General features: G+C 42.2%; 4 protein-coding genes across 4 annotated transcripts in view; 2 read left to right on the plus strand and 2 right to left on the minus strand.

The window, feature by feature from the left end:
* Positions 1 to 8,948: 8,948 nt before the first annotated feature.
* Positions 8,949 to 9,848, minus strand: LOC133924834 (putative RING-H2 finger protein ATL21A). The gene has a single exon (XM_062370561.1). It carries the CDS (start codon positions 9,640 to 9,642, stop codon positions 9,109 to 9,111), a length of 534 nt encoding a protein of 177 aa, XP_062226545.1. The 5' UTR covers positions 9,643 to 9,848; the 3' UTR covers positions 8,949 to 9,108.
* Positions 9,849 to 20,945: 11,097 nt separating this feature from the next.
* On the plus strand, positions 20,946 to 35,972 carry LOC133923631 (flavanone 3-dioxygenase 2-like). Its single transcript, XM_062368911.1, has 4 exons — positions 20,946 to 21,332; positions 21,589 to 21,836; positions 35,022 to 35,349; positions 35,497 to 35,972. Exons 1-4 carry the CDS (start codon positions 21,135 to 21,137, stop codon positions 35,749 to 35,751), a joined length of 1,029 nt encoding a protein of 342 aa, XP_062224895.1. The 5' UTR covers positions 20,946 to 21,134; the 3' UTR covers positions 35,752 to 35,972.
* An 8,380-nt stretch (positions 35,973 to 44,352) lies between these two features.
* LOC133924835 (protein DMR6-LIKE OXYGENASE 1-like) lies at positions 44,353 to 46,348 on the minus strand. Its single transcript, XM_062370562.1, has 4 exons — positions 46,033 to 46,348; positions 45,474 to 45,721; positions 44,839 to 45,160; positions 44,353 to 44,760 (listed from the first exon to the last, which is right to left on the minus strand). The coding sequence occupies exons 1-4, from the start codon at positions 46,258 to 46,260 to the stop codon at positions 44,515 to 44,517; spliced, it is 1,044 nt and encodes a 347-aa protein (XP_062226546.1). The 5' UTR covers positions 46,261 to 46,348; the 3' UTR covers positions 44,353 to 44,514.
* A 25,065-nt stretch (positions 46,349 to 71,413) lies between these two features.
* The window catches only part of LOC133925591 (probably inactive receptor-like protein kinase At2g46850), a 2,417-nt gene continuing 1,741 nt past the window's right edge, over positions 71,414 to 72,089 (plus strand). Inside the window, exon 1 of the mRNA XM_062371465.1 lies at positions 71,414 to 72,089. This exon is cut by the window's right edge and continues 423 nt beyond it. Within this exon, the coding sequence (XP_062227449.1) occupies positions 71,414 to 72,089 (676 nt within the window).

Consider the following 72,089-nt stretch of genomic DNA (forward strand, 5'->3'; position numbering starts at 1 on the left):
ATGTAGGTGGAGAATGCAACTTGACAGTCAATGGTGAGATGATCGAGACTAAGCGGGGTGCTTGGTGTTGGACGATCAAGGAGAGTCGAACGGAGTCAAAGATGATCCTAGCTGTACACATGGAGAGCAATCAAAGCTTGAGAAGATGGATGAAGACGGTATGTTGACAAAGTCAACATAAGATATGCTGGTGTAAGTGATAAGACGATCCGAAGGATTGAAAGTGGGAGAGACTTGCCGCAGTCGAGATCATAAGACGGAGTACACGTGTCATCATCAGGAATGTTATTTAGGAAGCAAGAAATCTAGATTACTTGGAGGGCAAGGAATCTAGAAAACTTGGCATCCAAAGAAGCTCCTAAAGCCTATAAATATAGGTGGAGGGCCATGCGAGCATCCTTGAGCCAGGCATATAAGAGTGGTGTGCTAGGGTTTTAGAAGAGAGAAAGAGAAGAGTTTAGCCTATGGTTTAGGTGAGAGCTGTGTATCCAAAAATATTTTGTAATCCGCTGAAAATAGGGTATTCCTCTGCAAGTAATGAATTGTGTTTTCTCTTATGCTTGTGTTCATCTCCTTCTAGTTTCTGTCTCTTAGCTCCTTCGCATGATTGCAAGTTTTTTAGTTTTGTTGCGATTTTTATTTTGGTTGGACAACTGAATTTTTGCATCGTGTTGAAGTTATTCTTCATGTTGCTAAAGGGATAAGAATCATCTATAAGTTTGTCTTAAACCATCTCTTACCTCTGGATTCGTTATCTTGGAGAATTTCTTCACCTGGCGCCTAGTTTATTGGATCTAAGTGTTTCTTCTTTCATTTGTAAGTTTGTTTGAGCTATGACACTTGGAGTAGTTTTTTATGGAGCATATGGTTCAGATCCATCATTTAGAGCTATGTTCTTTATTAAGATTTTTGGTGTGCTTTATTCTTGTTTTCTTCGTTTCTATCTTTCATGTTTTGATTTGAGGCGCATTAGGTGAAAGATTAGGGTAGGTCATCCAAAATTTTGGTGAGGCTCCTATTACCCCCTCTAGTCGCCTTCCACAATTCTACAATTGGTTTTAGAGCCAAGTTTGATCATCAGTTGACCTTAATCGACTTTGTGATCCATAGGCGACAATTGAGAGAAATGGAAAAATACCATTCTTTGAGGGTCATGACTATTCATATTGGAAGGTGCACATAGAGGTTTATCTCTTAAGCCAAGTAAGTGCTATATAGGATACTGTTGACTACAACTACGAAATTCCTATTGCTCGTACTTCTTAGGCCTAAACTGCTCAATATGAGGCCAATAACATGGCTAGAAATATCTTGTTCGGCACTCTGAGTTGTAACGAGTTTGATAGGGTTCAACACATTCGCACCGCTAGAGAGATTTGATCCACTCTTAGTGTTTTTCATAAGGGCACAAACTTGATTAAGGCTAGACGCCAGAGAACTTACAATCATGAGTATCAGATGTTTGTGCAAGGTTTTGGAGAGTCTTTAGATGCCATGTTTATGAGATTCGATGGGATTGTGAGCAATCTTAGATCCACTAGGGTTTTTCCTTATTCTGATCCTGAGAGGGCGATCAATTTTCTCTATACTCTTGACCCTAGCATTTGGGAGGTGAAGACCTCTAGCATTAAAGAGTCATCTAGCTACGATACCCTGACTTGTGATGAGCTGTTTAGCAAGCTTAAGTCCACATAGATATCTAAGGCAGCTAGAATAGGTTAGGAAATCACCTACCTCAGAATATGCCGTTGGTTTCAGAATCTATCAATGACAGTTAGGCGGGAGGTGGTTTTTCTTGTGCTAACCCTTCACTTGGTGCCTTTTTTTTTGTCTTTCCTGGTCTCTATTATAGAAGAGTAGGTGGATGGACTTGATGATGAAGATCTTGCATTGATCATGAAGAAATTTACCCGCTTCTACAACAACCGTCAAGACTAGAGGAGAGATAATCCTCATGCTTGCTATGAGTGTGGTGACACCACTCATTTTAAGGCAGACTACCCCTAGCTCAAGAAGAAAGAAGACCACAACCACGTTCATAACAAGCACCTGAAGAATAAGAAGCCCTTCTACAAGAACCGCTATAAGATGGTCAAGAAGGCGGCCAATGCAGCTTCACAAGCCTTTGTGGCAACACTCAGCGACATCACACTTTCTCAAGTGAGGATGAGAGCTCGAAAGAGGAGAAGCAGCTCATGAAGAACAAGGACTTCACCGACCTAGGCTTCATAGTAGGTGAGAATGACAACCTTGAGCTTGATGAGGTACAATCATCTTATGATCAGCTTTTTGTTAATGTAGATCCTTTAATTGATGCACTGGTTAGTCAAGATAGGTTGGTTCGAAGTACAGCTAGCGAGGTTAAGGAATTCAAGTCTAAGCTAGAATGTTCATTGTTTGAGCTTGAGTTGCATAGTTCTAGGGCTAAAAATGAGGAAGAGTAGTGTGAAAGTTGTGTTGTAGTCATGATAGTGCTTACTGAGCTTCAGACTTTGTATTCTCAAGTTGTCAATCAGCTTGAGATTGCTGAGAAGAAGCTTCTTGAGGAGTAGTCTAGACCTACTCTTTTAGGTGCTTGTAAAAATTGCCCTTTTCTTGCAAAATATGTTGAATTGAAGGCAAGTGTATTAAGGAGTTAGAGTCTAGATTGGAGAGTACTGGGTGTTCTAAGGATGTGCAACTGAATTGTTCCACCTGCATCATCTTTAAGGACAAACTTAGCTGGGTAAGAAAGCAAGCTTAGAAGCTCATGGTTGAAAATGAGTACCTTCTTTCTCTTGTGGAGAAGTGCTCAGAAGGTAAGGGTAAGATGGATTTGATTTTGGCCAAAACCAAAATGTGTGCGGATAAGGCAGGATTAGCTCTAGATTTAGGTTTCGAGAGAGTGGCTTATAACAAGCTTGACAAGACTGTTTTCACCACATCTAGTACCCTTGAGACCGAAAAAGCCAAGATCAATACCACACATCTTGTGCTAGAAAAGAAAAATCTCATGCCATAACCTATGAAGAAAGAGTTTCCACAAACACAACCTAGGAAAGCTCCTCAGCTTGAGAAAACCCCCATGAGAGATTCTAGAGTGATTAGCAGGTTAATTCCTGAGAGATACTATGTTTGCACTTACTGCCAGAGGAAGGGCCACCTAGTTGAATTTTGTTTTTGCCGTAGGAGAGATGAGCGACGTAAGTGGGAGTGGAGCACTCAGGACATGTATCATCCTTCTTTTGATGTACATGAGCCTTTTCCTCGCCTCACTCATGAGTTTCCTACGCTTTTTACTTTCCTTCTAGAGGTGGTGTCTGGCATAGACCATATCATAGTTCATATGATTTTGGTCCGCATGTCAGAGGTTTCGAGTCACAGCATTTTGGCAGCCCACATTTTCCTCATCATGCCCACCCCCAGCGTGCTAGATCTGATTTACATACACCTATTTTTACTCTTTCTCCTCGAGTGACTCGGTGCTAGATTTTCAAGATTTTTTTACTTACCTCAGCACTGACTACTCGAGCTCTTCTTACTTTATGTAGGTGGTAGGTGGAGGCCTAAAGAACAAATGGTTCATTGACTCCGATTGTTCGCACCATATGCCCGGGGATGCATCATGGTTTTCCAGTCTCACCCCGATGAAGCGGCATGAGTAAATCACATTTAGTGATGATTGAAAAGGAAGATTAAAGGCCAAATGTACAGTAAAGATACGTGCGAGTTTTACTTTTAAAGATGTGGCTTTGGTGGAGCATCTGGGGTATAATTTGCTTTATGTATCTCAGTTGTTGGATGAGAACTTGGAAGCGCGTTTCAAGCATAATGCTTCTCGAGTTCTTGATTCCTCGGCGTTTTAGTTTGTCAGATTTCTCAAGTTAGGAGAGTTTTTAGGGTAATTTTTTCTAAGTTTTTTTATTCTTCTCAATGTTTGATTGCATAACCTTCTTCTAAGCTTTGGATGTGGCATATGAGGCTAAGGCACATGAGTTTTGATTTGCTCACATGGTTCAGTGCCCTTGGCTTGATCTGAGGATTGCTCAAGCTCAAGTTTGAGAAGAACCTTGTTTGCACTCCTTATCGATATGGCAAGATGGTTACCGCCTCTCACATACCAGTTAATCTGGTGATGACTGAACGACCGGGAGAACTTCTTCATATAGACATTGTTGGTCCGTCAAGAGTCTGTTCGGCTGGTGGGAAGTTGTATATACTTGTCATTGTTGATAACTACCCTCGCTATTCTTGGGTGTTATTTCTTGCAAGCAAGGATGAGGTGTATTCACACTTTCAAAGCTTATCTTTGAGACTGTTCAAGGAACTCCCTGCTGTATTAAGAGCAATCTGTAGTGATAATAGCACCGAGTCAAGAACTCTCTTTTTGATACTTTCTGTCTTGAACATGGTATTGACCATCAATTTTCTGCCCTACGTGTTTCTCAGCAGAATGACATGATTGAAAAGAAAAACCGAACCTTGGTTGAGATGGCTAGGATGATGCTTGATAAGCATTGGACTCCTAGGATGTTCTAGGCAGAGGCAATTACACAGCTGGTTATATCTCAAATCGGATTTTCTTGTGCTTGATTTTGAATGTGACCTCTTATGAGTTGTGTTTTAGGAGGAAGCCGAAGGTTTTACACTTGAGAGTATTTGGCTATCGTTGCTTCATCCTAAAATGTGGCAATATTGATAAGTTCGAGTCATGTTCTTCCAATGAGATTTTCTTGGGTTATTCGGTTCATGGTCATGCCTACATGGTTTATAATCTTAACACCAATATTATCATAGAGTCCTGTGATGTGACCTTTGATGAATCGACCCCTTGTGCTAGATCTGTTCTTGAGTGTGCATGTGATCAAAACATGAGTGAAAGTATTTTTGTAGATGACAACCTTCCAGCTCTCGGTGATGACGAGAATAATCCAGTACTTCCTAGTATCACACATGCTTCTGAGCTGGTTACTGCCTCTTCGACAACGGCAAAGGGTACTGCAGCCTCTATTTTTACTTCAGCGGCTTTCGAGTCTTCAACAGCAGTATTTGAGAGGGAGATATTCTCAGAGCACGAGGCCCCTAAACACATTTAGCAGAGACATCCACCACAGATAATGATTAGTGATCTCAATGAAAGGGTAACAAGTTCTAAATCCATTCAACATATTTATTTCACAGATTCTGCATTTGTTGCTTTCTTTGAGCCCCATGATGTTGGCATGCCATGCATGAATAACTTGAGAACTTTGAGAGAAACCAAGTTTGGATCCTTGTATAACCACCTCCAAATATCATACCATAGGCATCAAATGGGTTTCCAAGAACAAACAGTGGGGGATGGGTCTGTAGTAAAAAACAAATCTCGACTTGCACCCATCCGAACTTAGACTTCTTTCTTTTTTAATGTAATAGGCAACTCTCGTACCAGTTTGTTTAAAAGAACATAGATTTTTCATTAGTATCATCTCATGAGGCTGGAACCCACTGAATGGATTAGTTACAAAGACTATAATGCACATGAAAATTAGTTTAAATTTGAAGAGTGGTTGTTTATTATAAAGAAAACGAGGAATCTAAATACAAGCCAGTGCCATTTCATACACTTAGGGCGACCACAATGTTTATTACCTAACCGGGTAGTTAGGTGGGGTCGTATACCACTAAATAATAGTTTTTGCAATTGACACAATGTATAGTAGTAGTGTAGGTATAGTAGTAAATAATAGTTTTTACAAAATAATATCTCTGATGTTCTGCAATAGCAAAAGGACGGGGATGAATGGATAAAGGGGAAACAATATTTTTTTAAGTGCATGTTGCCTAGTAGTAGCGCTACTACTAGTAGCAAGCTACTACCCGCTTTAATAGCACCTCCCAATGTTTGTTGTCGACAACAAGACCTTACTACTCCTCTTATTCTCTCATTGTGGCTGATCTTAGATATGCCAAGGTGGACCCACCGTAGGGGTAGCCGCCCTGGGTCCCTAGGAGCTACCAAGGGTACCCTACCTAGTCTACAAGCCCACAAGCCTAGGCCTAGTCTACCCCTTGCCCCTAACCTCTTGTTTCCACAGTTCCATGCTCGGTGCTCGTGCTTCGTCCCTTGCCCCTTGGAGTTGGTAGCACCCATCTGCCCGATGAATCAGCGATGGAGAGAGGAGGGCTTATGGGTGGCGGAGGCATCACGCCACCCGATGCCGCCACAAGCACCTCCCCTATGCCCAACGTCGCGTCCTCCCCCACTAAAATTAATAAGTTTCCCCAATCATTCCTCCTTTTCCTTCTCAATTCTCAATTCTCACCCGACGCCATCCCTTCCTCCTCCTCCTGCAAGGTTGGACAGAGACCCGCGTTTGCCGTGAAGGTGGACTCCTGCACGCTCGCTCGTCTCTAGCCCTCTACCACTCCATTATGTCCTTGTCCCTTGTCGATTCACTCAATTTCTTGGATGATCTTTGCTAGTTCGTCACTTATTGCATTTGCTAGCCATCCGGATTGCTGCTTAAACATTTGTAAAGTAGTTTACGGAGTTAGCTTTCTTTTTTCCCACCTTCTTTCTATTTGTTATCAAAGCTTGTTACTGCATCCTATTGCAAGCTTCCAAAACCAGTCTTAAATTTCTGTTCTTTTTCACCAGCACTGTTGTTTTCTTATATGTGTATGCTTGATTTGGCGAAGAGGTTGAGATAGGCAACAGCATCGGTGTTAGATCTGCACCAAACCCCAAGAAGGCAGCTGAAAAAGGTGGCAATAGCAAGCAACAAGTTCTTCTCCCAGGTCTTTTTTAAACATTTTGGGGTGTCCTACTTATTTTCATTGTCTTCGGATATAGTAAAATAATTTAATTTAGAATAGCGGCTAAGATCTTGGGAAAACCTAAGTTAATATTCTAGATATTGTGAATTTGAATAGAGAACCTTTACAGTACACCATGATACTAGATGATGGAGAGTATTATTATTGTGATCCAACCGTCTATTTTAGTAGGTATTATTGTAATTATCTTGATACCCTTAGGGTAATTACGTTATTGACTGACCGAACTTCGGACCTTCGTCACCCATCATCGACCGATCGACGGAGGGTGGAAACCCTAATAAATGAAATGAACAGAATAAGTGAAAGCTTATCCGAAGAATAAACTAACATTTTGATCTTCCCTAATTAAACATATAATTTACAAGTTTATCATAGTTTTTTTTTCTAATCCTACCCTTATGATACCCATAATACTCTTTAATGATACCCATGATACTGATGGACGATAGAGTATTATTGGGTCAATCTAAGCCACCGGATGAAAAAATAGATGATATACACTTATTTAGGTGTACTGTAAAAGTCCGCTTTGAATATGATTTGAATCATTACTTATGTTGATTGTCGAGTGTATCGTGCTCTCAACTTTTGAAGTTAAAAGTTCACCTCAGGTAACTTAAAATCCTAGAGCCGCCACTGCATCCACCCACCCCCTTGACAAAAAAATGATGATGGATCGTTACGTCGAGCCAGCCTAATAAATTCAGCGCAAAGACAGAAAACAAAACCACACCCAGTATTCCATATATAGGCACGCGTGCCATGCAGTTTACATGTTAGTTTGAAGTTTGAACATGCATATCCGGACGTTTCTATTGGCTGGATTCTTTGTGTTCGGCGTAGTGAAGACGCCAAACACGTCTTCTGGTGGCAGGCACAACGCAAAGATTTTGTTAGATTACCGGTCTCTTTCGCAGTTTGGTCGCATCGAGCAGCTCAATTGCAGGTAAAGGGCGTAGCTGACGATCGATAACCGTGTACGTTTATATGATATGGCCCAGACTGCATCTTCTAGTCGCTTGGCCAAGTTCAATAGGATCGTGTGGTTGCGCTAACCAGTTGCATCAGTACGTGTGGTAGTGCTGCTTTTTGCCACTTGTCTCTGTACACTACTGCAAACTGGGCGCATGACTAATTGCACATCTCCTCGAGTGTGATATCCACCTTATTATTTTAAGTGGGCTGGGTGATCATGAAACTCAATATAGTATCAATGCCGAAATACAACGAGTCCAAGACCTAATTAATGGTCTAGAAGAAAAGAGGTTCCTGCCACTTTCTAGTGAACAATGTATAGAAATGGTGCCATGTGCTTCTATCACCTCTTGGGCCCTTGAAACCTCTCTGGGATTCTGGGAACAACATTGTTGAGGAAGCTATGCCTTCTCAAATGAGCCTTAATCTTAATTAAAAGCATGTTTGGTAGGTTCCAGCTCCTAGCTTCACACTAGACCTAGAGCTAGTTTATAGTCTAAAATTAAAACAATATGACTCATCAAACACTTTTAATATATCCTAATTCTAACTCCACAAATTTTTAGAGCTAGGTATACATAACTAAAAAAAAAATAGAGCCAGAACTCTGCAAAATATGTCCTAATTTTTTAAGGAATTAGCTTAGCCCATTAGTAACCCTGTGAATGGCTTAATTTTTTTAAGGAACTAGCTAAGTGTTTATGTGTTGCAACAAAAATACAAATATTTGATAGTAATAATATCAAGCACAATTTCAAGGTATAAAGATGTGAATGCGTCGTGAGAGTGTTGCCGAACAAATACGTCGGGAGCAATATCGAAGTTTGATTTCATATGGGATCAAAAAAGAGGAGGATATTATCCTCTAATTTCCTTTTTAATTTCTTAATTTATTTTTATTAGAAAAATAACTTTATATCCGTAGCAAAATAGTGAGGCTGGAGGATGAGGGTGGATAGCAACAGTAAGTAAATTATTCGAACTTTAGGGGTTTTATTAGATAAGAGGAAAGTAAAAAAAGAGATGATGCGGAAACTAAAGAGATTAGCCTAATCAGATTCCAGCACAACCGAAAGAGCACCTTTCCCATACTATGAGGCAGCAGATACTTCTCGCGTCTTCATAGCTAACAACTCTACCCTGAGAAACTTCACAAAATCGATGTCCCGTGGTCGCGCGAAACTCATCAGAACAGCATAAAACCGTGGAGGTAGTAGTAATGAAACGATCAGAACACGTACGTGCATACTTCCTCTTTTCCTGGTAAACATAATTTACAGATATCTACCGACGTGTCCCGCCGTTTCGGCGAAAGAAACAGCGCCGGAGGCCTCAGTCACCGGTGCGAGCGTTGCACCAACTCTGTCCGTCCCACGCCGTGGGCGACATCGGCGCGCGGCACAGCGGGCAGGTGGCCGCCCCGCCGCTGCCGACCCACTCATCGATGCACGCGGCGTGGAACGCGTGCGAGCAGCTGCACAGCTCCGCGACCTGGCACCCTCCCGCTTCCAGCCCCGCCAAGCAAATCGCACAAACGGCCGCGCCCTCGTCGTCTTCTTCGCCTTTCTCGTCCGCCGGCTGGGCAACCCGCCGTCTCCTGTACCGCAGAGCCGTGAGCGACCGCGTCCCGATCGCTGTCGAGCTGGGTGCCCACAACGCCGCCTCCAGGATGCGCTCCACGGCAGCAGCGTCCACTTGCTCCCCACACCAAAGCAGTCCGGGCAGCTGCATGTCGCCTTGGCACGGCACGAGGCCGAGGCGGTCCAGGAGGACCCCGGCGATGAAGCGGAGGAGATCAAGCAGGAGGTTTCGTCGCAGCGGAAGCTCGTAGCTGTGATCGGAGCAGGGACAGGCAACGGGCGTCATGGTGTAGCGGATCGACGGTGCTTGAGCAGGGCTGCTTGGTGCTTCGGCGGTGCGTGCGTATCTTGCAATAGGCGTTTCTTTATAAATTGCGATTTTGCAAAGCCTGTTTGGTGCCACGGCTCTATTGCGGGGGTTGCAAGTCAGCTATCTATCAGTTGGACTATCGGAGAGAACAATCAATACAATCACGCGTTGTAGCCATGCAGTTGGCGTGATGGTATTTTCTAATCGTAGCGTGTAGTCGTAGCATCTTCTGGACCACAAATGTCGTTGCGTTGTAGGTGCGAACATCAGCGATTTATGGACGTGACTCGTTGGGCCCGAATTTAACGGTGAAACTGGCCTGCATCGCAAGTCAGAGACAATACGGGTTTTGGGCTCCAATCAAGCCTAATCCATCACAACTTTGCAATACAGCCTTGTGCTGCATCCGTCTGTTTCAGCTCCATTAGTCAAGATTGATGCTTCGCCTGATGGGCCCTGCACGCAGAGTGCATTGATGCTTTGCCGTCCCTGGCGTCTACAACACAATTTTATTTATTTATTTTAACTGAGTATATTTTCTTAAACTAACCCATTTGATCGCATCAGTCATTGTAGCATAACAAATAACTACCGTCACCTTTTCAAGAAGTTCCTAAGTGGCGTGTCAGAGTTGTCTTGTCACGCTAGCCAAAGTTGCATGACAGGAAATATGTCGCGTTTTTCCTCAAGCAAATCAACTTTACCTTGTCGCGTCACTCACGGTGGGTAACCAAAAGGGTTAGTCCCTACAAATATAGCCTGGAAGAGGTTAGAATTAAAGATTAGAATAAAAAAGGTGAAAAAAAACTTCCACGGTACACGCCAATGAACCAGTGGGACTCCCACAACCTTCGGTGACCCAGCACACCGGCGGGATGCGTTGGACTAGTGGGCCGGACGGCCTTGCTGCGGCCTTTCACGCTGCCCTGAACCGCGCCAGTGGTGCTGCAGGCGCGACACCCATGCAAGTGCGTCCACCCGCAGATCTTTCCACGGTCCCCGGCAACGCGATGGCTCCGATCCGAAAACCTCGCCGTCCGCGCACCGCCAAGAAGCCCTGCTTTCCCCTCTCGTTTGGCCTGCGCATCGAACATAGGAGACCGCGGGCGGTGTACCCCCTCGATTTGGCCCGTCAACGCATCGGCATGCAGTCAGGAGCCATTTGCGGAGCCATCAGCTTGGAGGCTGAAAATTAGGTAGCACGGTGACTTTGATCTGGTCTCGCCTAGTACGGACAGAGCTAGAAGCCCAGGAAGTCGTCTCCCGATTTTGAGTGCACAAGTGACGAAGCAGCAGGCGATCGACTACTTATAAAAGTGAAGATGAATCTTTCTATTTCACATGGAGGAGTGTGCATCTTTTGTCTCTACCGATAAATTCAAAGCTTGACACATGCGTGCAGTATATACATGGTTTGCTGCATCTTATCTTTTGTACCTTGCCTTCCAACTATTTAGCCCCGGTTTCTACAGTAGAAATCATGGATGTGTATATAAGCTGCAGGTGTTAAAAACTGCAGCTGATGATCGTCCACGTTCAGAAGCACACTGTATAGAGTCTCTTTTCTAAAAAAACACATTATACAGAGTAAACATCTACATTGTCTGTCGTGTAGCAGGATCTGAGGAACAAAAATACCTCCAAGACAGAAAAACTAATATGCCAATTTGCTTGGTTAAAAAATGCAGATGATGTATCGAAGTGCAAAAGCCGATCAGAGCGTACGATCTAGACGCACCAGACCAACAAAATAAAAATGTATCTTCGCGTTCGGAAAAAAAAAAGTAGTAATATATTGACGTATCGTAATAGTTTATCATTCCTGGTGTACAACTTGGACACATGGCACGTAGCGTGACTAAGAATTCACGTGTTGACCCAGGCATAACAAGCTTTCTAGTCAACAGGTCAAGAGTCATCCTCAGCAAATTGTTGCTTTCTACGGTGTGTTTGTTTCGGATGATAGAGTGAGATGGGAGAGGATGATTTCTATTTTTGTTTGGTTTAGGGGTAGTAGAGATGAGATCATCTCTTTTAAGAAATATTTTTTTAATATGTTGGATGAAGCTATCCCTCTAAATTGGTGAAACGAAACTATCCATCTTTGTTAATCATACTCATTAGTAAAATGATTAGTGATATTAATATGTTTGTATTACTTATTAGTACATACTATTATGATATTAGAATTTGTAATAGTTATATACTAATTAATGGTAATTAACGAGCTAATTAGAGTATGATTATGGTTAATTAGTATATTTTATTGTTAATTAGTAATGACTATGGCAAGAGTAATATTAATACGTGTTAATGTATGTTGATTAGTGTATTATTAATGATTATTATTTAAAATTAAAAGATATAATTAGTTGATGATTCTCATCACCATCCATCCTCATCCCTCCAACCGAAAAAAAGAGACTCATCCCATACATCCAAATAAACAAAAAAGATGACCATCCTATCTCTAAAAATATAAACGACTATATCCCGTCACACTTTACTTCCTAACCAAACACACCTTAAATAGCCGGGTGTCGACGCCCACAATCGACGGGCATGTGGTCACTTAAAAAGTATCATTTAGCCCCTATTTGGTTAGAATTTATCTTACTTAGTACTCTCTAATCTGTAATAGATGTTTCTAGGGGTGGAGTTAAAAAATACTTAGAGGACAAAACGTGAAGCAAATGACTGTATGCCCCTAACTAATACAATGTAGACTCAATGACAAGTATTGACCGATTAGTGCATGCAGGGTAGGTACCAATGAGCACCATTAATACTAGTGCTATTTCTTCGCATAGTCTGACAGCATGCTCAGTGGAGTGGACCCGCCCTCGAACGACGAGCTCGTGCCATCCATAGAACCGCTCCTTTTATGCCCGCCACTCTGCTGCTCCCCACTCCTCCCTATAGCGAGAGGCCGTCAAAGAAGGCGGCATCGAGAGGCTCCTCATGTAGGACCCACTAGGTAGCCTTGGTGCTGGAGAAGCCGCTTGCGGTAGCGGTTGGGGTGGCAGAGACATAGGGTCAGATGTGGCAGGGAGTCATCGGAGAGGGAGGGGGAGTCAAGGATGGAGAAGGCAAAGTCCTTCTTGGGGTCAAGCAAGAGGTCGACGTCAGGGAGCTGGATAAATATCTCTGAGTTGGGTCGCCGATGGTACCCATGGGAAGGGGCACGGGTGGTCAATTTCAATCAACACTAGCGTGAGAGGCGGTGGTGCGGCATTGGTGAGCTCGTGCAGAGATTGCTCGGGGCCAGATCAGACGAGATGGTTAGGTGTGCATCAAGCCATCGAGGTGGGGAGTGTAGGACAAGGCTGAGGAGCGGCAGGGGCAGTGAGACGGGAGGATAGAAGAGCCATAAGACGTTACTTTAATCTAATCAAGTTGTCCAAAATGTCATGTACAATTTTAGTTTAACCTAACTCTCATGTACATATCTTTTTCTAGGTAAATCTAGCGCATATTTTTATAGCATATTTACTCATGCTACCCATATCTAGGCCCAGCCTACCTATTGCCTCGGCATTTATATGCCCCTCATCACTAGAATTTTGTATTCACCAGATCCAGATTCAATGGTTCAAGTATTTCTTGTCCACCACTCTTTCCTCCTCCAGACATCTCCTCTCCTGATCATCCATTGCCGGCAAGATCTCCATCACACCTCGCCCCTACTCTCCTACCGCATCTCTAGTGGCTCCTCGCTGCCAGATCCGCCTCTGCCACCCGCTCCCTCGCATACATAATCATATAATGCTAACAATGTTGTATTACTTGAACAACAATCTGAATCAGATTACTCACGCATCCTGCATGATTCAAATTAAATACTCCTAGTAGATTTGCATCTTTCAGACACCAAATTATAACAATTAGTAGTAACAATTCACTCTGAAGAAAGGTTGAGATGCAACGCAAGTTGTATTACTCATCTCATCCGGTATATGTACAAGTTTACGATAGATCATTGAGCAACCGAAACCCTACATGCTAGCTAACATGCACTAGAGATCAGGGCGATTGCATAAGAATCGGTCTTAGCTAACAAAACGAGTGACGGCCAAGTCAACTATTTTTACACACTCCCGTAGTTGAAGCATCGGCTTTGGTGATGCAGAGACTAGACCAAAATTCTTCAAACACAGAAGGGCCTTCATCATGAGTGCAAACTGAAGCTGAGTTGGAACATGAAGCACCCGAAGTTGTCTAAGTGCAACTTTTTCACGCACGAAGTGAATGTCCAGCTCTACATGCTTTGTTCGCTGATGATGAGCATGATTCCTCGCCAAATACACTGTTGAAATGTTATTGCAGTAGATGATTATAGCTTTGCTGATGTCAACTTAGCTCACCAAGAAGGTTTCAAAGCCAGTAACACTCAACAGTCATGTTGGCCATGGCTCAATATTCAACTTTGGCACTTGATCGTGACACGGTAGGTTGTCATTTGGATGACCATGAAATGAGTGAGTCTCCGAAGAACACACAATATCCTAACGTAGATCATTAGGTGCCAGGGCAGCCCACCCAGTCTACATCAGACAAGGCGATGAGATCAATCGATGTTGAGGCATGAACATGGAGACTATGCAAAGTTGTGTCATGAACATAGCGAAGAATCCACTTGATGATTGCCAAGTGAACATCACGTGGTGCTTGCATGTACAAACCCACCTGATGTACTGCATATGCAAGATCAGGTCATGTGAGCGTGAGGTATTATAGTGCACCTACAATGCTTTGATAGAATGTTGCATCGTTTGCCTCCATTTTAGTCAATGAAGACACCTTTAGTTTTGTATCCACCAGAGTGGAGGTAGGTTTGTAGTTGGTCATTTCGGCATGGTCGAGGATATGTTCGACGTATTGTTATTGTGAGAGGAAGAAGCCATCATTGGTGTGCCAAAATTGTATGCTGAGGAAATGCAAGGGGCCAAGGTCCATCATGGCGAATGCCAAACATAGTTGATCTTGTGCAGCAGGACCATCAAGTACATCGTGAGTACAATATCATCAACGCACAAGAGTAGGTGCATGAGCTGATGATGCCACTGATAAGGTGATCGATGAGGCTACCGGGTCGGGTGCAGGATCAAGCACATCATGATCACTAAGGTCACAATTGTGTAGTGGCATGCGTTGGATGGGCCCACAGAAGGGTTGGTCATCATGGGCACGTGTTCAGTGTATCACACACATCTAGTGTGTGAAGCTACGGGCATGGCTATTGGCACCAAATCCGTTGGTTGTTCCACAAGACAAGGTGTGGATTGCGGCATCTTGACCTGTTGGAAGGGAAAAATGTCTTCATCGAAATATATGTCGCGAGATGTTAGTACATGACGTGACAAAGGCTTGTAGCACCGATAGCCTTTGAAGTCCAATAGATAGCCTAAGAAAATGCAAGCCACGGAGCATGGTGCAAGATTGTGAGGGGTCGTTGCCATGATGTTTGGATAGCATAAGCAACCAAACACACAGAGGTTGGTGCAGTCGAGAGATAATCGGAAGAGCAACTCAAAGCAAAGGAAGCATTTGATAAAAAAAAAACCCATCAGTTTGTCTCCCTCTAAAAAATATAAGCAAATTAGAATATATTTGTGAGTAATTTAAAAATAGGTTAAGGCAATTTAGATCGATGTTCAACAAATTTTTTGAACAAATTAGAACCATTCAAAGGCAATATCAGATCTAGCTCCTAATTGTAATAAAAAATGAGAAAAAATTGTGAACAAACTGTGAAAACCAAATCTCAGAGAAAAATATTAATGGTTTAAAATTTTGAGTGGCAATTCTACTCCTATGTGCAAGCAAACTTATACTATTTGGAACAGAAAATTGTTGGAGCAATTTTGCTACAAGCAAATTTATACAATTCAGAAAAGCAAATTGTTTCAAACTCACAAGAAATTTTGTATAACGCCGTCAGTTCATCAACAACTGGCGAAGACGCTCGGGGGCTTCTAAAGAAGCTTCTTCTACCCCCCCCCCATCGATCTAATCTGGAAACGTCCCAACATCGATAAAATCTAGTCCAATCTCCGATTGACATGGAAAAGACTCACAGGGGCGCTGGAACCAAGCAAGGCACCATCAACGGATGCCCGACCTTCTTCTAGATCTACAGAATGTATGTTGGCCAACAAGGTTTTGCCCTGGGATGATAAAGAAATACAATGGAAGCACAAGTCCCGTTGAATTTCTCCAGATCTATACCACAACCATCCAAGTAACTGGTGGGAACGAGAAGGTAATTGTGAATTACTTCCCAACAACCCTTGAAGGGGTAGCCACGAACTGGTTGACTAATCTATCGCCAGGAACAATCTACTCAAGAGAGCAGCTTTGCGATATATTCTGAGTGAACTTCCAGGGAACGTACGTTCGGTCCGGCACAAAAAAATGATCTCTACCATTGTGAACAAATGACGAATGAGACCTTGCACGAGTTCGTGCGATGCTTCAGCAACACCTAGAACAATATCCCCAAGATTAGTGACCACGATGTTATCGTGGTGTTCACTCAAGGGGTTAAGAGCTGGCGTTGTGTCGAAGACATCGTCCAAAAGGAGCCCGAAATGGTTAAGGTCCTCATGCAGATCGTCGATAAGTCTGTCAGGGCCAAAGATGCACTCATTTACGTCAAGGAAAAAACTCAGGGCACCAAGTGCCCTTAACCCGGGCTTCACGGTGACAAGCTCCAGAGCAAGCGCAAGAAGAGCACCAAGAGAACAATCTACTCATGGGAGCATATCTGCCCAACATTCATCACAACCAGCATTCAGATCCTTCCTGAGGCAGAAACTTTACAACAGGCTCCAGCGAACGTGATAGGAAGCATTGGTGTAACTTTCTCCAAACTAACAACCAGAGAATCTACGAGTGCCACCTCTGGAAAAAATTGGTCAAGGTGGAAGTCAAAAAAGCAGCCAATGGAAAGAAGGTCTAGGTCGCAACCCATTGTAGAGACTTCGACTCGGATGATATCGGGGATGACAAGAACACTATGCCTTTCTAGCTGGGCGAGAGGATAATCGATCACATGTTCGGTGGTTCCGCATCCTATGAGTCCAAACAACAGTACAAGATAGTGTCCCAAGAAGTTCTAGCCTCTATTACTAAGGGTCGTCAAGTCATGAAGTGCTTCGACACAGAAATCTCCTTTGGCCAAGAAGATTGCCCTGATAACTTCATATGGTCGAGCCACTTTTTGATAGTGGTCGAGCCTATGATAAACAATTACAGGGTTACCTAAGTCCTTATCGATGGTGGAAGTTCCCTAAACATTCTCTTCGGTAATGCACTCGGAGGTATCTCACGGTCTGCAATCAAACCAATTACTCAAGCCTTCTATGGTATAGTACCCGAATCTTCGATCACTCCCATTGGCCAGATATCGCTACCCGTCACGTTCAGGAAGCAAGACAATTATGTAGCAGAAAAAATTCTATTTGACGTGGTCGATTTCAAGACAGCAAATAATTCCATCTGAGGAAGACCTACTCTTACTAAATTTATGGCAGTCACACACTATTCTTACCAGAGTGTGAACATCCCGGGACCTGAAGAAGTCATCACCATTCGGGATTGTCCTAAAGAAGGTCTCCATTGCGACAAACGAAGTCTCGACATGGAAGTTTAACACCAACCAAGCGACGAACCCAAAAGCGCAAGGATCAGGGTGGATAAGAAGCCTTAGTCCTAACCACGATCACAACACCTCGAGACGCACACCCAGAAGACTCGGGGGCTCGACTTCACGATTCATTTGAAGCTCGTGACATAGCGTCTATGCTACCCCCAAAATAATAAGGGTCACTGCTTGTCAGTTTAATTTAGTCTGTGTCATTTAGGTTTAAGATAATAGGTCTACATAGCTCGATGGTTGTCAAGAGTTCCTTGTAAGTTCTAAGTGTAAGTCCTTAGAGTACCTTCTCATAATAATAAAGATCATATTGCTTATGAAGTTGATCAATTTTTTTTGCACCTTACTTGTCTTTCTATGCATCTTCATGCCGGACAAACGGGGTAAGTCACTTCTCGGATCCTACATCCTAAACACGTGCCTGGGGTGGAGAAAATTTTATCTCAACTCAAGGGAAATATGAGCTCCTTTTAATTTACAAGATGTGTTTTCATATCTGGACTGCACACCCAGAATTTTTGGTTCCGAGTTGTCAGTCGGGGGCTTAATAAGTACTAGATGCTGGGAATTGAAAACAACATATTGTGTACCTTCTGAAAACATATTCGAATGAAAAAAATAAGGGCTATTGCGTTACGAACTTGTGGTTGCGAAAAGGCTCCTTATCGCGTTCCACGAGTTATTGGGGGCTACTCCTCCTCCCATTGAAGCGGATCTAAGGCTGGTCATTAATAAGCGCCTGACTAGAGATCAATGCATCCCAAACTAATAGAAGGAAAAAAGGCATTAAGGAGATCACGATATGATGTCAAAAGAGTCCACGAAGTACTCCTATTAAAAGTAAAAAGTGTTTAAAGCTCCTAACTAAACTAACAAAAATTACCAAGTGTTTTACAGATACAGGAAAAAAAAAGACTAAGGATATTGCTAAGGAAAAAGAAAAAAAGAAAGACTAAATAAACAACCAAATTTTTCCTGAGGTATTGAGGAGTTGGCACTCCATCCTAATTCTTGTTAGAGCATCCACTAAGGATATTGCTGCCCCTTGAATCACCAAGACTCAAGTGCTCCCTATTGATAGCTACTTCTCCATATCCGGATTGACGGGTTTCAAAGCAAACATAAAGCTTCCTCTTGGGGATCCCACAAGAACTCCAAGTGCTCACCAAGACACCTCCAATCATCAAGATCGGCTAGGTGTTTCCAACCACCAAGAGTAATAATCCAATAGCTTCACTTAACCAAAATCAAGCCTAAACTACAACTAGATGCACACTTGCTACTCTCCTTGCACTAATGATGTCTTTAATCTTCTATTAAGAACTTTACAAATCACTCTAGAGCACTCCCTTGCCTCTTGATCACACACTAAGCGTTTTAGCTCTTCTAAATTGCAAGGTTACCCAGTGAGATGAAATGAGGGGGTATATATAGGCTAGAGGTTCAAAACTAGCTGTTGCCCAACCACCTACATTTTTCGTGAACGCCGGATGATCCAGCGCGCACAAGCTTCATAATCGGACCATCTGGTGTGAGTCGTCCACCCAAAACTAGCCATTTCAAGCACTATCCTCCGCTAAAGCCTCTGATACATACGCCAAACCATCCTGCGTGTATGAGCCCAACTTCCATTGAATCAAAAGAAATTCCTCTGGACTTACTCCGACGACGCCTCCGATATATGCATCGGACCATCCAGCATGTATAAGTCCGTCTTCTGAACACAAAGAAATCATCTGGACTTTACTCTGGTGACCCCTTCGATATATATGTTAGACCATCCTACGTGTTCAACTCAAAATCCCTCTTTTGAAAAATACTCCAGCTATACCAACTTATCTTCGTTGGATCATACGACGTGTACAAGAGCACTGAGATAAAATCTCTAACATATACAACGCCTTACTATCGGACCATCCGACGAGTATATAATTTTCCAAACTTATCCAATTCAAATTTCTTTAAGTCCTATCTTCAATTCAACTCATTTATAGGCTTCTCTGAGGTACCTAGTGCTAGAATTTCATGAGTGTGCATCCAACCAAATCTATACTTAACTAGATTAAGCTACTACTCTTAATCCCTCTTTATATTACGGTCAAAGAACAAAAGAGAGCATATGCTACTCTAAGTATTCTTTATCTCCTTATGACATTTAGAACTAGAAAGTCCTTAATTTTGACGTTCACATCCTTTGATCGTTCAACCATTCAATTAAGAGATCAAGATCACCGAACAACATTATGAACTAATCTTTTAATTACCCTTCAAAACAAACTTGTTAGTCATAATGAAATAGTTATTATTAATCACTGAAATATTTACCACCTACAATCGGAAAATTGATTTATAGGGCTGGTCAGAGCGTTGCAATCCAAAAGGCTCCAATGGAGGCTCGACTCAAACTCAGCAAGGTGAGCTTAGGATCTCCAGTAGATGCTTCAATGTATAGAAGCATAATGGGCAGCCTCTGCTATCTAGTGCATTCATGCTCGGGCATTGCATTTGCAGTAGGTTACCTCAGCCGATTCATGGAGGCACCATGACAGAGCATCTTGGGGCCGTCAAATATTTACTGAGGTATATCGCTGGTACACTGAGGTATGGTTGTTGCTATGTTACAAGTGAAAACGGCCTGGAGCTAATCGGTTACAACGATCTAACATGGTAGGAGACGTCGATGGTCGGAAGAGTACAGTTGGGGCAGTGTTCTTGCTTGGAACCAATCCAATGACTTGGTAATCACAGAAGCAGAAGATGGTTGCTCTACCATCATGTGAAGATGGCTGCAGCTACAACGGCCTGTCAGGGTGTTTGGCTGGGACGCCAGCTTGGTGACCTTCTCGGGAAGAAGCCAGATGTAGCGATCATCCATGTCGACAATAGATCAGCCGTCCGATTGTTCAAGAATCCCATTTATCATGATCTGAGCAAGCACATTTAAACGTGTTACCACAACATCAGGGAATGCGTTGACGATGGGAAGGTGTTCATAGAAAACATTAACACAAACAGTCAACTTGCAGATTTACTGACCAAGCGGCTTGGAAGGGTAAGGTTCCAGGAGATGTGAAAAAAGATTGGTGTGGTGGACACTGGCATCTAGATTAGGGGGGAGTATTGTTGATTTAATCTAGCTGTTGTTAGTCAATTTCGTTTAGGAGTTAGTTTGTTTCCATTCAGATAGGCAGGTTCAGTTAGTTGAGCACAAGCCCGCAAGTTGTGCGCCCCGTGCGCGTCCTTTGCGTCACTACCGTCGCATGATCGCAGATTCGTTGGATGGCATGAATTCGTTGGATCGTGGGATAGCACATTTACCCATTTTGCTAATAAAAGGAGAAGAAAACCCGAAAAGCTGCGGCAATTTTGGCAGCGCAAAACCAGCCCCTGAAACACTAAACTCGTTCTTCACTTTCGTCAGTTTACTGTAGCTCACCCGAAAATCTTCAGTTCCGTCAGGCGAGCGCAGGCGTGAGGGAATCCGACTCCTACCAATCCTGAAGGCTGCTTCGGCTGGGGCCTCGTCGGCTCCAACAAAGAACACACTGTTTTGTTAGACTCCATAGATAAACCTGTCGAACCTATCCTAACTTGTGCCGCGAAAGTGTCGCGCATATATAACTCGGTCTCGGTGGTCTTGGAGCAACCAGCAGTACTAGCACTAAACACAGTTCTACCGCTGCCGGTCACTGATCCCGTCAACGCGAGGTCTCCGCCTCCAAGCGAAGTCCCTCGCGCGATCCCCTCGTTCCCATCTTCCTCTAGCTAGCTTTCCGAGATTCAACGTCGTGATCTCCGGCCGATCCATTCCATGGCGAACCAGCTTCTGTCCACCGTCGAGCGTCGCGAGACCCTGCCGGAGAGCTATGTCCGGCCCGAGTTCGACAGACCGCAGCTCGCCGAAGTGACGACGGACAGCAACATCCCGCTCATCGACCTCGCCTCGCCGGACAAGCAGCTCGTCATCGCCGAGATTGGTCTGGCTTGCCGCACCTACGGCTTCTTCCAGGTCCCCTTCTTGATCGCCTTATCTTAGCTAGCTAGGTTTTGTCCTGGCTCTATGCTTCAACGTTCAAACACGGCGGCTTAATTTCTTCGATGGCTTTAGAATTGGCTTCGCCGCTTGTCAGGACGTGACATCGTTTCCTCCTTCAGCCAAGCCTGACGCCTCGCTGGAACATTAGAGCTCATGCTCGCTCCCTGATGTAGAACACATGTTTTACTTTACAGTGAGTATACATGTTCTTCTTGATCATTTCTTCTAGGTTATAAACCATGGAATAGAAGAGGAGATACTGGAGAAGGTGATGGCCGTCGGGCTGCAGTTCTTCCGACTGCCGGCGGAGGAAAAGGCGAAGTTGTACTCTGATGAACCATCCAAGAAGATAAGGCTCTCCACGAGCTTTAACGTCCGCAAGGAGACGGTGCGCAACTGGCGGGACTATCTGCGCCTTCACTGCCACCCATTGGAGGAGCTCTTGCCTGAATGGCCGTCCAATCCTGAATCCTTCAAGTAAGCATGCATCACTAGCTAGCAACTTATATATTTTACGGAGCCAACTGACAAATGACTGGAGGTACAAGTTGAGCTGGTCATAGGCTCATTTTTCCATTAGTTCTCATCGGTTAAAAAAAAAGTTTTGCTACAGCACGCACTACTAGAAAACATAGTTTTGGTAACACATTTCTGTAACACATTAAAAAATGTGTTACAAAATAATATTGCAGCAACACATCAAACGTGTTACAAAGGTAGGCTGTAACACATGCATCATGAGATTCAAAAAAGTGTTACAATGAAAGGGGTACAGAAACACATAGAAAATCTGTTAAAAAAGAAGTGCTATAGGAACACATAACATGCAGTAAAGCTATAGAAAATGTGTTACAAAAAGAAGTGCTATAGGAACATATAATATGCAGGAAAGCTATATAAAAAGATGTTACAAAAGAAGAGCTATAGGAACACATAATATGCAGGAAAGCTGTAGAAAAGGTGTTAAAAAAACGCTATAGGAACACATAATACGCAGGAAAGCTGTAGAAAAGGTGTTAAAAAAACGCTATAGGAACACATAATACGCAGGAAAGCTGTATAAAAGGTGTTACCAAAAAAATCGCTATAGAAACACATAATATGCAGGAAAGCTATGTGAAAAAAATAGAAAAAACTATTAATGATAAGATATAATAGTGTAGCGGTAGTACACTTTACTTGCTAGGGAGGCATCCTGGATCGATTCTCATAAGTTACTTTTTTCTCTCAAAAATGCATACTACATAAAAAATATGTTACTACTGACTATAGCAATATATATTATACGTGTTACTATAGTTTAGTTGTAACACTTTTTATTACATATAGAAACAACTATTATGTGCGATAATAGATTTTACCGTAGTAACATAGACACCAAGAATATATATCAAATATGTTATTACAAACCTCTGTAACATATTTATTGATGTGTTACTTACATCACTATCCTAACGTAGTGACTTAGTATAAGCGATGGGAGGTAACCACATGGGAAATGCTACTATACATACAACCCGTTTTGTACAACTCGTTTACAATAAAGAAGACAAATCAATTTGAGTGGTTGACTCATTTATCAACCAAAGATTTAAAAACGAAACTGTAAGGGTTGTACAAATAAATTATTTTCTTAGATAATGAAAAGTCAATTCTGATGTCTACATCATTACGATGTACGCAGCCCGAATACAAATGGACTGTACATGTAATATTTCCCCAACATATGGAATGCTAATATAGGATCGCCAAATTACATCATTCATAAAGACACGTGTGGGAATAAAGCAAATGCATACCTATGCCCATACACACCCTCTAGCTATCTCATGCAACATTGATAGTGCACTGGGATGTATGCTACACTATTTGAAATTTACATTTTAAACCGAAGACATGATGTAGTACATGTCGCAAAGTTTTGTTTGATTATATAAAAAAAGTAGTGTTCGGCAAATGCTCAAATATACCATTTGACTATAGTATAGGCGACCTAATGTAGTACTAAGTTCCTCTGTTCTTAAATAAATGTCGTTTGAGGATGCACCCATTCATGATTTTGAAAATTTGACCACTAATATACATAAAAGTATTAAGATTATCATTTAAAAATGATATTAATAGTTTTGTTCATAAAAAATACTTTAAATTGATTATATTTTTAATATTTTTTTAGTAACAAATGCTTTAAATAGGTAATAGTCAAAGACATGTATTGAGACCGTGTTGATATCCAAAATGGCAACTAACAAATAACAAAGAAAGTATAATATATAGTATATCAATAATTGGTAAAGTCGATTATGTAAATACTTATTTAAAGTAGAGATACATGTTCACTAACTGTGTATCGAAGAAGAGGACGTGAGATTTTATACAAGTTTAGATCTCATTTAGAATAATAGCCCTGTCCTATTCTTTTTTTTATTAATATCAGAAGAAGACAAATCCAATGGGGGTGATATCTAGATCTAATCTTAAGGGTCTTGGCGAGTTCTCTCGTATTCCAAATCATGAAACTATTGTCAGATGAATCTAATTGTGACTCGAATCTACTGTGGATCCTAATGGGTTATTTCTGCTTCTATCTAACTAGGCTTGCTTCATATCGTTTGTTCGGCTTCTGGCTTCCAACCTCGCTCCCTCTGATCCCCTCTTGGATGTAACCCATCCCCTCCTTATATAGTCAGGTAGGGAAGACATATCATACTCAGACTTTCTGAGTGTAATCTTCCTGGATTATATTACTTCCGAATATCTGGATAACTCTTTCATAATCTGAGAATGATTTTCGTGTGGAACGCGATAAATTATCTAGAATATCAGCACGAGCCTTATTTACCTCATAGTGGTTATGAAATATAACGTATCGAATGAAGGACACATGTATGATGGTGATTTATCTTCAGGATATATTGTATTTGTAGTAAGTCCTTAATTATTAATTATTAAATCATCATCATAGTACTTAACAATACAAACCTAAAAATTAAGGAAGTTGTGCTAGTGACGGCGTTAAGATTGAGAAATACTACCTCCAGCCACGAATGCATGACATTTTGGACAAGACACAATCTACAATGCATAGCTTTGGTCATCGTGTTTTTTTTTATTAGGGTATGTTTATAAAATCTAATAAATTTGTGATATTATAAAAATAGTTTTCTAGAAAAAGCTAAACATATGATTTTAATATTTTTAAACTAAATATTTTAAAAACTCAAAGTTTTAAAAGTTTGACCAAACCTTGTCCAAATCATCATGTTTTATGACCGGAGGGAGTAGTAGCAGATAGTGGAAAGATGGTTGGTGAACACAGTTCTTTATGACAAACTGATCGGTACATAGATAATTGGCTATTTCCTTGGATCTACAGAATTCCCTTTTTTTTCCGAAAGGATGGTAAGAGAATTGCTAATTTTTTTATAAGAAGAGAGAATTGATCCAGTTTATAAGGGAAACAGTGTCTGAAATATTACAATTACACAATTAATTTGATGGGAAACCTAGCGAAAAAACCAGCTCAATAGACATTCTCTTCAGAACAACTGCCCAAGAAGGGCACACCACCAACTACTTGGACTCCATAAATTAGCTAGGTCCGGTGTAGGTTATCATTGCCAAGCATGAGAGCAGCTCTGACTTCCTACGAAGAAACACCACAACTACCTCAAACTCGCCACGCTCATGACCCAAAGGCTACCACTGATACCGCCGCCGGGATAACCATGCCCGTGTCATCATTGCTGAGCTTCGTCAAACTGACGTAGCAGCTCCGACTTCTTCACTGCACAGCTAGCCCAATGCGCATCAGTTGAGCAACGAGAGAGGTGGAGAGCATCTCAATTTTGAAGCAATAGATCATCAAAGAAAAAACTCCAAGCCTCCAAGGTGTTGAAGTCCGCCGCCGAGAATGTCCTGGCCCACGCCAAAGCTGATTGCAGCTCCAAACCAAGGAAAGGACCTCCAAAGCGACTCCTCCAAAGAGGACACAACATCCAAGGGCATCTCCATCGCCTATCCAGATACCCAGAGCTGGGTTTTAACCTGAAGAGTCCAAACCCTCATGTGTGTGTGTGAGGGCAAGGGGTTCTTGACAACGCTCTAGGGAGGGGAGTGGCGCCCAAAGGTGTCACCGTCATCGGCGCTGGCAGAAGGCCAAGTAGGGCTTTCGCCCGAAGCCCCCTAACCCATCCATCGAGAAAACGACAGCCATCCCCACTCTCAAGCACCGTCCCTGAGCCATCACCACGCCGTCAAGCTCCCCGCATGTCAGATCTGGGGAAAGGAGACAAATTCAACAAGAGGAGGAGCACAAGCAGCGGTGGGAGGCCTAGAGGTAGCCATCGCGAAAAGGGGAGAACCGACAGTCGCAACACCCAACGCCCAGCAGGCCGCCCCTGTTGTTCGGGCTGACCCGCTGTGGGTAGCGGCCAACCAGCATGGCCCCAAGGCCGCCGACTGGCGCGGTGACACTAGTCGACCAACCAACGCTGCTTCCAGCGGCCTGCGCCACAAGCGGTCAGATCCGGGCTAGTCCACCAAACGGTGATGGAAGGGACAAGAAGGATCGGTGGGAGCAGACACTTATTTTAAGAGGAGAATGGAGGGAAAGAGAGGAGAGAGGAAGACACACACCGTCGCTTGACACCGTCTCTGACAGTCAAAGGTGGCGGCGACAGCCACGTAGGGCCACAGGGAGGAGGCTTTGGCGGCGGAGTTGACTCGTGTGGGGAACCGTCTAAATAATATTCTAATTAATCATCAGGAGTATCATTATTCATAATCACAACCTTGATGATTAACCAGAATGTCATTCCGATAGTCCCGGCACGTGTTTTGTGCCTAAGGATCGGAACACATGACTTCCAACATAGACATCACAACATAGCTTAATAAAGAGCGAGTAATAAACATTTATATTACAAGTATTAAACATGCAACAGATTTCAATAATTTACAACAAAAACGAGCTAGGAGGAGACAAAACCCCCCAACTCCTAACTACAAAAGAACTACGCAGCGAAAAGTTAAACTTAGAAACAACAAAAGAGAACGACGCCACATACCCTTAGGCATCGTCTCAACACGCCACCTTCAGAGTAGGATGCACTACTCTTGCCCGCCACCCTGATCGGCAGGCACGAAGTAGCCAAAAATAGCCTCTTCCCCAGCAGCAAGAGTACCTGAAAGCGCAGGCATGAGTACGAAGTTAGTCACAAGACTTAAACCATATAGAGCACATATACATAGCTCGACTCCAAGGATTATGCATTGATCATTAGCATGGATGAACCACAGGCTAGGTAAAACATAACTACTAAGCATCCTAGACATATATGTGAGCAATTGAAACTTTACCAGAACATAAGAAAACTGCCATGCAACTAACAACTGAATAAAAGTAACTGTAAACAACATGTATATCAATAAGCAACAAGAACCAACATCACCATCTCCCACATACCGAACCACAAACCATACTCGAAACTCTATGACCGATGCAGATGGACAGAAACATGCTCATGACCGAGAGCGCGACAGTTCGAACTGTTTATACACCCTGCAGGGGATACTCCTGTACCCACACGACACGAGGACCATACGGCTTGTACCACAAGTCAAAGTGCACACAAGGGGTACTCGTGACAACCTTTCTCAACCAGCCCCAACCGTTTGGATCATGCATCGCTCGGCGCGACGGTACTAGAACTACTCTCGGATCAAACTAGTACTGCTACAAGCCTGCCCCGCTCACACCGTCGATGACCAAGCCCAAAAAGCCACAGCTGCGACGGTATTCGGCTCGCCTTACCATTAGATCGGCATGTGGTGAGTAAGGTAACTGCTAAAGCCAACAACACCGACGATCAGTGCTTAACGGCGTAAAACGATCTACGGTGTCCGGTTTCCTCTACCGACCTACCTAGGGGAACTCCACATTCGGGCAGGACAAAACACCTCCTAGTACCGCTCACACCTCGTCTCATACTCACCACTCGTTCAACCATCTCGACCTCAACAAGTGTATGTAATTATAAGAAGGTCCTATGCTCGCGAACAACGGGATGCACCGTCGTTCGACTTCTACCAAATGACCTAAGCATGGCTAAGCGTATAAGTCAAACTCATACCTAGACATTGACAACATCTCAGGGCTACAAGGAATGTAAATACACAAGTATTCAAAGTAGAAGAATGCAATCGGCATAGGTTCTACCCATTGGTACCTGACACTGACTCACTAGAAGTATGTAACAAAGCTTAACACATGCTAGAAGTATAAGATATGCGAATCAACGTAATACTAAACGATCTAAACGAAAACCAGAAAATAACAGCCATCCAGAGTATTCGGAATGGTTCGGAGTATCCGGGCTCGGACCCTCCGAGTGACCCTGCGGAAGAGGCGCTCGGTTGCTGCCTTTTTATTTAACTGGCCCGGAGTATCCGGGTGAATCCGGAATGTCCGAGTTCCGGAGTATCCGAGCCATCCTCCGGGGAAGGCTCTCGGTTAGCACTATTCTAACTTGACTCGGAACCTTCGGGTTGGTTCGGACTATCCGGGATATGCCGAACACTCCGAGTGAGGTTCCAAATGAAGCTCTCGACTACACGACCACATAACTACCCGGAGTCTCTGGGTTTGATCGGATTATCCGAGTGATACAGACTTGGATTCTTCACGATTTTTCCACTCGAGTGATTTGACTCACTTTACAAATCTGTGCTATACAAATGTGTATATGCCCCATCTAAAAGATTCTAAACCAATCTCGCACCCTAAAACCTAACCAATTTTGAACACAATTCAACGGACAAATTCTGCTGAACCCGGAGTATCCGGGTGAGTCCAGAGTATCCGAGTCAGCCCAGAAAAGCTGTTCTCGAGTAGATTTTTGATCGATTGGAGTTGCGATCTTTTCTAAGCCCAAAGGGGACATATTAGAGATAGTCTAAGGATACTAGAACTTACTCATCAACTACCACATTTGTGTAGCACAGATTTGTGATGGTACCACATGCATACCTTGAATCCTCCACTTGAGCTCGGATTTTGAAAGAAAAGAGAGAGTGAGCTTGAGTAGGAGAGTGAGAGGGAGGGGGGTGCTGCTGCAGCTTGGGGAGACGTGTGGAGTGAGGAGAGGAGAGAGGGAGGGCAGGTGGGATGCTGCCCACTTGAGAGAGGGAGTGGGTGAAGGGTGAGACCCACATGTTAGAGAAAATAGGTATTTCTAAAATAATTTTTATTCTTTTCTCCCTTATTTTTTTTCTCTTATCCAAATAATTTTTAACGAAGTGCATTAGCTCTCCGAATTATCATTACGTAAAATTAAGTATAATACTTAAAAATATGATTTTACTTAAATACGTGATTAAGAATTTGAGATGTGACAACTCACCACCCGGGTCGTCTCTCTGAGATGATGCGGGGCCGGAGAGGGGGTGTTCAAATCATAGGTTTCCGGCCTTCACACAATTCTGAATGGACGATCGGTAAATTGGGATGTGCTACTCCTATTTCTATCCAATGGCAAGCTAGTTTCGGGAATTGATGTGGGTGATGCAGCCAAAAGTGTGCCATGGCTTGCACTATAGCTCGGGAACGGAGAAATTTTAGAAAGTAGAGGATTACATTTCTGGACTTATTCGATCTGTCTGCACTGAAACATAGACAAGATCGGACGATATCAATTATCCGAATCCGATCGACAGTCAATCAAGAACCGATACTCACCACCAGGCACCATGTGGGCATCCTATCCTGTAGCACCATCGCAGTTCTATTGTGTAACACGACGCGCTTGCAGTTGCATGCAGCACAGAAAGCGACCTAGCTAGAAGCCTAGAACTAATTTAACATTGACGCGACCTGCTCGATCTCTTTTTCTCGATCATCTTCTGGAGGCGCGCACATGCATGCACGTCAGATAACCACTCTTAGAGCGTGGCTTTAGCTCGGATCGTGGTATTAAAAATGGAATATTAATATAAGTTGGAGCATATGCCCTTTTGAAATCACAAGACGACAGTCTACTTTAGACTCCGTGTTTCATGACTGACGAGAGGATATATATACTTGATTATTACACAGATATATACTCTCCTGTATGACGGCTGACGAGCACTTGGGATGTCATCTAGCACACTCCGTTTCTGTAAGTGTGGCCTCTTTAGTGGTTCTAGATACCATTACAAAGTACACTCCTGAACCCGAAGTGCGCGCGCACTATACAGCGAATGGAACGTGCATAGACAGCGCAATCGCGTCACTTCATAAAAGGGTGTGGCAAAGAGAAACTCCACACTCCCAGGGGAGAGGATGCTCTTATACTTTCTGTCCATTGTAGATGGATGCTCTAATACCTTCTCTTTCATTATCATGCAGATTCTAGAACATCTTCAAAATTATCATATCACTATCTCAGAAGGGATTATAACAAACAGATTTTAAACTCTATCACAGATAATTATATGTTTCGTCTCTACAAAAGTATATGTGATATTGAGCTTGTTACAGAAGATTATAACTTCGTCTATAATAGAGCTATACAAACATGTTTAAATAAGATATGCGTCTGTAATATAGCTACACACATATTAGTTTCACAATACAGACAGACGGATTTTTTTTGAAAAACTGTATGTATGTATTAAGGGTCAAATAAGGGTATCAAGGAAATCAGTATGTATAAAGTGTCACAGACAGAATTTTCTAAAAAATCATCTATGTGACCCTTTCTTCCTTGGGAAACTATTTTGCTTCCTGGCTGTCCTTATGATATGGCATACATCACATACAAATTCACATAAGAACATCACGTGCATATATATCACATAGGTATATACACCATATGCATCACATTTAACATAAGAACACATTGTCGAGAACATGGTTCACAACCTAATTAAACATAGAAATAGCATCAGAAGAACATTGTTCGGAACATAAACCTATACACAACATTAATCCCTAATAGGTCTTCGAGGATTGAGCTTCGCCAATACGCATGCGTTTCACCACAATCTCGGCAAAAGTATTATCTTCATACATCTTCTCGCTGTCATCAGTATCAGGAAACATCCTGACAAACTCAGTCATGCGCTAGAACCAAATAACGTCCATTCAAATCTCTTGCCCTTGTTAAGTAAGAGATAACAGTTCAAATCAGTCTTGCAGTTCATGAAAATATCTCCATTGTGACGAATACCAATAGAGAAATTTCCATCAGAAATAAAAGACAATAGAACGTGATTCACAACATAAATTAGGTCCATAGTGGTGCCCTTCACAGCAACGAAGAACACATGTTCCATATAACTGAAATCGACGCCAAGCATTCTGACCATGGAAGCAGGCATTGGAATAACCCCATCCTTCCAATGCTTGATAGCAATGAACAAAGACATATTCTATGCAGATATGGAACACACGACAATAACACTTAGTACACAAAATCAAACCCTAACAAAACGGCGATGCAATTCGAACTCACCTCAGTGCAGGGAAAGGGATTCATCGCCCAGATCTCGAACCTCCCTCGCAAAATCAAACCCTAACAAACATTGAACTCACCATTACGGAAAGGGATCAGATGACAACGAGGAGAGTGAGGGAGATGAACTTCGTCGCTTTAGTGAGGAAGACGAGCAATTTTTAAAAGGGGTAGTAGGAAGAGTAGAGTGAGGGGTTAAATTTAAAACAATATCTTGGTCTTTAATTACAGACGATTTATTATAGTAATCTATCTATATTTATCATACAGACACAGACGGATCTTACAAGAAATTGTCTGTGATAATATCACAGACGAGTTTTTCTAAAATTTGTCTATGTCTGTATGATAGAAATAGATGTATTTGTAAAAATTGCCTATGAATTCTAGCACACACAGACAGATTGTCATGTTGCAGGCACAACTGTTTAGCAACTGTCTCTATATATCTTATCAGTGGCGGGTCCAAAAAACCGTATGTGTTACTCTGTCTGCTTTTACTATTTCTATGGTGGTGTACTATGTAGAGAGGAATTTTTTTGGGTGTAAATATTCCAAACCTTTTTTTGGTTTGGGAGTGGGGTGAGGTGGGGGATGGGGTAAAGAGGATAGAGCGTTGGATACTAAGTACCCCAATACTTCATATTTCATCGATGAATCCTATTAATGATTAGAGAAATTCTATCAAGCACTAAGGATCCAATGGTTGTGGTACGAATGGGTTAACAACTCCAAGCCATGGGTAGGAATCGACATCCCCTGCGATGCCACATACCACCAATTATTCAATGATTCCACAATGAACACAATTGAAGATGGAAAGAAGACAAGGTTCTAGCACCACACGTAGCCGGAAGGCGAAGCCCCCAAGAACTTCTCCACCCCCAAGAACTTCGCACTGCATCTCTTCAGCCTTTTTAGAAGAAAAAACAAAACGATGGAGCAAGAATTCAACAACAACAACTGGATTTGCACCCTCGTTGGGAGGATAACAACTTCCACACAACACAAGGAATTTGTCTCCCTCTAGATCAGATTGCAGCCAACCCACATCCAGCCGGACATCGCCGCCATCATCCGGTGGCGCTGGACCAGCTGGATGACCAATACACAGCTAAATCCGCCTACCACGTGCAGTTCAACGGCTGTTTCGACCACTTCAAGAACAAATTGATACGGAAAGTGAACATGGAGAACAAATGCAAGTAATTCGCTTGGACCTTGATTTAGAATAAAATCCTCACGGCTGACAATCTTTCCTTAAGAGGCTGGCCGCGCCAACCTTCATGCATGTTATGCAATGGTCCAATGGAAACCGGAATCCACTTGTGTCTGTAATGCCGTTTTGCCCAAGATGTCTGGACCCATGTTTTAGCACGGAAACAAATGCACATCATCCACACGGGGCAGCTCACGAGCTTCCAATCCATAGTGGAATGGTGGAAAATCATAGTGAAAGGCGTAACAAAAGAATAACACCACTCCTTCAACAGGACGATCATCTATATCGATCATATGGAACGTGTAGAACGAGAGGAACCATCATATCTTAAAAAATAAGAGCTTGTCAGCCCAGGAGGTCACGCACCCTGCCAATGAGGATATTGATCAGTGACGATGCATTCCTAATGATCTAGCGTTACATTATACATGGGCTACAGGAGGTTCTAGTGTTCCTTTGTGCTTCCAGCCATTTTCGATGTGCGTAACTCATGTTAAGTAGCCCCTCTTAGGTTGATGGTGTGGCTTGCCCACATTATGTATCATAAACTCCTCTTCTTCTTAATTGAATGACAAAGCTCCTACCTTTTTCGTTCAAGAAAAAAAATATTGTGCATGCCCTTAGAGTGGTCATCGATTATTTTTCATAAAACTGCATTTGGTAGACCTCGAGCTTAGATATTTGGTAGTCCATTTAAAAACTGTTTTTTTTTTCGAGATCGTGCATGGCACGTTTTTCATTATGGGAAAGAAGAGTGCGACCTTACCTAGATGCCTGCAAGCTGGCTACAGAGAAACTACTGTGACCTAGTTTATTAGTACATACTAAAACTGAACTACCTTGACCTGGACAATAACAAAGGAGAAGATACTATTATATAAAAGATCATCTTTTTTTTATTATCAGTTCAATAATAATCGGTAGTGATATATTGTCGGTTTGTAAGTAAAAAAAACTGAGCTAGCAAGAACCAGCAATGATACATAACTGCCGGTTAGTAATATGAATCGATAGTGATATTTAAATTAGTATTGCTAGTTTATAACACGAACCGACAGTGATATTCTAATTAGCACTGTTGGTTCGTAACACGAACCAGTAGTGGTACCAGTTCATAAAAAGGCATGCCTTTAATAACCAGTAGTGATACAAACCAGTAGTGATATCCCAAAAATCAACAGTGATACAAACTGGCAGTGATATCCCAAAAACCGTACGAATTTCTGCACCCGCCTGCTGAGCTTCTCCCGAGCACCTTTAAATATTTCACTCGATTGCTCTCGCTCTCACACTCAGTCTCTTCGATCCACCCTCTCCATTCCATCGCCACTGCCACCACCACAATGGATCCGCCGCCTTCTTCTCCCACTCCGTCCACTCCATCGCCGCCTCCACCACCACCTCCACTGCCACCTTCTCCGGTCACGCCCCCACACCCGTGCCATCGTTCAACGATGAAGCGGAGGCCCCGCGCGGAGATCTCGGATGAGGCGCACTCCTCAGACTCCGACGAATCAGCGAAGTCCCCCCTTCGAGGACGATGGCATGTGGGACTACTTCCTCGATGAACCAAAGGCGAAGAGACCCTGGAGCTTGGATGAGGAGGAGGAAAAAGAGGAGGAGGTGGAGGAAGAGGCCGGAGAGGAGGACGATTGTGACGGTAATGATGACGAGGACGATGACGACAGCAACGATTATGGCTTCTTCGTCGTCGTGGCCGACGCACGTGTTTAGGATTTTTTGTGGACGGGGTCATGCATATCTTTTGTTTTTAGTGTACAATGATGGAGTTAATGACTTAATTACATATTAGTGTGATATAAATCAGTAATTCTGGAGATTATTAATATAAAGCTCAGTTAAATTATTATCTGCCTATTTAAATTTTAATTTTCCCCTTAGATTGAGTATCACTACCGGTTTATAGTTAGAACCGACAATGATAAGTATATTAATCGGTAGAATCAGCTCAAAAACCGGAAATGATAGTTTGTATCACCGCCGATTCGTTACATGAACCGGTAGTGATATGTATAATCACTGTCAGTTTTGTAGCCGGCAGTGATAATCCATAATTAATCACTTCCGGTTCAAAAACTAACAGTAATATAGTTTTTTTTGCTGGTAGTGATGATCTTTTCTGTAGTAGTGAGAAATGACAACATCTAGATAACTATAGAAAAACGACATTGGGGCGTTGCCCGCCGATCATCATAGCGCGCCTTCTGCCTTGAGGTGCTGAATCAAGCCAATTGCCATCATGGAGCTGTTCTTGAAGACGCGCTGGTTTCGCTCGCACCATAGCTTCCAAGTTGTGAGAATGACGAAGGAGTCGAACCCCTTTCGGATCTCCTCTGAGGAGAGTGTTTTGCGGCTCTGCAGCCACCAATCCGCCAAGGAGCTGTTAGGAGTTGGCATGAGACGCCCGAGATCAACCTGGTGAAGGAGCCTGAGCCAGATTCCCTATTGAAGGCCCAACCAAGCAACAAGTGGGAGGTCGTCTCCGGAAGCTGAGCGCAGAGAGCGCATCCACTCAAAAGCTTCTGTTTATGAGTAGAGGTTGGCTGCTTCAACGTTCAGAAAAGAGCCTTTTTTCAAATGGTGAAAAATGGTTTTCATTCCACTAGCGTCCAATTGCTATCCTTGTTTATTTTCAAGCAATGTTCAGACTTCCATTACCATGTGCCATTTTTAGTCGTCACACCATAAACGACTGAGTAATTAAAGGTTCCCAATGTCTGGAGGCATGACATTGTTCAATTTCTTCAAAACAGATTCAAGTCAAAACATTTAACTGTAAAAGAACATCACGCGAAACTAAAAAACTAGCCTTCTTGGCTCGTTTGAAACTAAAAAGTCCGCGACAGCTACTGTCAGTGTTGTGTGACTTAACCATCCGTCATGATGCTGATGCACTGCTTTTTCCGTGGCATTTCTTGACAGGGAGATAGTCAGCACGTACTGCCGCGAGGTCCGGCTGCTCGGGCTCCGGCTTCTCGGCGCCATCTCCCTCAGCCTCGGACTCGAAGAGGACTACATCGAGAACGTGCTGGGCGAGCAGGAGCAGCACATGGCCGTGAACTACTACCCGCAGTGCCCGGAGCCGGACCTCACCTACGGCCTGCCGAAGCACACGGACCCGAACGCCCTCACTATCCTCCTCCAGGACCCCAAAGTTGCCGGCCTCCAGGTCCTCAAGGACGGCGACCAGTGGATCGCCGTCAATCCCCGGCCAAACGCTCTAGTCATCAACCTTGGCGACCAGCTGCAGGTACCTGATGATGCAGTTTTCTAATTGAGGCAATGTGTTCTGATGTGCTCTTTTATATAATGGAAAAATCGTTTCCGGCATCTGCACCATTTGGTGCACACAGCCTAGTCATGATGTGCTTATACGTGTAAGTGTGTACGCATCCAGGCCCTGAGCAACGGCGTGTACAAGAGCGTGTGGCACCGCGCGGTGGTGAACGCGGCGCAAGAGCGCATGTCGGTGGCATCTTTCCTGTGTCCGTGCAACAGCGCGGTGATCAGCCCGGCGGGTAAGCTCGTCGCCGATGGGGACGCGCCCATGTACCAGAGCTACACCTACGACGAGTACTACAAGAAGTTCTGGAGCAGGAACCTGGACCAGGAGCACTGCCTGGAGCTCTTCAGAGCCTCCCAGCTGCAGTAACTATTTTGCACCCTCGAGACTTGCTCGAACCAGTTTGCTTGGCTTGTTATATCTACGCCGTCCGGCAGCATTTCGGGCGGAATGCCCCGATTTTATCGTTTCCTTGTGGTTTGTATGCTTGTCCTAGTCATCTTTTCTTGTACCTCCAGGAAAACCATGCTTGTCCTAGTCATCGTTTCCTTGTGTTGTGTTATATTAACAATTCTATCACTTAAATTCTAAAACTTATATATTTCTGAACAAACACTTTGTAAAAAAGGGACAAAGAAGACACATAAGTGACGGGTCATTACATGACTCATCACTTATGTTGTCTCAAATCGAGATAAGGTATTTACTTGTTACAGATAACAGATAATAAGTGATGTGTCGTAATATCACCCGTCACCTATAACATAAGTGATGCAGATCTTTCTGCATTAGTTATAAGTGATGGGTCGTAACATAAAGAAGAAAAAGAGAGCTGAGAAGAAAGGCTCTAAGAAGAACCTATCGAAGATGTCAAAGGCTATTATAACGCGAAGAAGTTCACGGACATTGAAGCAACGTGGACTAGTACCAACACAAAATTTCAATATGGGAAGCCCATGATGAAGATAGATGGCCTAGCATGAGCGGGACAAGTATTTGTTGACTTGTATAATTACTACATGCATGCTTCTAGAGACAGCAATGCCATATCCATAGTCGTACAATACAAACCACGACACCTCTTAAGTGATGATGACGGCTACTTCATTGTGGGTTTCAATGACTTATACGACCTCTTCAACCTTGATGGCTGAACGTTTCATTATTATGAATCTTCACATTGTAAGTGCATTGAAATTGAATATTCATTAATTAATACTACTAAGTCTTGAATCTACAACATATCTGTAGACACTTGATAAAAAAACAAAGAAGAATAAAGATTCCATCGCATGTCTTGACCCTGAGGCTATTACAATATCGGCCATACAACTTCACCCGGTTTACGTTATGGACCATGTGGTCAGTGCAATGTAACAATATTCCAAAATACAGTACCTGATGAACGCCTATAACACCGGTGGCTATTGAATCTTACTGGTCATTTGCCTCAAGTGGGACTTGGTGTTCTACCTCGACTCATCAAGATCAGTAGGACGAAAAGGCAAACCTGGAGAGCGTGATAACAATGCTGTAAAAGGAATGCTTGATGCGTAAGTTTTGTCTTAGTTTACATATTTAACTTTTCTAACATTCAATTGCTCCCTAATCGATCCATCCTTATACAGGGTTTTTGACAAATATATTCAAGCTCAACCTGACTATGATGTGAAAGCCGGTTGCAGACTGACACATAAGGCCGAGTTCGCTGTAAATGCTACCTAACAGAATATCAAATGCTCTTTGTTGTTGCTTTTTTCCTTTTTATCTAACACTAAATTTTCTTTCCATCAGTGCTACCAACAACCACCGAACAACATCGGTGGATTCTATGTTGCGTGAAACATGCTCCGCATGAAGAATTTCAAATCCTCCGATGTAAGTTCAATACGAGATTATTCATAACTAATTTCAGTAATTAGTTTAATTCCATTATAACATGATATTGGTTACGCGTCAAATTATTCAGGAATTTGACGCTCTATTTTTCAACGACGGTGCACTTCCGGAGATTCGACGACAAATCACAGAGTTCTTGGTGGCTAAAGTTATAAGCCCACACGACGAGTTCCACTATAGAATCCCTAGGTTATGAGGTCTTATATATGTAATATGAGTTGATCATAACTTTATAATATTTGTGATTCTATAATGAATTAATTGAAACTTTGTAACTTTTGTGATTATATGATGAAACGAGTTCTTATATGTGTGTTTGTCAATATAGATTTGGATGTGTTGCTGTTGTTTATAGGGAGAAGATGACTGCTAAATCCTGGCTATCCCCCAGGATGCAGCCTGGAAACAGGATATTCCCATACGGTAAGATACATATAAGTGACGGGTAATCTAATTACCCGTCATTTATATTAAATATAAGTGACAGGTAATTATGTATTCCTCCCAGCACATGGGTGACAGATATAAATGATGGATAACCTAGTTACCCGTCACTTATGTTAGGATATAAGTGACGGGTTAAGATGTTACCTGTCACTTATGTTAGGACATAAGTGACGGATGAAGAAGTTACCTGTCACTTATGTCTATCACCCCAGCACATAGGAGATGCTCATAAGTGACAGGTAACGGTATGACCCGTCATCGATGACATCATTTGGGGTGACACGTCACCAATGACTAGTCATCAGTGACGCGTTCGGGGTGACAGGTGTGGTACCCGTCACCCATTAGCATTATTACCCCTCACCCATGAGCTTTTTTCACGTAGTGAAAGGAAGTGATGTAATTTCATGTATTATATAAATTCAACTCTATTTGTACCTATTGTTGCCATGCCTACCATTAACTAATCATAGGTTTATTAGTCCATGTCTAGTTGCTACCAAAACTTCATCAGACGAGAAACTCATACATGGGCTCTCGCATTGCTCCCCTGAGGGGAGACTTGAGGGCGACACAGACCCCACCCACTAAGTCCGCTCCCTATTGGCTTAGTCGCAGCTACCGCAGCCAGCGTCGGCTGGCAATAGTGGTGGTGGATCTCGCAGTGAGCATATGTGGTTTCTTCTCTCCCCCGAGCTCCCTCCTTTCCTCTCCTTCCCCCCGGTGGTTGTACTCCATCATGGCAAAATATGAGCTTCCATGTCTTTGGTTGGATGGATCTAGGCATCCTAGGGCCTGATCTACTCACGACGGTGGTGGATCCGCCCTTTAGGGTCCGGATCTAGGCTCCACCTGTCCTGGCTGGCCACCCTTAGGTCAGCTGGCTCGATCGATAGCCTCGGCAGGGTGGATGGCATCCTCTGTGGCCGACAGGGCTCTGGGAGTCTCTGCCGGTTGGCAGCTCTATTGCCCCCTGGTCCGTTGCGCTTGTTGCCCCCTCACCCCTTGAGAAGCATCACCCCGGCGGCTCAGGGCCATTGGTGGGGAGGCTGCTCAACCTCTTGTCGCTGACCGCTGGCCACTGCTCCTCCCCCGGGATTTGTCCTTCTGGCCCGCAGGTCTCCTCGGTGCAGTGTTTGGCGGTTAGGTGGTGGGAGTTCATGATGCTGCTACGCTCTGGCATGGCTTTGGCATCGTCAACGTCCTGGCGACTGCACTACTCTACCCTACCCATACCCCCCCTTAGCCTGGGCTGCTCCCGGCTTCTCCCCTCCTTTGCGGGGGCACCTGGTGGGGCTGCAGGGTCTCCGGCTCGGGGGAGGAGTTGAGATGGTGTGGCTACAAGATCTGCTGGTTGTTGGGCCCTGGCGTGGTCTTTCTTGGCTTCTGCCATCTTGCGCGGACATTGGGGCGGAGGAGTTGTGGGTGAAAACCTTGCCCAGTTGTGTATCAGTGATGATGATGTTGGCATCCTTGGGTGTCATCTCCTTCCTTAAGGCATCATTGGGGTGACTCCTCACCCCTTGTGGCTCCTCCAAGTGAAAACCCTAACCGGCTCTTCGGTCGAGCGACGACGGCGTCATCGTCACTCCCTTCTTGAAGGCGTCACCTCAGATGCTCACTGCGCTCTTTGGTGTCTACATGTTTCTTTTGTAGGTTGACCCCTACGTCCTCTAGTTGTTGATAGCTTTCCTTCTTGATCGACACTTGTCAACTACTGCAATTGTCTGATGCGTGCTCCTCCGAAGCAATGCATTGTTGGCCTATTGGTGAGAAGATGTGCAGTGTGGGAGAAGGGCTCCGCCAACCAAGTTGAGTTGAGGGGCCAATTAGTTGATTGGTTAGTGTGCAAGTTGAGTTAGGTTGGATTTGTCAGTTTGTTTCGTTGCGTCTTTTGGTTGGGCATCTTTTGTCGATTAGAGGCCGTATTGTCGTTTCAGGGTCGTCAACTGGTTTGATGCTCCTAAACAATACTTTCATTACACGGTTTTCGGATATGGTTTCCCTCATAAACTAGACCAACTCTTTTCTTCTATTATAAAATCGGTCACGTAACGTCCTTTCGAGAGAAAAAATCTTCATCAGATGGTTCAGGGGAGTCCCACCTTGGTATAAGGTTTTCAAGTCCACAATCCACTTATTGCTATTTAGATTAATAGATTTGCTATTTATCCGTCATCAGATTTTGTCCCCTCAAATCTGTCTAATTTTCCACCTTGTGGTAAGATGATTGAGTTTTTGTTGGATATCTAGGGTACTGGTTTTGGATCCACGTCCGCAACCCGCTATCACATGGAGGATACTCGGCTTTGTATTTGACTCCTCAATTTCCACACCCATATCTCTCCAGTCTCTCTCAACCGGCTCTCTCTCTCTCTCTCTCTTCCCTCGATTGCCTTTCCCCTTCTTGAAGCGACATAGAGGAGAAATATTCCCCATCCCGTTCTCCTTCATAGACACAACAATTCCCTTTCTCTTCAAGGTGCGATTTCAAGCTCTTTACTTTGATTTGGTACTCGATCTATTCGATTTGTTCAACAATTAACCGATTCTCCGGTCATATTTTGTTCATTTCTATATGTTAGGGTTTGATTTGTGTGGGGGGATCGAGGTCTGGGGGTGAGGATTCAAGGTTGATTTGCACTTGGGTGAGTTCAAAATGAATCGCGTTATGTGTTATTCTTATTGATGTTAAGTGATTCATCCATTTCACCAGCGAGTTTTGATTTTCTTTCTTTGTGTCAGGGTTTCATTTGGTGTGTGCGTGGGTTGGGGTGATTGAAGCGTGGACTAATTCAAGGTTGATCTGAACTGAGGTGAGTTTAAAAATGAATCACATGATTTGTTCTATTTGTTGAATATTTGCTCCGATATTTATTTGATTATGTAGGGATAGTTTGTGCTATGTTAAAGGTTTTGGATGTGTTTCGGGAAGGAAGTCCGGTAGAAGAATCGAGCAGTTTCAGTCCCTATTTTGGTGGTGAGTCTTATGCTTCTGGTCTTCTGCTTGTAGGGAGCTCGGTGAAGGAATCAAAGCAGTAGCCTGTTGTAGTTTTGTGGTAGATTCATTGCTTTTTGTCTTGTTTCTTTGTTCGATTGAGCCATACTAGATTACATTTCACTTGTCTATGCAAACTCGTAGGTTACTATTTTATCTATGTACTTTTTTCATTGGCTTGATCACTATTTTGTTTTTTATGGCCCCTGATCCCCTACACTAATCTATGTGTGAATGTGTTAGTTGCTCAATAGCCTATGGTATCTTATTATGTACTTAACTAGTTGGAGAAAATATTTTCATAATCTGTGTATATACAGTCTTTTCACTTCTCTTCCATGTTTGCCATTATGTTGTTCTGCATTTTCAGTAGGTCTATATAAGTAGTGCTTCACCTTTTTTTTTTCTTGAGGCTTGGTAAGTTGTCTAAAATACTTGTTTTGCTAAACGTACCATTTTTGCTGGACATTAACTAATTTGTGCTTAAATATGTTATTTAGTTATGAGGTACTTTGTTTTTTCTCTTTAATTAATTTGTGTCTTTTCTTTTATAATTTATGTATACCTCTTTCTCTATCTATATATTTCTATCTATTTCTCCATTTCTAGAAACATAGATATATATGTCTATGCTTGTATTTATACTTTTCTGTCTGTATTTCTATCTGTATCTCTCTATATCTATCTTTATCATTCTCTCTGCATTTCTCTCTTTATCCTCCCCTCTCTATTTTTATACCCCTTTCTATTTTTCTTTCTCTATTTGTATCTCTCTCCCTATGCCTTTTTTCTCTATTTTCTTATGGCCAATTTCTTCTTTGTCCCTCTCTTTCTATTTGTATGTTTCTCTCTCTCTCTCTCTCTCTCTCTCTCTCTCTCTCTCTCTCTCTCTCTCTCTCTCTATGTTTCTCTCTTTTTCTCTATGTATCATTCTTCTTCTATCCCTCTCTCTTTTTCTCTATAAATGTCCCTCTCTATGTCTTTCTTTATGTATTTTTTCTCTATAAATCTCTCTCATCTCTTTATGAATTTTTCTCTATAAATGTCCCTCTCTATTTCTTTCTTTATGTATTTTTTCTCAGTAAATCTCTCTCTCCCCCCATCTATCTCTATCTCTCTGTCTTTCTATGTCTCTATTTCTTTCTATCTATCTATCTATTTCTCTCCCCCCCCCCCTCTTTTGTATATATCTTTCTATCTCTTTGTCTATCTCTCTATCTCCCTCTCCCTCTATTTCTTTCTCTTTCTTTATCTCTCTTTCTCTATGTATTTTTATTTATGTATCTCTCTCTATCTCTTTCTCTTTCTCTATCTATATCTCTCTATATGCCTTTCTTTCTCTATATGTATATGTATATATGTGTCTATATATGTGTGTGTCTTTATATATGTATAGATGTATGATTCTACCTCTCTGTCTGTTTTTATCTTTCTCTATTTGTATGTTTCTCTCTCTTTTTTTCTATCTGTATTTCTCTATATGTATTCTCTGTTAATGTGTTGCCCCCTCTCTCTCTCTAATTCTATCTCTGTGTGTGCCTTTGAGATATATGTATATCTTTCTCTCTCTCTCTATAGGTATTTCTCTCTATATGTTTCTCTTTCTTTCCTTCTCTATTTCCCTCTGTATCTCTCTCTTTATCTTCTCTCTGTCTATTTCTCTATCTATTTTTGTATGTATTTTTTTATGTTTAAAATCTTACTCTATGTATCTCTCTCTTTCTGTCTCTCTTTCTCTCTGTATGTATCTCTCTTTCTGTCTCTTTGTTTCTCTCTATTTCTCTATATGTATTTCTGTATCTCTCTCTCTCTCTCTCTCTCTCTCTCTCTCTCTCTCTCTCTCTCTCTCTTTCTGTCTCTCTTTCTCTCTGTATGTATGTATTTGCAAAAATTCATTTAGGTATTGTGTGGGTACCTAAAGGTACCTGCTCAACGTAGGTATAGGGGTATAAAGGCTGATCCAAAATTATTGCTGCAGCTATATATTCTCTATATGTTTCTTTTTCTTTCCTTCTCTGTATCTCTCTATTTTTGTCAATCTTTATCTATATTTCTCTCTATTTCTCAATATGTATTTCTCTATATGTTTTTCTCTCTGTCTATTTTAATATTAACCTTCTCTTTTATCTGTCAACAGATAATTCTCTACTTCTCTGTTTATCTCTCTCTGTGTGTTAATAAGTTATGTTCTCTCTCTCTCTCTCTCTCTCTCTCTCTGCTTCTCTATGTCTCTCTTTATTTTCTCTATGTCTTTGTTTTTCTCTAACTCTGTGTGTGTTTGTCACAGTATTATCTCTTTATCTCTTTATAAGATATATCTAGTTATTTCTCTCTTTATATGCCTCTTTATTTCTAATTCTCCCTATATGTATATTATTTGTATTTATCTGTTTGTGTACATATATATGCTTATTTGCTTTTTATGTATATATCTGATGGCCAAATCCCTTTTCTCTATATTTCTATATGTTTCTATTCTATTTCTCTCTATTTGTATACAATTATATCTCTATTGATCCCATCTGATTTCTGTATATGTTTTTCTGTTTATGTTTCTGGTGCAGGCATGTTTGCGAAAAGGTGGAATGTTGAACATATTTGTATGGGGTCTTTTTTGTCCTAACAGATTTTGTTGTTTTTTGTGTATACAAGTTTCAAGCACCATTATGATTTAATTATGAGCTATGTTATACGGTATAGTTCTTAAACTCTATACAGGTTCCAAGCACCATTATGATTTTGCATGAGTGCTTTATGTTTTTTGTCTATATCTTTTTTTCGTATCGTATGAGATGGTTTTATTTTTGCTTGTGTTCTTATCCGGCTCTTCTGACTAGGTTTTGGTTTTCTTGCTTTTGTTCTTATATTTCAAGGACTATCACATTGCCCCATTTGCTAGGGTGAACCAGGAGGCTTTATGAGGTTGACATGTGTTATAAGCTCAATAAGAAAACACAAATCTATAGAAAGAAACGTCATGTGGTACAACATCATGCATGTGTGATTTCAGGTGTGTTGCCATCGACCTGGTACGCTGATGGTGTTCTGACTTGTCACTGATGAACTGCGCGTGTGTTTGTCGCCGTGCTGGTATGCTTGTGGGTGCCACCAGTGTGCGTATCCTCACCATGCTGGTGTTCTAGGGAGTTGGCATGTTGTTGCCTTCATTTTTTGACCCAGGTCCAGCCGACGTGTGTGTCCTGTATGGTGTTCTTCTCTCTTTTTTTGGGTCTTTTTTCCTCTTCAAGTTGATATATTTTTTATGGGCTATCTGTCTAGAGTTTAGACTTGATATCTATCTTTTTCTTGTTGGGTCTTTTGTTGTCTTATTTACGTAGGTTGGATAGGCTAGCAAACTTGTTTAGATCTTTTTTCTTCACACCCGTTTGTTACTGGGTTTGTAGGCTTATTTTGTATGGACCCGATTAGCCCAGATGGTGCTTCAATGTTGTGGGCCTTCAATGTTGTGGGCCTTTGACTGGACAAAAATTCTAACAGCACGTGGAAGCACCTGATTGATCAGGGAACCGACAGATTTTGATCAGCAAAATCTGTTGCCAGACAGATAGACAGAGGCTTAGATTAATTCCACTATGGCATACATAATTTTTTTAGATAAGGGAATATTTTATTATTTTGATTTCTGTATAAGTCATACACATAACCATCTATTATTATATAGTTTCAGCTGTAGGCCGTGAATAAAAGGCTAATAAATGACAAATGATAATAGAATATCCAACATAAACATTCTGCGTGTTCTGTATTCGTAGCCGGCGTTCAGTCGATCACTGGGGTCTGAACCGGTCGAGGCAACTGGCCGACTTGAGGCCCATGTTCCAGAACTCGTCGTAGTACTCCTGGTAGGTGAAGGGCCGGTAGGCCAGAGGGTGGCCGTCGTCCCCCGGCGCGGTGGTCGGCGCGATCACCGCGTCCTGGGACGGGCAATAGAACGTCGGCACCGAGATCCGCTCGCTTTCGCTGTTCACGATCACGCGGTGCAGCACGCTCTTGTAGCGATCGTTACTCAGCGCCTGCACACATAAATTTAGTCACCACGAGTGCACGACCCGAACGTTGGTACTTTAACTACAGTTGCAAAGTATGTATACCTGCAGTTGGTCTCCGATGTTGATGACCAGCGCGTTGGGCACGGGGTTCACGGCCACCCAGCGGCCGTTGCGCTGCACCTGCAGGCCGGACACGCCGTCCTGGAGCAGCAGTGTGATGGCATTGGGGTCCTTGTGCCCAGGAAGCCCGTAGGTGAGCTCCGGCTGCTGGCATGGCGGGTAGTAGTTCACTGCCATGTGCTGCGCGTGCCTCCCCATGGCCGTCACCATGTGGCTCCGCTCGAGCCCCAGGCTCTCCGATATCGCCTCCAGCAGCCGAAGCGCGAGCGCTCTCGCTTCCTTGGAGTAGGTGCCCACCACTTGTCTGTCAAGTAACCACAACTTGTCAATTTACCATGTCGTAGGGAATTAATCGAGTTATTGTAAGGGCACATGAACCGGATCAATTTTCTGAAACAGTTCAATTGTTTGTCTTTTGATTATTCTCCCCATAGAAGCAGCCTCTTGAAAATTAAAGAAAGGTCAACACTGAATATGTTACTTAGTTGAAGTTTCAGTTTACAAATTAACAGGTCTCGTTCAAACACTTTGAACGAAACGTAACAGGAAACGTAACAGGCACTAGAATTAAAAGTCAGCTGCAGGGAAAATTACTCTGACATGAAGGGTGAGTTCACCTGAAGGAGGGCGGGTTGGACGGCCACTGGTCGATGAAGCTCTCCAGAGGATAGCAATGCAAGCGCAGGAAGTCGCGCCAGTTGCTCACCTTCTCGGTGCGCACGTTGAAGCTCGTGGACAGCCGGATCGCCTTCTTGGGGTCGTCGGAGTAGTACTTGAGCCGCTCCGACTCTGGCAGGTGGAAGAACTCCCTCGCCACGCGTAGCATCCCCTCGACGACCTCCTTTGGGATGCCGTGGTTCGTCACCTGTACTTTCATGCTAACTAACGTCAGTCAATTTGTTCAAGTTTGATCTTGTATGTCTGTAACGGAGTAAAATTCTGCTATCTCAGTATCGGTCTAGACATCAGGTTGGAGGCTAGTAGGCGTAGGACTTTTTTTTTTCCTTTCTCGTTACCATTTCTATTTTTCCCAATCTTAAAACTCAGATGTAAAACTATGATATTTCCGTGGGGAATGGAAATGGAACCCCCCCCCCCCCCCATTCGAAAAAAAATTGTTCAAGTTTGCTCGATCACCGGCCACATCGGCAGGACCTGCAGTAACTGCGCACGTACCATGAAAAATCCGTCGGACTCGCAGGCCCTGCCGATGGCCTCCACGACCTTACGGCGCTCCGGCCCGTTGAGCTTTTTGAGGTCGATGAGCGGGATGCCGGCACCGGACTCGTTGTCGACATTAGCGAGGTCCGGGCGGTCGCCGACAGGTCTAACGTGGCTCAACGGGACATGACCTGACTGTGCCACAAGATCGCTGAGAAGAGACTTGGCAATCGCCGGGGCCATGGCACCGTGAGCTAATTAAGCTGGACTGGATGGTTGGATGCAGTGGCGGGTGCTAGTAATTTCACTAGCTGCTGTGGTTAACTTGTGCAATGGCGATAACATATTTCAGTTAGCTAAGCCTTTTTATAGGCAACGGATGGCATCCAGGTAGGGCCCACCGGCCAAGCCCTAAGGTAGGGCCGACAGTACTAAAAACACTGTAGCAAACTCTGCATTTGCTGAAATACTGTAGCAACCGCAATACTGTTCATAAAAGTGGATTGTGGGTCCGAGAGATGAAAATAGTAGTAGAAGGTACAAAATAAGGTAACTGTTGGAGATAAAAAAAATAAAGAGTACTATAACAGTGTAGAAGATGCTGTAATAATATTATAGGAGATAAATTTTTAAAGTATCTGTTGAAGATGGCCTAAGATCCGCAGAATATTAGGACTGGACTACTCCCTATTAGCGATAGCAATTGGACACGTAGATTCAGTACTCGTGAATTCTACGTTCCAAGGGTCTGGGTTTAAATTTTAATTTTTATCCACGGGTTTAGCGGGTTAAGTTGGGTCGGGCTCGGGCTTTACCTTTCGCCCGTAAGTGCCCGCGGATCATCCAGCATATTAGAGGTAGTGTATTGCAGCAGCCCATCCTAACACATATCATTGCAGTCCAGCCTGTGTAAACTGAAAACCCTAGCTTAGTCGATGAGCTCCCAACAACAATCACTCCCTAACTCCTAGGGACCACAAGTTTGGAATACCACTCAAACTAACACCTCTCTTGAAACTGGAGATATAACTGTTAACATCGCACACATAGAGATACATAACAATTTATAGATCATCACAGTAGTAACGTATAAATCTTAACAAACAAGGAACATATCTTGATCATACATCAAGCCACCACGTGTCAAAACATACACAACCAGGCTAAGTCCCGCCATATGACAATAACAAGATTTAAACAAAAGTGAATGATGATTGTGCAAATGACGTGCATCAACCTATACCATATGTGCACCCACACCTCAAGATGTACCGAAGAGATAGCAATTGTGAAATTCAAAAATATCAGTAAGTGAATTGTTTTAACAATTTATTTAGCCACTGTAACTAACAATTCATCTAAAATAAATGGACTAACAACATCTAGAAAAAATATGGCTAAGCAATGCCAACGACAACATCATCAATTTTAGCATCCTCTATCTTAATCCTTCACAATTGCATCATTTATAAGCAAAATTAAAGACTTCCTTCTAGCATAATGCATTGATGCAATCAAAATAAGGAACATCATATGAATGTGTATGTATGCACATGCAATGATTTTTCTCAACCTTACCCTCCACAGGTAACATAAGGGTGTGCGTCATACCTCTCTACGAGCAATGTATGGCGCTGTACCGATAGGTCACAGCCATAAGATGACGACAAATCTCCCAATGCAAGATGTCATGTTTATGATGTGCTTCATACATTGTGTGACAGTCAAAAAGCTTAAGCATGTTATTAAGCATTAATGAGTATCATTAGCATCATATTTATTATTTGAGCAATTTTTGACATGTAATTTAAATTAAACACAAATTGTTAAAATCAATATTAACTGATGCTTTGTGAAGCAACTCACAAAATAACCATACAACATAGGGTTGAAGATAATTTTAGAAATTAGTCAATACCATTTAAAGAATATTAAAGATTTTTCCCAAATTTTGATATTTTTTTAGGGCATAAAAATTACAACAATTTATAAAATGTTGCCAATTTGAAGAATTTTAATTTAAAATTGGCTCAGCCTTTTTGGGTCAAACAAGTTAAAATTGGTTGCGCATGAATTATATTTTCACACAAAATTTGTCCCACAAATTTTGGAGCATGGGAAGACATGTTTTTGGATTAAAATAGACGAGGAAATATTTTTCTTTCTACTGGTCACTATTCATCAAGGCCCCACTGACATCATCTCCCTCCTCTCTCACCCGAGCAACTTCGAGAGGTTGGCCGCCGGTTTTGTTGACTTCTGCGGCCAAACCAAGTCACCGGCCATTGAGGCACGCCTCTGAGCTTCATGTGGGTTCGGTGCGCCCTTATCCCCTACCCTCTCGTTGCTCTCTCCACGCGACAAAGCACATAGTAGTAGCACCGCCGAGCACAAAATCCATCGGAGCTGTGCCATCCCTGTGCCCTGTCCGCCGCCAAGGAGCTTTGAGACACGTCCTTGAGCTCTCCTCGTGCGAGCCCTATCATCTCCCCACCGAATTGGAGCTCGCATTGTCGTCTTCTTCTTCTCCAGTGCATCCTTCCACCGTCGACAGCTGCGGCGATGCTTTCCTTAGCCAATTCAGTGCTCGGTGAGCTTCCCCATACCATTTACCTGCTTTCACATGCATCCGTTTCTCTTTTCATGACGCCGGTGTGATCGTCCTCGATGACCGAGTGCTGCCGCCCCCATGCATTCGTTGCTGGCTGTGCTCCACCCGAGCCCGTCGGTCGACGCTTGCCCTGGGAGTTTCCCCGTAGCACGCCATAGCCCACCATGCCCTCATTCGAACGAAGCTCGTGCTTCTCTGCCCTGTCCTCACGCGCGCAACGCCACCACTGTAAGGCCGTCGCCGTTCACCGCTACTGGTCGCCTTTCGGTGCTTGCGTTGTGGCCGTTGCTGCTCTCCGCTTGCTGAGTTTCGCTGCCATTCGCCGCTGGCATGCTCGACCAGTGCCGCTGGCCTGCCACGACATTATGCAGCCACGGCTCATGTCGATTTTAACCCGAGTTAAACGCCCGGGCCCCTGTCATCTCAGTGGCTAGAGCCACCCCCCCCCCCCCCCCGCGGTGAAAAATGGTTTTTGGCCTTTTAATATTCGGATTAAATCGGGAAATGTGAAATTAATTTATTGTTTTACTATTAAATCGGTCGAACACTTGTAAAATGCATAGAAAATTGATTATTTTGTTAGCCTTTTATAATCATCCTCTACATGTTAAAAATATTAGCAAGCATGAAATGTGTACTGAAAATTAATTGGAATACTGAGATATGTTTAAGCTTAAATAATTCATAAGTAATTATTGGTAGGTCCAAAATTGGTGAAGCCAATTTTGTTAGTCTTATGAAATTATGCCCTATTCATTAAAAATAATCACTCTCATGTTAAGTATAACTAATCTCTTAATTAGGTTTAAGCTTTGTTTTAAGCTTACTTAATCCAGGAAATCATCAAATTTTAAACAATAATCCAAATTAAGAAAATCTTGAGGCTTTAACACTCATGCCATGATGCATTGCATCTCCACTTTGGTCATACACCATGGAGCATCTATCATTGCATATCATCCATACTCATTACGATACATCATTCTTTTATTTAGAAGCCGACGCTTCGGAGTGTCGCGTGATCGAGCCTGAGAACGAACCCATAGAGTTTTATGAGTGCTGCGTAGGAAGCTTCAGGGAAGCACCTGGCAAGCATATATCATATCTCTCCTATGTTTTGGTGAATAGTTTGTCAACCTGTTAGATTTTTCTATATGTCATAGATGCATGTGATAAGGAGTCGATGTCGGGAATAGGGTAGAACCTATTTGTTGCATCGTACCTACCTTAATGAAGTTGTTAATCCTGATCCTTGTAACCTAGGTATTTTTATGACATGGTCTAACTTAAAAGTGATGCGGTAATTGCTTAGCCTTGCATAGGTCAGCGGTAAAAGTCAAGCGATGAATGTCATCGTCGTTCGCGAGCTATAGGGATTTCAACCATAGTTAGAAAGAAATGATATGTTGGGTTGATGAGTTGAAAAAATTGAGATGAGATGTGAGCGGGTGCTAGGGGCAGTTCGGGAGAGGCGATATGGGTGTTATAGACCGCTTGCATCGTTTAAGCATCGTCTGTGGTGTCATTTGGCTTAAGCACTTACTGTACTTTCCTTTTACCATTCAACGGTCTAAACTTTATTGGGATTGCCACAACCTCATATGGTGTCCAAATGAAACGTATGCATAGTCAAACAGAATCATTTCAATGAGCTCTACACACCCGTGGTCTCTGATTGTACATTCGAGCTACGGATAAAAAAGTCAAACTTTTGCCATCTCGCAGGTCCACCTAGTCAATGGATTTTTTTTCAATATTCATGTTTTCATTTTTCCTTTATATTTGGGGTATGACACCGGCCGCCGCACATGCTCATAGCAACAATAGATCCACCATCCCAGACTCCTCCCCCAGCCACTCCTAGTCGCGTTGCCTCGACACCTCCTCCCTCGCCTTCTCGCGTCTAGCAGTGGCAACACTGTAGCAGGCCACAGAGGCACAGATCCACTCCCTTCCGGGGCTTTCGACATCTACACGTTTGAGCATCAGGCCATCCTGGTCACGTCGCCTCCTCCCCTACCTACCCACGCCTGGCAAAACTATAGCAGCAAGTCACCACCGGTCCAGTGGTCCAACCCAAGCCGTAGTCGCCGCATGCCCATTGACCACCTCTCGGCCACCGCCACACGCCCACATAGTACCACCAAGATGCCAAGCCCTCCGCAACCGGTGACCTCCTCCCTCCCTGGCATGACGTCTTCCCATCGAGGAACCACAACTCCGTAAGGTGAGCACCAAGATTCGTTTGTTATTTTGGTTTTGGTCTAGATAACACTCCATTGCTTTTCTCCTAAGAGAATTTTGGAATAGCAGTAGAGCAAGCATGATTGAAAATCATTATTTAAATTGGCATGCAACTGTTTTTCAGTCTAAAAATTGTTTATAAAGATCACTATGTAAGAAATTAACATAAGAGACACCACATTAGTTATGGTCGCTAGAAATTGCCACTAATGTTATATTAGTGACGGGGACCCGTCACCAATATGACCCGAGGCTAGGACCTGATAAGACCCATCACTAAAGACTGTAGTGACGAGTAGAGACGACACACATCACAAACTCATCAGTGACTGGTGATAACTACAACCGTCACTGATGATTGAATCATTAGTGACGGGTGATAGCTACACTTATCACTAATGACTTAGCTACACCCGTCACTAATGACTCTCAGCTGGTCGAATCAAAATTACGACCAGTGGGCATCTTCTGACCAGCCTCTGTTCCTTTCGACCAGTATCAGAAAGCTACTCAAAATATGAATAAAGCAGTGACTTGTGATAGCTACACCCATCACTAATGACTCACCTACACCTGTCACTAATGAGCCTCAGCTGATCGAATCAAAATTACGACTAGTGGGCATCTTCTGACCAGCCCATGTTCCTTCTGACCAGTATCAGAAAGCTACTCAAAGTCTGAATAGAGTCATTAGTGATGGGTCATAGTTACACCTGTCACTGATGATTGAATCATTAGTGTCGGATGATATATATAACCTGTCATTAACAATTAAATGCAGCTCATTTCAAAAATTCATAACTTTTTCATACAAGGTCGGATGAAGACAAACTTTATATGAAATTATAGCCCTCGAGGATATCTACAACTTTGTAGTTGATCATTTTTTTTTTATTTGAAGTCATATAGATGCACAAATAAATATATAAAGACTGTGGAAGGAAACCACACACTTGACTACAAACTAAATTGCTAGAACTAGTATAAAACTAGTATGAATGATTGAAAAAATCACACATAGGGCCACAAAGTTAAAAACTATAAATTCAAAGATTTACTGTGAGTTTGGTAACTCGGATTGATGAAACATCTGCGCAACACAAACTTTCAAATGTAACACTATGTCTCCAAAAAATTTCAGACAAATTGGAGGTCAATTTTTAACCAAAAACTTTAGAGATCATGTCGAGGGTCTTTGTTTTATTGCACGAATTAGATCATATGGAGTCGGATAGTGACAAACTTTATATAAATATATAGAACTCGATGAGATGTACAACTTTGTAGTTGATAACATTTTCATTGAAAGCCATATAGATGCCCAAATAATCATCCAAACATTTGAGAAGGAAATGTTAAAAGAATAAATTTCTACATATTCATCAGGTAAGACTATGAGGTGAGATGTTAAGGAAGTTTCACGCAAGGAGGAGGTCGCCAGTTTGAATCCCAGAAAATTCACAGGCGTGTAATTTACACGGCTCGAGTGAGAGTGACCATAGGAGCTCGGGGGTTTGTTCGTCGAGTGCAAAAAAGTTTCCCTTTTTGTTTTTTAAACACACTCATCACTGATGTACAGTAATTAGTGATAGGTCTGGACACGACCTGTCATTGATGACACATCAGTGATGGGTCTAGACCTAACACGTCACGGATGTACAATCATCAGTGACGGGTCGGGTCTAGACCGGTCACTTTTGTGTGTTAGTGACGGGTCTAGAGCCGTCACTAATGAGTCCACATTAGTGACGCGTTCGGAGTGATGGGTGTAGCACCGGTCACTAATGAGGGTTATCACTCGTCACTAATGAGCTTTTTTGATGTAGTGGATGATGCTAGGTTTGTACTGGTTTCTCAAGATTGGGCATCGGGGAGAATCATTATTGATCCTGCTTAGATTGGTAGTTTGTTGATAGTGGGAGTTGAACATTTCCATCACACTAAAACGAAAAGATGATCTACTTAGACTGGTAGTTTGCTAATTTGCTACTGCTGAACTGAACCAGACGGGTTAGGGTTTCTGTTTTTGATCGTTTGGTACTACGAGTTATGGTAGAGTTGGGGCTAGAGGGTTTTAGATCAGACACGGTTTTACTCCATTTAGATCTGACCCAATTCATTGCCAGCCCTACTATCTATGGCTTGTCTAAGCCCTGACTTCTGGCATAGCTTGGCTCGAGTTGTTGCTATCCAAGTTCACATGCCACCTGGGTAAATTATACCATGTTGAGCTGACGACTGGGATTTGTTGCTGCGGGTATGGCTGATGTTCTCCTTCCACTCCGCGTGCCATGCCAGGACACCTGAATAGGCCAGGGCGGTCACTGGTCCGGGCAATGTGCAGTGGTTAAACAGGGAGAGGATCAGTCTGACACGCATGAAGGCATCGATAGCCAAAGTTTCATCTACGATGCATTGGCTTAGTGCGGATCATCTTGAAGTAAATGGAATGTATGACCTATTACAAGTAATTGTAGAGAGATAAAGAAGTAGACAGAATAAAAAACTTATTATTGATTCATAGGATGTTTACATATTTACACATGTTGAATGGACATGTTGAAAGGACATATCTATTATAAAGACATCACTTCCCAATAGACACAACTCTTGATAGTTGATAGTGTCATTGATCACATGGTTAAACACCTAAAGGGTGTCTGTTTAATAAAGGTGTTAATTCATAACACTCCACCTTGGTCAATTTAGTCATCCATATACATCGCATAAAAACTCCTCCAAAAACCCAATGGAAAAAACTTGAGGAGAAATATAATATAGTGACTTATCATTAAAACTCCTTTAAAACACGGTAGTAAAAGAAGAAAATAATACAATATATTGATTATTGTCTCATTATAACTCATATGAGAAAACCTTGAAAGGAAAAACCGATAAGCGAGTTTAGAGAACAATAGCTATAATTTGTGGATCAATATATCTTGGATACCCCGTTTAAAAACCCCAGTAGGAAAATTAGGAGGTATGAAATATATATATATATATATATATATATATATATATATATATATATATATATATATATATATATATATGAAGAAGTCAATTTTACTCCCCCGAATTATGCCAGTGGTCCAGATAACCCCCTAAACTTTAAAACCATCCATTTAACCCCCCGAAATTTCAACACCGGATCAAATAACCCCCTAAGACGATTTCAACGGTGATTTTTGCTACCATAGCTGCCACATCACCAAATTTTTGCCATTGTGGCTGCCATGACAGCTTCTTCTTCCTCTAGCCATCCCTTCATCTCTCTCCTTCCCACACCACACCCCTTCACTGGTCGTCGCCATGGCCCGCCGCTGGCCATCGTCAACAGTGCTCCAGCCATCTCTCTCTCTCTCTCTCTCTCTCTCTCTCTCTCTCTCTCTCTCTCTCCCACCCCCTCCCTATCATTCCCCACCTGAACTCCACTGCCACCACCGTGAAATCCACTGCGATTGAGCCCTCTTCGCCATAGCCGAGCTAAGGGGAGCTCGAAGGAGCTTCTCATCCACCTCCTCCCTCGATTCCTTGGCCAAGCCCATCGCTCAACTGTCAGAATCAACCTCGCCACGTCATCTTCCCCGCCTCTGACTACTGCCTTCATGCCTCACCGACACCACGCCATGCTGCTGCCCCTCCAAGCCGATGAGCACCATGGTCGAGCCTGTCGTCCTCCTCCCCCGCTCCATCAAGCTCCACCGACACCCTGCCCTCTCCCCATGCACTCCCCCTCTCTCCACGGTACTCTGCCACCTCTGGCCGTTGCTAACTGCCTCTTGAGCCACCACTGTGCCTCGCCAAGGGCACCATTAGCTCCATCGTGCTCCGCTCACCCTAGGCTATCGCCTCCTCAAAGCCAAGCACCGCCGGAGCATCCTATCGTAGAGCTCTCTCTCTCTCTCTCTCTCTCTCTCTCTCTCTCTCTCTCTCTCTTCGCCATGTTTCTCCATCTCCGGGCGCCACTACCGGTCATTTGGAGTATCACGAGCCTCGTCACCCGCTGCTTTGGCTTCACCATCTTCTCCTCGTTCCCAGCCGACCCTTCCTCGCCATTGAGTCACACCAAAGCGTCGTCGCCGCCGAAGCCCAAAGAACCGCAGCCGTCAAATCCTCGACGTCGGCTGACCCTGGCCTCCTCTTGTCGTCGTACGCACGCTTGTAGGTTTACCGTGACCCCCTCTCTCCGTTTCTGCGCTCGCCAGAGCCGCCACGCCGCCGACCATTGGATGACCGCGTGAAAGAACGGGCGGAGAGAGGAGCAGAGAGAGATGAGAAGAAAGAGGAGCCGTTGAGAGAGAAGCAGAGAGAGATGAGAAGAGAGAGAGGAGCCGACAAGAGAGCAACAGAGAGAGATGAGAAGAGAGAGGAGCCAACGAGAGAGAGGTGACGTGGCATCCATGTCAGCAAAACTAGGTACCAAAATAGCTTAAGGGAGTAAAGTGATTCAGTATTCAAAGTTGAGGGGGTTAAATGGATGGTTTTAAAGTTTAGGGAGTTATCTGGACCAACGACATAGTTTGGGGGAGTAAAATGGACTTTTTCCATATATATATACTTGTGTGGATATTGTCTTATTAAAAACTTTTTTAAGAAATATTGTGAGTAAAACTCATAGAGAGACAAGAGTACAATATAATGTATGGACAGGTTATAATTTAGGAGGAGTCTACCTCTAAACCTTGCAAATCTCTAAGTCATTGCATACCAATTTTATGAACAAATTTTGGAATGAGAAGTTGGTAAGAACTTTATGAATAAATCTGCAATTTTATCACAAGATTTTAGTTTGCAAGATGTTTATCTCTCTATTTTGTTGTAACTCATGAGGATAAAATAATTTATGGGCAATATATTCAATGATATTTTTTTTATGTAACATGTTTGTATCTGAGCAACACAAACAACATTATCTTTGTAGGTAATGTTTGATTATTCAATGAAATCAATACCACTATTGTATATGGTTGATCATTCCGCAAAGCCATATATAAGTATGTAATGTCTTAGAATGATAGGTGGAAGTAGCCACTAGAATCTATTTTGATAACTCACATGAGAAGACTATACCATCATGAAATCAGTCTATGATATGGTATTATGGGGATCATATAGCTAGTATTTGCCATTAAGGTTATATCTTGATTTTTCTGATAGAATAAATCAAGATCTATAGTGCTATAAAGATATCTGAGGATACCCATTTTGATTCCCGCCTAATGGCATTCTTGGAGCTATGCTATTTTGAGCTAGCAAATTATCAACAAATGCAATATCAGGCCTGTTGCGATTTGCAAGATACATGAGTGCTTTGATGAACTAAAATATAGAACTTTAGGTTCAATATCGTCAACTCAAGGTATGAATGGATCTTGATTTATATTTAGGGATTGAATAATTATAAATGTTTTGATGGATATGATTGTCAAATATCATTTGGATATTAGCGGGTTGATGGATAAATATTTCTGAAGGAATATACTTAAGTTGTGGACTTAAGTGAAATTTGATTTTACCCAAATCATTCATCTGAAATTCTATTTTAAGATGATTACATACTTTGTTTTGTGTGGTTTGGATATGATACAAAATCCAATTGGGATTTTATTATGAACACACATATGCAATCATCGTAGTTGGAATAACCCTTATGTGGAAGAAACTCATTTAGTCAGTTATACCAAAATCAACTTAATTTTTGATGCCATAGAGTGACTTAAGTTGTACACAATATATATTCATTTGTATTTAGATTTACAATAAGAAATCCATTAGGGACTAAGTTGAGACCTCGCACATTCCAGCAAACAAAGTTGATGTTGGGCTCTGTTATGGAGGATTGCAGGAAGCTCTAGTACATATATGCAGACAGCAGATTGCAGGGCATGGGACTCTTAGTCTAGATGCCTTGTCCATGGGACGATTCATTTGATCTGCCAATGATATTGAATATGAGAACGTAATTTTAATACATACCATAGGGTATGTACCATCGTAATTGATGCCAGCTCTCTGTGTGAGCCATTGTGCTACAAGCCTTGCTATTTTACTATCTTATGAAATGAAAATCTGTTTTGCTTCCATAGAGAAGACATTGTGTTATTGAGCAAAAGCAATTCTCCTTAATTATCACATTTGGTTTGACCAATTTGAGTGCTAAAGCATGTTGCCTATGACTTTTAGTCTAGTTCCAGTTGAAGTTGTACGACAATTTTGATGAGAAATATATGTTGACAATTTGTAATCTTTAGTATTGATTGATTGATGGAATCAATATAGTTTGTGAAAATATCATCCTGTTTAACTCTGTATATTTCCTAAAACAATAGAGTTACGATGTTCTAATGATCCAACACCTGAATTTGTATACAAATTTATGCTGGGCTTTTGGATGTTGAACATCCATAGGCTTTAGATAGCGAATATCCATAAGATGTCTATCAACTTGATGTTGATTTGCATTTATTATCTTAGAGGATGTTCTCTCCCTGTTTCTAAGAAAATTTGTAAGTTGTATCACTTGTGACCACACTTCTTCCCCTCTTATTTTGATTCGAGAGTTGAGTGATTTTGTTAGGTGCCTTCACTCTTTCTAGCACATTAATAATGGGAATCGAATTTGATTACACCTATATGACAAGTAAACGCATCTAGCGGATTATTTACAATATGTTACAAATAAAAGATGTTCTGAATAAGGGTTCAGATCTATGGTACGTAGATATAAGAACCGAATGTGAATGTGTGTGGCATTCTCTTCTGATTTCTAGCATTCTTTGTGGTATTAATCTCTCCTTAATATCGGTAATTGTCCTTAAAATATTATAAGCATACGGGTAATGAATAAGTCCCTTGTGAGTGACTCGAGGTATTATATAATTGATGGATAATTATACCTCACATGAATCCCCAATGCCCTTTGATGTATGTTGTATAGTGGTGATATCGGTACGTGGAGAATGCAACCGATTCGCTTATGGGGAATACTTGCCTGATGCCAAATTTTCACGTACTAATTGCAATGGAGGGAGACGTATTATTGCAGTTGGATGAATTTAGAGTAATTATGCCTGTGTAAGGCCACATGTCGCTAATAAGATGTTGGCAAATTGCAATTCTAAGGTTGGTCATATAAATGATTTGATTCTCTTGATGAAAGATTCAGTTAGACCATTATGAATATGTACATAAGATATTTAATGATGTAGTGCCCAAACCAAACTATTCCATGTGAATGGATTTGGTCCTGCGTCTAGGATAATTTGTTGTAATTTTTTATTATTTGAGCAATGAGTTTGGTAAAATTATGGTGCCTTATGGATAAGGACACATGTGGGGCTATGTTGTAGATGCATCAATCAGCATTATAAAGTACCTAGATGGTATATAAAATTGTTGAATATAGCCATATGTATATTCTTGAATGCGTTCAATAAATTAGGTGGCACATTATGAATTTTAAGATAAGATGACCTTAAAATAAATTCCATGTGATACATGCGGTGCGCACAAATCTTAGGATTTGGGGAACTGATGTTGTGACCAGTAGAATTATTAATATTTTTTCTCATCATCTCTAAGGTAGAGTGACGAAGTCAATCATGCAAAGTCTTGATTTGATCAAGATTAAAAATTTATTTTATACGTAATATGTGGTACATGAATGATGTGTGCATGACACATCCCAGATATAATGAAGAAGTTTTCTTAGATACTTGGTTTCATACCGTTGTACTAGGTTGAGAGCAGATTTTCATCGTAGGTCTCAGTATTGGGTTTCTGTTGGGAGATGATCCCTAATAATGAATCCTTGGTATACTAGATGATGGGTGTGTTGATCTATGTTTCTTGCGAGTGTATATCGAATTGGACTTAAGAACATAAGAATTTATCCAGGTTCAGACCTCTCGTGGGATAATAGTCATATGTCATTTGTATTATCTTATTAATTGAGTGAACTTGTTACAAAGTATCCTCTCTTTACATACTGGGTCCTCGCCCCTTTATATACCAGGAGAAAAGATGTAAAAAAAAACAGACCATGCCAAACTATGTGACAGACCTACCCCTAACAAAGCCAATTACCTCTAGCACATCATGACGTCGGATAGGCATGTCAGCTCTGCTATGGTAGTCCTGCACGTTCGGTCCCATCACCGAACGCCATCACGCTCACTGACCAGGCCACACCTACCCACGAAAGGGAATGCCTAGGCAAGAAAAACACTTTAGTGGATGATATTAAATGTGTTCTGATAGGTTAGGTGAATACTTGCCATGCGACCAGCAATGGCTGGTCACAGGGTTTTTGTCTGCGATGAGGGGGCTAGTCGCAAGAGCTCCGCCCTGATCGCGCGATAGGTCCAGTGGTCTTGGAAATATATAGTGTCTGCTAACATTGGCGGTGTGGGGCCCACCTTGTGGGGCATCCCTTGTCTATTACACTGACAGTTTCGATATTGAAACTATACTTACGGATATATTTAAAACAGAGTAGATTATACGCTGAATCAGGATACGTGGGTGCATCCATGATTAACATTGGAGTACGCATAGGGAGGGTGTAGTCTCCCTTGATATTGTATTAGTGGATGCAATGGCCCACTAAACAAAAATCCTTCTATATCTGGTTGAAAGCCTGAATAAGTTCTACATAGAGTATAAGAATTCAGTATAAATTTTAACTCATATATAATATGAATATCATGTCTTAGGTATATGATATTATTTTGTGATGGTCAATGTACTACATGTGGTAGTATAATATTGAGCTAATGATATTTCTAAGAATAATATGGAGACTTTTTAGATGTCTTGTTTGTTGAAGTGAGGTTCAAATTGATTCCCATGAATTTGCTAGCCTCTAATGGGTTAGAGGTATAATTTAGCCAAATATTTTAGAATTTGATATTATGATCATTATTCTCAAAATAGTTTTTGCCTCTATTGGGACCACTAGGTTTTTGCTTTTCATATGACTATCAGAATTATAAATTGACATGAACGTGAAGTCATGATAAATGAATGAGTGAGCATCAAGTTATGTTTTTGGCAGTAATACGTTCTTTGTTGATCACTCCTTGAGGGAGTTACAAATAGGTGGATCTTTCTCTGTTGAATACTCAAATTTTTAAAAATATGAGTAAAGGAGATGCAGCAAAAATGCAAAGTTGCATGTGTGGCAATTTTAGAAATGACCGAGCATTTGGATTGTGGTTGGGCTATGGTGACATTGAGGCCACGAACCCCCATGCGAGATAATTAGTCCCATCCAATACAAGTTTAGAAATTTCAGAAATGTTAGCCATGTACTACATGAGGTGATCATGTATTCATTGAATTTACTATGAGAGTAAATTGAGTAGAATGATTGTGCAATATTTTGGAGTCAAGGTGATACTTTATTATAGATGAGCCCTTCTATGAAGAACACTGCTAGTGTTTTTGTACTCCATTCATGGGGGGATATGTGATGTGTGAATCATTGCCAAAAATATAGGCTCTGTGTAATAAATGATAGAAGGTGTTCACCAAAATATGTTTCACACTTGCTATTTATTTGAACAAAAGGTTTAAACAATTTCAAATTCAAGATGAGTCTTGAATTGACATATGCAAAATTTTGTAAATTCAAGATGAGTCTTGAACGTCACTGTCAAGATATAGTCTCTATCGTTATGTAGCAGTGAGTTAACATATTGAAGGTAGAAACCAAAATGGTATAGACCTTACAGTAGTAGGCAAGAAACTCGCTGCTATAGGCATAGTCTAAAAATAGCATAGTCTAAAAATAACATAGTCACAATAATTGTCTTAGTCTCCACTGCCTTGTGTTATGCTAGTAGGAATATTGGGTGATCACGTTGAAGGCAAACACCATGTCAGGAGAACATGGTGCAAACTCATAGTAGTGGGTAAGAGACTTACTGTTATAGGTATAGTTTGACATAGTTGCAATAGATGTTTTACTCTCCGCTTCCTTGTGTTATCCCAATATCAAAGGAGAAAATTACATTAAATATTTTTGTATTTAATTATGTTGTTGATTTAAGCAAATAAGGCTTAAATAATACATGAAGGCAAAATCTTTTTAATCGCAACTAACTACAATCATGAAATAAAATATGTAATAAAAATGCACATGTATAGAATATTGCACAACATTGATATTACTGAGGTAATATGTTTGATTCCTGATGACATGATGGTCTGAAAATAAAAATGCATGTTATTGGGAATGCAAGAAAGCATACGTATAGAACACAACGGAATTTCAGAAACCACAGGGTCTTGAATGTGAATTTATATGAGGTAGACTCAAGTTAGTGCAATAGTACATATCACGATATAATTTTTAAGGACCTATGGGTCTGAAATGAATATTTACATGAGGTAAATATTGTGTATCACAATTTATCTTAAACACGAGGGCTTAAATAATTAATGTACTAGACATGTAGCACTATTTAATTGGACAACGCTGCAGTTACCGAAAAATCTAGGGTTTTTTGTGAAATGGTAACGTGACTATCCATTTCGTATGTTGGATAATTGTGACGTCAAGCACGAGTTCATCGAACTCTTTACCGGCTATTGTGTCCTACATGGATTTGACAATAGATTTGATTAATTTATCGTGGGCAAATTAAAAATCATTATGGTAATGTTGTAATATGATGCAAAATTGGTAATGTCATGATGAGTCTTGAATTATATAGTGTAGACCTTAATTATGTAGCTAACACGTTGGTAATAGTTACCATAATTGGTGTAGATCTCACATTAGTATGAAGCATAATCTAACATATTTTAGTAGATGCTTATGTTATGCTAATTAGAATATTTAGAAGAGCACATTGAAAATAACCACCATGTCTATATGGCATGATATAGACCTCACAGTAGTGAGAATATAATATGCAAATGTAAGTAAAGTAGATGCCTTGTTTTCACTACTTGTGATTCTCAAATATTAAATGAGGTAATCACTGCGAATGATTTTGCATGTAATTCTACTTAACTAGAGTGTTTTCAACATGTGAGCACATTGGGCTTAATTAAGGCAAATTTAGAATGCAAATTTTGCAAGAAATAAACTCAATTGTAAAATTCAAAGGAGTGAGCCATTAGCTTAGAAACGTGCATGGATGTCGCTCTGGTTGAGGGTGCATATTATGTGGTGGATGTCGGGCCGCTTTCGTGGCCGAGGAGGGTCGCCGAGATCGAGGGTGTCACAGGCGTGGGTGCGTGGCTGGGAAGAAGACATACACCGCGGGGATGTCAACATTGGCATTGTTGTAGTGGTCGGTGTCATAACTACAGGCGGTGTAGACGCGTCATCGTCGTAGCCATGGTTGCCGAGAGGAAGAAGGATGTCATATCCTCCAAAGCGACTATGTTAATCTTTCTGGTGTCAAAGCAATAGAGCATCGATTCTTGTTTGTGTTTGAGGCTAAAAAGCCTATTTTCTTCCTTGTGGCTAATTAGCAGCATAAGAGCAAGTGCATGAAAACATATTACAAGTAATTCTAGAGAGATAAAAGAAGCAGAGGAGATGAAAACTCTTATTATTTATTTATGAGATATTTACATATTTATACATGCTAAATGGATATGATGAAATGATATATTTATTAAAAAGACATCTCTTTCGAATAGACATAATTTGTAATAGTTGATAATATAATTAATTATATGGTTAAATACTTAAAGGTATCTGTTTAATAGAGGCGTTTATTCCCAACCTAACCAACCGTACACAAGCTGCACGAGTTGTCACAGTCGCCATGGACGGTCGCTGCCGACACGCACGCCGAGACGGTGCCCACCAGCACGCGCGGTGGTGCCGCGACCGGTCGATCGCCCAGCCTTTTTCAATTGATCGCCGTCAATCATACGGGTGTTGAGCGCTCGAAAATATCGGCGCCACGTATCTCGCGCGGCAGCCACAAAATACAGGGCATTACGGGCGCGCAGGGACCGCACGGCGCACGGCGTATGGACACCACCGGCGCTCCACTGTTCAAGTACTACGTCAAAGCGGTTGGTCGATTTGGCCGACCTCGCGATGCCATCTTTCGATGGTCAGGCGTCCATCCCATCGCCATGGGCGACCGAGCATCATTGCGATTCGATTCATTGGAAGTTGACGCGGCTGGATCCCATTAATCTGCCGACGTGTGATCGAGGTGGCACGAACGATTGAGATGCTGGGCGCTGCGCGATTTGTCATTTTGGTGAACAGACGGGGAGATCGTGAGTTGCTGATGAAGTGATGATGCTGGAGACGCAGATCTGCTGTCGTCAGGATCGGTGACGTCTGCTCCCGTGACCTCACCGATGACTATACCATTTCTCTGTTATGTTTTCTGTTAGAACCATCTAACTATATTCTCTCTATTTCATTTTTTTATTCCCCTCTTTATTCTCGTTCCATTTATTTTATCTCATCTTTAATAGTTTCTCTTTAAAAAGATCGGTAACATTATAAGAAAAAGACAAATTATGACACTTAAAACTATTTTAGCTCAAAAATAATCTAAGATAAACTTATATCAAATTTTATGTAGATGTGTTTTAGATTTATCTAGTGTATCTACTCTACCGATTAAAGCGTTTGCAACCTATCTAATAAGGTAAATTACAAGAATGTAAATACGAAAACATAAATAAGGTAGAGAGAGCAAACTCGGTATAAATTTTTTTTTCTCGTGGTATCGATGGCATGACTGCCACCCTATTCCATATTGGAGCTCCACCAAAGATATACGCTCGGCGGCATCCGGTCATAACTCTTGAGCCACCAAGTCACAAAGACAAGACATCCACCCGGATAAGCCACCAAGCCACCAAGACAAGGTTTCACCACTAGTCTCTCTTCTGGTTCCTTGCCATCGCAATCACTTCGGAGCTTGAGCCACCAAGGCAAGGGTCTTCGCGTCCCCGCATAATCGCCTTACCGCCACTCCATACCAAGTAAAAGGGTCAACAAGCTTGCCGACGAGTCACCAAGACTCCAACAGCATGTCACACATTCAAATGACTAAGTGGAGGGGTATTTGTAGCCTCAAACTCGCGTACTAGCTTGTTAACCCAATGACTCAAAAAATTGTTAACATCGGATGATCCGGTGAAAATAATAGTACAAACTTTGATACCACTTGAATTGGTGAAGCTCTAATACAAATTGTAGAGCTTGATGTAAGCCATAGCTTTGATACCAATTAAAGGGATCGGTGACATCCTAAGAATGTGGTGAATTAGGATACTTAGAACTATTACGGCTCCAAAAATAACACAAGATAAACCTATATCAAATTCTATCTAGATGTATTGTAGGTTTATCTAGTGTGTCTACTCTATCTATCAAAGCGTTTGCAACCTATCTAAGAAGGTAAATTGCAAGAATGTAAATACAAAAATGTAAATAAGGTAGAGAGAGCAAACTCGGCACGATAATTTTTTCCTGTAATATCAATGGTATGAATGCCACCCCTAGTCCACGTTGGAGCTCCACCAAGAATATGTTCCCGGTCGGCACCCGGTCATGGCTCTTGAGCCACTAAGCTACAAAGATAAGGCCTCCACCCAGATATGCCACCAAACCACCAAAGCAAGGTCTCACCACTAGCCTCTCTTCCAGTTCCTTGCCGTCGTGATCACTTCGGAGCTTGAGCCACCAAGGCAAGAGTCTTCATGTCCCCGCACAATCGCCTTGCCACTACTCCACACCAAGTCGGAGGGTCAACAGGCTTATCGGTGAGTCACCAAGACTCCAAGTTATCAATGTACCCCTTGGTACAAGGTTGGTTCACTCCTTGATCCACTCTCTAGGCAGCAATCATCTAGCAACACTCTCTCTAGGCCTATAAGCACTAATCACTTACTAATCTTATGCTTAATCATATTGGATAATCACATTAAGCACTATGGTGGCTTAGATGTCTTCTTAGATGTACATGAACTTCTCTGGACTCCAGCAGTATACCACACCTTCAAATGACTGAGTTGAGGGGTATTTATAGTCTCAAACCCGCGTACTAGCTGTTAACCTAACGGCTCAAAAAAGTTGTTAACACCGGATGATTCGGTGAGAACAATAATACTAACACCGGATTATCCAGTGGGTACACTCTCACATACTAGCCATTGAAACACCCACTTAAGCCTCTGTGAACACCGGACACATCGGTGTATACTTCATCTCTATCACCGGACTATCCGGTTAGTATATACTTAGCATCCGAGCCAACTGCATCCTCTCTATGTAAATTGCTCCGGTATAAGCATCCAGTGCACATCACTTCATTACTGGACTATCTGGTGAGTTGACTTCAAACAATCGAGTTAATGCAACCCTCTCTGAAAATAATACTTCGATGTGCATAGCCTTCATCACCGTACCATCCGATGCGTTGATCTTTGTTCTGCCTCTTTGCATTGTGCATTGTGCAGTGTGTGCAACACGTTGATCAAAGAACCATCCGGTGCTTTGATCTTCAACTTCAATGGCTGCAACCTTCTTTGGACAAAATGCTCTGGTGTGTATCTTCTCTGATCATCGGACCTTTCAGTGAGGTTTTCAGGCATCTCTCCACTTTATCAAATATGCTTCGATGAGTTCAATACCCAGAGCATCGGACCATCCGATGAGGTAAATCTTCCTAGGACTTCTCTAATTTAATCCAACTTTGTCCCAACTATGGTGGCTTCTTCATGTATTGCATCCATGAGACCTACTAACAAATATTCTTGCCAAATATGTTAATCTCATTGACTATGTTATCATTAATCACCAATATCACAATCATGATCTAATAGTGTCATTTTTGCTATACCTTTGAATGGATTCGTGAATAGAAAGGAGAAAGAATCTTATTCTAGAAGGAATGATCTTGGAATCCTTTCATGACGGGAACCGTAAGGGAAACCGTTAGAACGCTGAAGGGAACAAAAATCCTTTCGCGAATGAATTCTCGTTCACGAAAGGACTCACTTGGGAATGGTCTTATAGATCATTGATGACTCCATACTATGACATCTCTCCCACCCTAAGGCTTCTCTAGGTGAAAACCTTACCTCGGTTTCGGTCAGGCAATGGCAGCATTGACATCGCTACCTTCCTGAAGGCGTCGTCTCCGGTTGCCTTCCTGCACTCCTTGGCGACATCGGGTTTTGCTATTCGGAGTGTACTGCCCTGTCGGTGCCTCTGGCTTCTTTTGCAAGTTGGCCTCTTCGTCTTGGCTTGGTGCTGCGGCGTTTCCAGTTGTGTTCCCAATTTTAGTTGTTGCTTGATGCGTACTCCTCCGAAGCGACGCTCCCACTGACTAACTAGAGGTTTGGTTCAGCATGAGAGCAGAGCTCTACCAACCAAGCTGTTGCTAGCGTGGCAGCAGGGCTCTGCCGGCTTGCTTCTCAAGATGTTGGTTTGGTGTGCGAGTTGAGTTAGGTTAGCCGTGATTATTTGTTGGTTGCGCCATGTGTTATGGGCGTCATTGTGTTTGTTCGGGGTCGTTGTTCGCCGACTGCTTCTGTAGGTTTCACCCCTACATCCTCAATTCACGACAGCTCTTTTTTCAGTTTGGCACTTCACGACAGAGTTTGGTCCAATTCACGCTCTTCTGAAGCGACATGTTGCTGACTTATGTGTCAGAGAGGTGCGGCGTGGGAGCAGGGTTCCGCTGACTGAGTTGTGAATGTGCTAGTTGTTTGTTTGGTTAGCACGCGAGTTGAGTTGGGTTAATCCTATCTGTTGTCGAGTTTGTACTTCTGATATGAGCATCCTCTGTGAAGTCGTGATCGTATTATCATCTCAAGGTTATAAGATTTTTAGACTCAATTTTTTATAAACCGAGTTAATTCTCTTTTTTTTATAAACCGGTGATGCACCTACCGTCCTTTCAAAAAAACTTCATAGAGGCTACGTGTGAACGATATCAATTTCAACAGCGATTCCGCGGAGTTGCAGCGGCCTCTGCGCTTTATTCCAACTCGAATTGCGGCGGCTACTGCTGATGCTGCCGACCCGGCGTTGCACGCTAGGTTTTCATCGGTTTCTTTATCTAACTCGTGCATGGGCTCCGAGGCGGCGTTCGACGCACACGTTAGGCAGCTGTGGAATTGAGTTAGCCCGTGCATGAGAGAAAAAGTTGCACCTTGCAAGAATCCGTCAGTCCTTGTTAGTACAAAAATTTATTGGGTAGAATTGTTCAGTGGCTGATATATCACAATCATAGACTGTAGTGAGCTTTGGATTTCAATTTTATTTTATAATTTTTTCGTTTACCAGTGAAAAGATCAAATTTTGCAAGTTTTAATCAAAATTTTAGTCATTTTTCATCCTCTGCTACGTGTATCCTACGTATCCGTGAAAGAAAATTTTGAAATTAGATATTTTTCCCTCTCACATTCCCAAACTTTGGCAAAAGCTTAATCCCTGCTGTGCGGTAGCCGGACGTATCCTGCTTCAGTTATTGTTTCAGTCGATACTAGAGAATGTTTGGTCACATCTTCAGTGTATTGTCAACTTTGTAAGACCATCCTCAACTATATTTTATTCATTTTATTCCTTTTTCGATTTCTTTCTTTGTTTCTATTTCTTTATTTTTCTCTCATCTTCAACAGTTTCCCTTCGAGAAAAATCACGAAGGGAAAAAAGAGAGAATCCTGTCTAGAGGAAATGAAATTCCTTCGTGACAGTAACCGTTGAAGCGCTGAAGGGAACGAAAATCCCGTCGTGGAGGGAATTTAGACTTAGAAGGGAAACCTTTGGAGATAGTAAAGGTATTTTGTGTTTACTTGTGATCATTTACTAAAACATTTGCTAGTTATCAATCGTTTGAGATTTTTCCTGTCTCCATCGGTTTTTTGGCATGGTTCGCGATTTGTGTAGTCAAGCAATCCTACCACTTTTTATTCAGCAAGAACCAAGAACCGTTTACATGTAAGGTCAAATATACAGTTGCATATATTTGTAGGCACTATCTTAGAAACAAGAGAATTAGAATCCAATTACTAAAGCGAGAAAAATACCTTTTGCTGACCGCTCTTTTTTATTCGGTGGCAGCAATCTTTTCAGCATTTTCCTTGTTTTATTGAAGTGCCAGATTCTCAAAGAAAGACTTTTTTTAGCCAAATATTTTAGGACGACCATCTTCATCGCAAGTTTGCAATCTAAATTATAAGGGGGGGGGGGGGCAGGCATCTATCTTCAATGGATGTATGATATGGTCACCTGAACGAACATATATAACTATACTTTTAATTTCATACGATATATTTACATATACCCGTTGAACGGTACTTTTATTTACCAGCACCTTTTGTGAGCTTGTTCATTAGCAGTGGAATAGAAAAGTACAACAGAGCTAGACATGTGCGTGGTGCTCTCCGAAGAGATGAATGCACAACAAATGAAAATGCCAACGTGACTGGTGTGCCGCCGACTGAGAGTCCCTTTTCTTTTACTTTTTTTCTTTTTGGTGAAATGGACATTGCTACTTTGTGCATGTACTAACGCGGATGAAATCGACAACGCTGCCGACTTCAAACGCCATGAGAAAAAACATGCCATGCGTTCAGTTCACAGAAAAATATGATATGTGAACTTGAAATGAAATGGCTCCGGTGGGTGATGATTTATGACCTGCAAGGTATGCATGCTTTCGTGACGGACCACTGTCCAGCCGCGCTTCCATTCTCACTAGAAACATATTGGTTGGGCCTCGTATTGAATCTTTCGTCTCAAATGGGCCACCTGCGACGTTTCAGAAAAGGGCCAACCCAGCTACATAAATCAGCAGAGAAAAGGGGAAGCAGAGCCCATTGTTTGGCCGGTTTTGAAAAGTGAACCAACCCATGTACAGAAGAATTTTTTATTTTTATATATTGAAAATAAAAAAATTACAAAACTAGACACCCATTTGAAAAAATTATAAAAATAGGCTGTTTTGGCCCATTAATAACAAGATGTCACCCTTCCGACATGCTAAAAAATAAAAACACAGTGCAATCTATTCCTATCAAAATTCAAAATACTATCAAAATATTAATAATAAAATCTAAAAAAAATGTATGTTGCAGTGGATACTATGATCTAGCTCTAAAAAAATTCAGATAAAAAAATGATATGTACAATGAGAAAAAAAAAGATAAATTTCATTTTACATAGACAGTGTACAATAAAATTTGTCTTTTTTCTTATTGTAAAAGTAATTGTTTGAGTTGGAAATTTTTAAAAGAAATAGATTATAGCATCCTCTACAACATACATTTTAAAATAGTCATGACTATTTCGATAGTATTTTGAATTTTAAGAGTAATAAATGCAGTGTTTCTTATTTTTTTAATATGCCACCCATTAAAAGTATGACATCTTTATTTTTTAAAATCTATCATCCATTGGAAATCTAGTTTTCTAACTTTTTCAAGTAGACATCTAATTGCAATCTTTTTATTTTCGAAATATAAAAATAAAAAAGCTTACAGAAACATGCGGAACAAGTGCAAGTCCCAACCCATTAGAATAAAACAGAACATAAGAACTTGGCACGAAAGAAGCCCAGGCTGCACAGCCCACAAGTGGTATTAACAGGAAGCAGATTAAACCGGGCGTCCGCTGCGTGCCACTGGGCCTCGTGCTTCGGCGCTCGAGATATTCCACGCCCCGATAGCGTACGGAGTGGTATCATAATCTCCACACTCCACAGTCGAATGGGGCGAAAAAAAGAGGAGCGTACGAAGTGTGCCGCGCGCGAGGCGCACACGACGCGAAGACCCAAGCCAACTTGCGCAGAGCTACACCGGCGGGCACGAGCGCCGATCGCCGTGAGGCCCTGACGTGTCGGCCTCGGCTTTGCGACGCGGCCGTGCCGGTCTCGAGGCCGCTTCTTAGCTGGCCCAATTACGCCACCTCGGAGAGGCGCGAGGCGGGCCGCTAGAAAAAGCCTTTCCAGCCACCGTCTCCGACAGGCCCCATGCCCGCCCGCGCACGCCCCCACGCCATCGCCTCGGTCCTCGCTTCTCCGCACACGCTCACTCGTCTCCCACGCATCGGCATAGCTGAGCACCGTCCGCTTACTTTCCTCTCAAAAAAATAAAAATAAAAATAGCAGCATTGCTCCGCTTATACCGTGCGACCGCATCGTATTAGTCGGGTGTACCGTGCGACGAGCGAGACGGGATGGAGACATCTGCTGTTGCCAAGGGATCCTCTAATCATTGCGGCGAGACTGAAATCCTTTTCGTGATATGATAGATAGTTACCTCTGCGCTACCTGGAACCTTGATGCGAACAAACATTTGCCTACAGGTCAGGTTTGTTCAAATACCTATGGAAGAGCAAAGAAAGACTGCCTGGATATGCATTCCACAGGATCAAGAAATATCATCCCATTAAATTGCAAGTTGGAGCCCCTATCACCGAGACACTGACCTCAACTGAACATTACTACTGTACTAATACTTTCTTCAGTTAAAAATACTTGACACTTTGATCCAGATCCAATCAAATTTTAACCATCAATAAATTTTAAAAATATTTAATCTAGAAATATAAAAATCATAGTATAAATTTGTTTTGAAAAATTCTTTTATCATATCGTACTTTTATTAGATATCTAACAAAATTCTGATATAAAACAGTAATCAAAATTGTATATCAAAAATCATAAAAAATCAATAACATAATGTTTTTTTATCAGAGGGAGTAGCATTTAGTAAGATCATAATCGGCCCCGTGTCCATTACCTCGTTACTGGACTATCTATAACCAACTTTCTTATATCATTAAGTACTTTATCAAATTACCTAAAGCACCCTATCAAAGAAAGAGCACATACTTGTGCATTTCTCTCTTTTTTGGACCGTTGGATATAAATTGCATGGTTGGATTACATTAAATATGGTGAAGAAACTAGCTTATTTTTTCTACAGCGCCAAACTTTCAAACAGGCCTATAGTGCAACAAAATATAGTAAATGTTAATACAGTACGCTTTATGTTTGGGTTCCCATGGTTCCTCTCTGCGTTTTCGATCGAAGAACTTATATAGAGGATACATTGAGATGCACTGCAAATTGTGAAGTCGACGCAATAAAAAAAAAGAGCAAAAAGAAAACATTCGAACTCAAGTCACCGTAACTGTTGCGGCACCTATCTCGGTGCGCCGTGGAAATGCGCAAGCTCAGCCTCCAAACAAGCCCAGCACCGGAGTACCAGCCGCCCACCCGCTGGCGCGTGGGCTCCGCGCCGTAGCCTGTGCCAACAGTTGTTGGCAACAGCTGATCGTTTCTTTGCATAGCATTCGAGCTCGATCATTCGGAACATGTAACTCCACGATATGATGTACGCGTATTATCTATCTTAACTATTTATCATTCTGATCTATCTATTAATTCTTTTATTTATTTTATATTTTTATATAAACTTAACATAAGTAAAAAATCATATTGTGAAATTTTTTCAACACATCCGGATATGGATGTTACTGTAGCTATAATAAAATGCATTAGGCTGATCTGAGCTGTTGATTTCATGATGGACGCACTAGATTTGTATGCTACAGTACTATTACAGTATATTATACGCTACTGCAGCACGAGGCGCATTTTACTGTACAACAGTGATCCGATTAATACAGAGGATGCAGGTCCGGGAAACAGGTCTTCCACGCCGATCAGTCCCGCGCGCCAAACGAAGCACAAATGTACACAGCTCCCAACTCCCTCCACCTTCAACTACCCGGCTACACTGCACTGCAGTGTTCGGTGCTCCCAAGCGGTTGAGCCGAGCAGCACGCCGCGCTTCTACGACCGGTTACCGCCACCCATGACTCCTCTGCCACCGCTCCGCCTCTACCTCCTCCTCGTCCTCCTCCCAGCCTCCGCCGTGCAGGCCGCCAGCCCCAGCGGCTGCGGCGGTGCCGACCGCTGCGGCGACCTCGTTCTCCCCTTCCCGTTCCATCTCAACTCCTCCTGCAGCAGCGCTGGCACCAACTCCTCCCGCTTCCGCCTCTCCTGCGACGCCAACGCCACTCTCACCCTCCCGCTCGATTCCGCCATCTTCCGCGTCCTTGCCTTCCTCCCCTCGGGATCGCTCCTCCTCGACTACGCCCCCACGTCGCCGTCCCCGTGCGATGCCGCGTACGCCGCGTTCTCCCGATCGACGTCCCCGGCTGCTGCGCTCGACGCCGCGCCCTTCCTCGCCGTGACGC

Source organism: Phragmites australis, chromosome 7 (genome assembly GCF_958298935.1).
Source record: "Phragmites australis chromosome 7, lpPhrAust1.1, whole genome shotgun sequence".
NCBI classification, from domain to species: domain Eukaryota; kingdom Viridiplantae; phylum Streptophyta; class Magnoliopsida; order Poales; family Poaceae; genus Phragmites; species Phragmites australis.

Bases quoted from the DNA above. Each gene is read 5' to 3' on its own strand.
- LOC133924834 (XM_062370561.1), bottom strand. From the start codon at position 9,642: ATGACGCCCGTTGCCTGTCCCTGCTCCGATCACAGCTACGAGCTTCCG.
- LOC133924835 (XM_062370562.1), bottom strand. From the start codon at position 46,260: ATGGCCCCGGCGATTGCCAAGTCTCTTCTCAGCGATCTTGTGGCACAG. The intron at 45,722-46,032 runs GTACGTGCGCAG...ATGAAAGTACAG, and splicing joins AGTCCGACGGATTTTTCATG to GTGACGAACCACGGCATCCC. The intron at 44,761-44,838 runs GTATACATACTT...TTATGTGTGCAG, and splicing joins ACATCGGAGACCAACTGCAG to GCGCTGAGTAACGATCGCTA.
- LOC133923631 (XM_062368911.1), top strand. From the start codon at position 21,135: ATGGCGAACCAGCTTCTGTCCACCGTCGAGCGTCGCGAGACCCTGCCG. The intron at 21,333-21,588 runs GTCCCCTTCTTG...CATTTCTTCTAG, and splicing joins GCACCTACGGCTTCTTCCAG to GTTATAAACCATGGAATAGA. The intron at 35,350-35,496 runs GTACCTGATGAT...GTACGCATCCAG, and splicing joins ACCTTGGCGACCAGCTGCAG to GCCCTGAGCAACGGCGTGTA.